This window comes from Melospiza melodia, chromosome 3 (genome assembly GCF_035770615.1).
Source record: "Melospiza melodia melodia isolate bMelMel2 chromosome 3, bMelMel2.pri, whole genome shotgun sequence".
Lineage (NCBI taxonomy): Eukaryota > Metazoa > Chordata > Aves > Passeriformes > Passerellidae > Melospiza > Melospiza melodia.
Window position 1 is genome coordinate 73,276,022 of NC_086196.1, and position 60,948 is coordinate 73,336,969.

The 60,948-nt window shown below is 44.9% G+C and overlaps 1 protein-coding gene and 1 non-coding gene across 2 annotated transcripts; one reads left to right on the forward strand and one right to left on the reverse strand.

Annotated features, from left to right (window-relative positions):
* The first annotated feature begins 29,191 nt into the window (after window positions 1-29,191).
* On the forward strand, window positions 29,192-29,264 carry TRNAT-UGU (transfer RNA threonine (anticodon UGU)). The gene has a single exon. It is a non-coding gene; the product is annotated as a tRNA-Thr (tRNA).
* A 2,402-nt stretch (window positions 29,265-31,666) lies between these two features.
* Window positions 31,667-58,498, reverse strand: HHIPL2 (HHIP like 2). The gene is given in 11 exon segments (XM_063153352.1): window positions 31,667-31,745; window positions 34,052-34,133; window positions 35,583-35,728; window positions 36,082-36,161; window positions 36,163-36,209; window positions 37,453-37,646; window positions 37,648-37,788; window positions 38,105-38,161; window positions 41,046-41,123; window positions 41,125-41,660; window positions 58,118-58,498. Coding segments are annotated over 11 exon segments (1,821 nt in total).
* Between the last annotated feature and the right edge of the window lie 2,450 nt (window positions 58,499-60,948).

Genomic DNA, 60,948 nt, shown 5'->3' on the forward strand with positions numbered 1-60,948 from the left:
GTATAAAGCGTTCTTGACAACCGGACGTGGGGGGTCTCCACCTTCACTGCCGCTTGTTGACATGATAGTATCTTCTTTAGGCTCTGGTGGGCCCTCTCCATCATGGCTTGGCCTGTCGGGGAATAGGGGATGCCGGTCTTATGCACTATTCCCCATTGCTGCAGGAAGCTCCGCAGTTCCTTGGATGTATACACTGGGCCGTTGTCTGTTTTGATGGCCCTAGGGATGCCCAAGACAGCGAATGCCTGAAGCAGATGCTTCTGGACATCTGCAGCCTTTTCCCCTGTGTGGGCAGAAGCATATATAGCACCGGAGAAGGTGTCCACTGAGACATGGACATAACACAATCGACCAAAAGAAGGGATGTGTGTTACGTCCATTTGCCACACCTCACAGCTTGCCAAGCCTCAGGGATTAGCCCCCGAGGCTATGGTGGGCATTTGGTCTTTCTGGCATTGGGGACATATGGCCACGATCACCTTGGCCTGATCTTGGGTCAGGTTGAATTGCCGGACCAGGCCAGGCGCGTTTTGATGGAAGAGTTGGTGGCTGATCTTAGCTTGGCCGAACACATCTGGGAGTGGGCCCTCCATGACAGCAGCCGCGGCCAGGGAATCGGCACGACGATTGCCCTCAGCTATGAACCCAGGCAGGTCAGTGTGCAATCTCACATGCATTACATAGAATGGATGCTCGCAGTGGGAGACTAAGTTGATGAGCCTACTAAGTAGTTAAAATAATTTTTGGTTTGAGACCTCCTGAAGAACTGCAAATTGAGCTCTGGACACTACACCGGCAACATACGTAGAATCTGTTGCCAAATTGAAAGGTCCTGGGAACCTCTGGAATGCCTTGACGACTGCGTCCAACTCAGCAATTTGTGGAGAACCCTCCACAACAGCAACATCTGTCTCCCACTGCTGAGTCTGAGGATCCTTCCAAGTCATCACTGACTTGTGGGATGCTCCAGACGCGTCTGTGAAAACTGTCACTGCATCCAGGGGCTCCTTGCTCTGGACCCTTTTTAGAGATAATTTAAACTCCGAATTAAATAATTTGTGGGCCGGCTGATCTACTGCAATGCGCCCAGTGTAACTGTCCAATGCAAACTGAAGGTTTTCATTTGTTTGCAGCAGTTCATTGAAGGTCTTCAATTTTAGTTGGCCCGATTCTAATTCAGTTGGTATGTGAATGCATGCAAAATCGCATCCTGCCAACTCCCTGATCCTCGATCTTGCTTTGAGGATCAGTTCGGCTACCAGCTCCTGTGGCCTTGTCATTCTTTTGGACCGATGGTGACTCAGAAAGACCCACTCTATAATTAAGAGTTTGTCTCCCAAGCCTTGGTCCTTTAAAGTCTCGTCCCACTGATGGATAATGCCATGGAGGTGTGGCAACTTTCCCAGTATTATGAATTTGAAGGGCAGGCCCGGATGGTAGCGATGGGCCTGCCTGGCCGAAATAGCCTTTTGGATCTTCTCCAAAGCTACCTGAGCCTCTGGGGTGAGAGCCCTAGGGGAACTAAGCCCCTCTCCCCCTTTCAACAAATCGAAAAGGGGGGCCAGGTCCTTGGTAGAAATGCCTAGCCAGGGTCTCACCCAATTTAAAGACCCACACAGTTGGTGAACATCCGCTAGGGTCTGGACTTTCGTCCAAATAGCCAATTTTTGCAGAACAATGGTCCGCTTAGTGATTTCAAGGCCCAGGTACCTCCAAGGTGGCATCCTCTGAATCTTGTCCTGTTGGAGCTCGAACCCTGCAGCAACCAACGCATTGGTTGTCAGGTTAAACGCATGGGCAAGTAGACTGTTGTCGGGTGCACACACAGGGATGTCGTCCATGTAGTGATGGATCACGACGGCATCCCCGAGGGCTGTACGAATGGGGGACAGCAGAGAAGCAACATACCACTGGCAGATCACTGGAGAGTTCTTCATTCCCTGCAGAAGGACCCGCCAGTGGTAGCACTTGTCTGGGGACTCACGGTTGATGGAAGGAACCGTGAATGCGAAACGTGGGGCATCGTCAGGGTGTAGAGGAATTTGGAAAAAGCAATCTTTAATATCCACAACCGCCAAATTCCAATTTCCGGGAAGCATTGCTGGGGAGGGCCTCCCTGGCTGGAGAGACCCCATGTCGACAATTTGATTGTTAATTTGCCGGAGGTCGGTCAGGAGCCGCCACTTATCTTCATTGGGCTTTTTGATGACAAAAACTGGAGAATTCCAGGGAGACATGGTCTCCACTATGTTGCCCTTAAGTAGCTGCTCCTGAACGAGCTTGTTGAGCGCCTTCAATTTTTGTTTGTTAAGTGGCCACTGCAAGACCTGTACTGGTTTATCAGTCAGCCAATCCAGCTTCCAGGTCCGGCGCTCCTCAGTGGCCACTGCCCGAAAAACCTGGGGAACCTTTGGCAGGTCAATTTTGGCTCCCCACTGGGCTAGTAGGTCTCTCCCCCAGAGAGGCTCGGTGTAATCTAATACGAACGGGCGTACTGAAGCCAATTGCCCGTCTGGCCCCGTAATTTGTACAATACTCCTTGATTGTTTGGCCAATTGAAGCCCTCCTACACCTTGAATCGTGCTGGCGGCGTTTTGCAAATCCCAATGTGACGGCCACTCCCAAGAGGGAATGATCGTCACATCTGCCCCTGTGTCGAGGAGACCCCTGACGATTTTACGGTCCCCGCCCAATGAGAGCTGACAAGTTAGGCGGGGCTTCTCCCTCCCCACAACCTGTGCCCAGGCCACCGTTGGAGGCGACGATTTCTTCGATGTCTCCTTCCAGTGGTCTTCATCTGGAAACAGGACAGCCTGGGCGATGACTTGACCCTTGGGGAGGAAGAGTGGGGGTCGGACAAAGTACAGCCCTACTGCGAAACGGTCCCAGTCGGTAGTGACCAAACCCGGGACGATGTAAATGTCTCGCAGCGTGTGCTTTGTGTCTCCGACGACGGTCCATCTGCAACGTCCTAAACTCCTCCAGCGACCCAGATGTTGGAGGTCGACAGACACCAGCTTTAAGTCGCTGTTGGGAAAGTGTAGGTCCCTAGTGAGCTGCAGCCTGTATGGGGAAGCAGAGGACAAGATGGTGAATGCAGGTAAAGACGGAATACCACAGGTGTGATTTGTCAAGTCCGATGTAAGCAAAGACAAGTCCGGTAAGGGGTGCGGCAGCTCTTTCTTCTCTCCTCCCTCCCCGCCAGATGTTTCGGTGCCCGCCACACTTATGTCCTCACGCAGGGAGGGGCTGCGCTCAGGTCTTAGTTTTTTTGTTCTTTTTCTTTTTCCTCCCTCCTCCTCCTATATTCTAAATAGTCTTGTTTCATGGGGCACTGGGGCATCCAGGGACCCACTTTTCCACATAAATGGCAGGGGTGGGTAGCCGCGGATCTTCTGCTGGACCCGAGTGTCAATGGTCCGGTGGTGGGGGCAGCTTCGGCATCGATGAATTCCGGCTCTGGGAACTCAGCAAAGGCCACAGAAGATCTTCTTGGATGCACTGCCAACGGAACTTTACTGGCCACCACTTCTATCATTGCCTCTACAGTGGGCCGGGGACTCCGAGGGAGATCTCTGATGGCACGTCGACACCCCAGGTTAGCATTATAGTATGCCATCTGCCGGAGCATGTCTTCCCTCTCCCTTTCTCCCGGCACCTGTGCTGCCACAAACCTGTAGTGGTGCTCTATGAAGGCCATGTAGGGCTCCTGCGCGCCCTGCGTGACTTCCTCCACCTCCCATTGGGAGGTGGTGGTTGCGAGCTTATAAAAAGCTCACTCCGCAGCCTTCCCGGTCTCCACCAGCTGTTCAGTGAACAGAGCCTTTGCCTGTGCTGCCCCGCTTGCCCATTGCCCTGCGCCCACCAGATGGTCTTCTGATAGCACCAGGCCATTCGCGTCATGAGACGTGGAAGGACTCCCCCAAAGTGTTGGGAGAATCTCCATGATCTCCCTCCTCCACTCAGCCACCCAGACCCTAAATTCCATGGGCCCAGTAAGGCTAGAGAAGAGGGCCCTCAGGTCCGCAGGCACCAGATCTCCCTGCGCAAGGGCCAAACGAAGGAGCCCCCAGAAGTACTCGGACTCCCGGGTAAACTCCCTCTGGGCCTTGCACAGTTCCTTGATCCGTGCCTGTGCCAAAGGTGTCCATAGGCCCTGGGAACTCCCTTCCCCGCTAAGGTGGTACGTAACCGGGGCGGCTTCCAATAAAGGCACCTGCCCCGGCTTCCGGTCATCCACTCTCTCCCCCCCCCTCCCCCCGTCCCCCGGAACACAAAGCGTGAGAACCAAAAGGAGGAGCGTGGGAACCAGAATGGTAGGAGGTTGAGGCGGGGCCTGGCACTGAGGCGGGGCGAGGGCATGGGCGCAGCAAACCACCCCGCTCCGCCTCCTGGGTAGAGCTTGGAGGCGGAGTGAAATACGGAGGAGGAGTTGGGGAGGAGTTCGCTGGGAGCGGAACTGTGGGCAGAGTAGGAGGAGGAGCCAAGGGAGGAACTGAGGGCGGAGAAAGAGGTGGGATGGAGGGAGGAGCTGAGGGTGGAGTAACAGAAAAAGGGGTCGGGTCAGGGGGAAGGAAGGGGTTGGCTTTGGGGAGAAAGGGATTGGGAGAAAAAGAAGGAGCCTTGGCGGGAACGACCGTGTGGTCTCCGCCATTTTGGGCTCCATGGGAGCCATTTTGTGCTTCATCGACAAACCGAACAAACCTTTGAGCAACAACTGGGGACTTGGGGACAGGGACAGAGGGAGAGGGAAGAGAACTCCGAAGAGCTTGGCCAGGGCTCTTCGGAGGCCGAGCAGGTCGAGGGGGAGCAGGGGCAGGATGGAACCCCTGCTTCTTGTCAGCCTTTAGGATCCCCCTTGAGGGCTCGTGCCTAGGGGTAGAGGGTAAGGGCTGAGGGGTATGGACAACCAAACTGGGAAAACCGGGGACTAAACTAGAACTTGACGGACTTTTCCTCAATTCCCCTGACGGACGGAGTGTAGCATACACTCTGCCCGCCCAGTATGCCACGGTTGACAGATTAGTTTCCCCAGAATTAACGGCATGGTCTAATTTTGCCACAATGGCTGCCCAAAACCGTGGCTCCCTAACAAGTTCTGGGGAAACTTCAGGGAATTGGGAAAAGACCCATTTTGTCAACAACTTTAACTCTTTCTTGGGGGCCTGGTAACCACCCCCAAGCAACAAACCTTTAACAATGTAGTAAACTCCTTTTTGGGTTTTTCCCAAGCCAGCACCCATGGCTCTCTTCTAAGCCAGCAAAACACTGTCTTAGAAGGGGAAAAACCACTGGTGTTGCGCCACCCACCTGGAAAATAAGGAGAACTAAAACACCGAATTGCCCACCGCCGGCCCCTGCTCCCCCCACTGTCCCCAAGTCTGGGGGTTCAATAGAAGGAAAAGAAGGAATTTGGGTGGTGGGTCCGGGCCCCAAGTCTGGGGAAACCGGCCCCACAGGAAAGGGAAAACAAAAAACGTGGGGGAGAGGACTGTCCCCAAGTCTGGGGCTTCAGCCCTCAAGGGTAAAGGGTAGGGAGTCGGTCCCCAGCGCAGGGCATAAACTCCACGGGAGGATTAAAAAGACAGGGGGGAAGCTGCTGAGAGTCCCCAGCTCAGGGCCAGGGCTTACCTGTCCAGCGGCGGCAGAAACAAAATCCGGGCGGGGGTTCTTGTTCCCGAGGTCCTCCTCAATGGGTGCGGGGAGTTGCGACCTCGATCCCCAGGGGGCGCTGCCCCTAAAACAGAGCCTGCTACAATCTGGGGTAGCTTGGCGGCCAGGAGGAAATTTGTAATTCCAATCCGCGGGGTCTGGTGGTCAGCTATCCACTTGGGGGCCCCACTTTGGGCGCCAAACTGCGGCGGAGCGTATGCGGCCACTAGGGTGACGTCCGGCTAGCAGAGGGTCTGTGGCCAACATCCAGCTGCATAAACTGCCAGCCCCCCTTGGCGTCTATAGGCCTCGGGCTGGGCTGGCTTGCGGACTGGACTCGCTGCTGAAGTGGACGAGAATAAGGAGTAGCACACTTGCTGGGGGTGAAGGTCAGTTTATTGATGGCACTGGAGCACCAACCAGAGGATGGTACCAACCAGCAAATGGCCCCGAGGGGCGGGAGAAGCAGGGTTTTAAAGAAAGGGGGGTGTACAAGGGAGGGATCCATAGTGAGCCAATGGGGAAAGGTGAAGGGAGGGAGGAACTTAACATAACTGACATACAGAGGAACCCAATAAATATGAAGTAGAGGAGGGGCCCCGGGACCACAGCCAACCACAACCCCCAGAGAGAAGAAAGTTCTCGAAAGCTAGGAGGAGTGGGGTGTGATTGACTGGGCCCAGGGAGGGGGAAAAGTTTACTTATATGGAGATATGAGGGAGGAGAAATTACATAACTTAGATAACTGACAAAACCAAGGGCAGGGGTAACCATAGCAACATAACTGACAGTAGGGCTATGGCGGGAAAACTGGGGAGGGCAGAACCATTTACATGGAACAGGGGGAAACAATACATAAAATGGGGGAGTAATACAAGAAACTTAACAATACACTACAACATCCTCACAAGTCAATAAACAGAGGACATTCGTCCCCACCTGGAGAAGAGTGCTTCTGGTCATTTGCTTTCGTCCGTGTAAGATCGTGTGGGCTGGGGTCCATAGCTAGCTGGATTGGACCTGAACAGCCTGCCCAGACGTGGAGTCTTACAACAAACAACCCCATGGTTAAAGCATTGTCAGCATTGGTCTGTATCAGATTCCTCAGTCTTTTTTCAGACATACGCAGCTCAGAAGGTGCCTCTTCAAAAGCACTGTGCAGCTGGAACATGTAGAGTTGGGGCCCTAGAGCTCTGAAGTGCTGTGACATCATGGTCACAATCCAGGCTGCCCCCAGGACAGGGGTTTCTGCCTGGGGTTGGTTCTGCTGCAAGAGGAAACTGGTTTCCTTTAGCTGGCTTTATTTACCAGCTATACAAAGGATGCCATGGCATTTCTGAAGCTCATAGCACACCTTTTCCTGAAAGGCTTCTACAAAGTAAATAATGTGACTGACTTCAGTTGTGCTTCAGAAACTGGAATAGCCTTCTCTGAACTCCCCTGAAAACTCACATCTGCAGACAGTGAAAGACAAGACTTGGCTGGTTCACTCCTCATCACTGCCTGACTTCACCTTGTGCCCTTGTATCACCACGGGCTTCAGCAGGGCCTGAACTGAACTGCAAAGAATTCAGCAGCTGCTCCAAAACTCACAGCAGCCTTTGCATGGCAGAGGCCAGCTTAGAGTTCTGTGGGATCTCAATGAGAGTTCTGGAAGGAAATTCCCCATTTCAGCTATAAGGGATATTGTCCAGCTATCGTGGTCAAAAGATGGGTATGAAAAACACCAATCACTTGTGCTCAAATTTTAGAAGTTCAATAGTAATAAAATAGTAATAAAAATTAGGACAATAAGAATTTGGACAATCAAAGTTAGGACAATAAAAGACAATAAAAAGCAAATAATTACAGACTTCTAGGCACTTTGCTCTGCCACAAAGCATGTTTTGCTAACAAAGGATTAACCTTAAAAGCCATAGCCTATTGCATATTCATATATCTCATACATGATTCAAACATTCCTTTCAACCTAAGGGTGCTTCTGTTTAATGTCTGCTTTCCCCCCCTCATCTTGTAAATCAATTGTCTCAGTCCCCACAAAGTCTAGGTTTTCCCAATAAGGAGGCAATAATTCTTTTCTTAAGATCTTGGTGTCTTGTTGCTGTAATCTCTATGCAAAGAATTTCTTGATTATTTTATCCATTCCTTGAGTTACAAAAAGTATCTTACACCACATAGTTTCTATTTTAATATTATGCTATAGCCTAAAAACTATATTTACCACACTACTTAAAAGATATTAATACAGCACAATTTTCTAACAAAACACATATTGTATGTATTTTTGCACTTGTACACTTTGCAATACACTTTGCAAATGTATTCATTTTAATATTTGCAAAGAGCCAACCATATACTATGCATTTTTCCCAACTGGGAAAAAATATTGCTAAATTAGCTCCTTCTTAGTCCCTTGCATGCTCATTTCTGGGGGATAAAACAATTAAATCCTTGATATTTAGATCAGTTATCCATTTTCTCTCTTTCAGTTGAGAAAATTCATCATAAATATAAAAAAAAAATTCCTGATGAGGTTAAGGAAAAACTAGAAAATTCAATACTCAGAACAAAAAAATACAAGAAATAAATTTGTTTGTGGGTCTAAGTGGAAAATTAGAAGTTTTCAACTTTCTAGTCCAGCAATAGATCTATCTGCTTTCTGTATTTATACAAAAAAAAAATTAATTGAAAATGGAGAGGCAATCAGAGTAGCACAGCCCCTGCTGGAAAACTGTTCCAAGCAGCCCACAACCTTTGCTAGAGTGTTTACACCTTGGAAAAGCAGCTTCACTGTGAAGAAGGCACGAACAATATGCAGCAGGAGAGACCTTTAGCCTCCTGGGGAAGGTCTGTGCTAATTACCTGGGGCAACAGGAGGCACAGCTTTCTTCCTCTTCATTGGGAAGAGGAAATCATGTTTGGTATGGACAATACACACTTCATTGAAGCAGTGAGGCTACTAAAATAAAAGTGGTCTGGAGCACCAGCTCATCTTCCTGGCTGCTCCTGCAATCCACCAGGGAAAGTAGAAAAACCTTGAGGAGGCTTTTCATGTTTCTTAGGTTGCAAGATGTAGCTGGGAGTGTGTAGATTTGCCATCTGTTAGAGGTGGGGCAGTTATCTTCTGTTAATTGGGCAGTTTTCTTTATCTCTTCCACAGACCAATCCTCCCTCTGGGAAATATCTTCTGTTAGTGGGCCACTGAGTGTCACTGCATGACTGATAAAAATTACATCATCCCATTGTGAGGTGCTCCGCCCAGGAGGAGGAGACAAGCATTCCTACCTGGATATAATCTGATATATGGAACACCTGAGACAGCCTTTTCCACTGGATTCCCAGAGGAAGACCAGGCCCATCTTCACCACCACTGGACCTTCAGAGGAAAACTCCACCCTTCTACAGGATCCCTGCTTCAACAGAACCACACCTGACACTCCAGGAGGACTGCAGCCACCATTTAATCAGACTGCTACCAACACCCTAACCAACAGGGTATCGGTCGTATTCTGACTCTGTCAGTAGGGGATTTTTTTGGTACTATTGCATTTGTATTTTTAATTTTTGCTAGTAAAGAGCTGTTACTCCTATTCCCATATCTTTGCCTGAGAGACCCTTAATTTCAAAATTATAATAATTTGGAGGGAGGGGGTTTACATTTTCCATTTCAAGGGAGGCTCCTGCCTTTTCTTAGCAGACACCTGCCTTTTCAAACATCATGACACCCCTCATCTGTGGGATTGCAAGAGATCAGTTTTCACTCCCTTCTGCCTGTGACACACAGTAGACAACTAGGCCTATGAAATGAGAGGGGTTCAGTGTTCTGATGAAGCAGGGTAGTGCTGATGCTTCATGTTCAGGTAGGATGTTTCAGAGACCCACATCACACCACATGAATATTAAATTCAAAACCACATTACATGCCTCTGTAATGGGAAATTTCTTTTATTGCGCAGAACTGTAGGGGCTTGAGTGAAGGAAAGCCCAGTTAGTTATAAATAATTCACCCAAATAATGAAGCCATTTTAAGACCTGAAAGGAATGGTTCATGTGCCATTCTTTCATGAAAAAATGGTCTCTTTTTGTTTTTCTCTACAATTCAGATATTTTTTAAAGCAGTTACTATTTTCTGTCAAAACACCCCATAAAATTATTGAATGCCAAGTTTTCTTAGCCAACCAAAATGCTGGGTTTTTTTAAGGAATTGGCCCATATAAACACAATCTTTGCTATTTAGATCATCCACTTAAGAAAATGGGTGGGAAGCTGAGCAACGTATGCATGGCTTCTGTGTCCAGCTTCCCACCACTGGCATTGCTACACTGGGACACACAGCAAGGTCTTAGTTACATGCTGGGCTAGACAAACTCACAAGAATTCACGTGTAGCTGGAATGCCTCCACCCCAATTTCTGCCTCTATGGGACGCAAGGTAAACTTGCCCCCAACGTACTAAAATTTGGGTTCTGTAACACCAAAACTCATAGACTCCAACCCTTGCAACTCCCTGAAGAAATAAAATAAACATTTCAGAGAACAGAGGCACATTTTTGGCCTTCAGACACTGTTCCTGCAATACAGCAGCTGTTCTGGAGCATCACAAAGCCTGTATTTGTACAGTGCCACCATCTCTGTCCTTGGCACAGGGGCAAAGTCAGGGATAGGGATGTAACTGAGGCATTCTGTGCTCCAGAAACAGGTACAGCATCTGCAGGAGAACCCACAGGGGCTGCTCTAATTTAAACTGGCCCCTGAGCAGCTCGGAAACTAAGGAACAGAAGCAGAGATGCCTCAAGCCACTGTTGTACTCTCTTCCTGAAGTTGCACCTTTGGAAGCATGTTAGAAAGTAACAGCAGATTGTAAGAGGCCAGGAATAAAGCTGGGCAGAAGTCTCCTCACCTAACAGTATCTTTTACCCAGACACCAACAACCCTAAAATTGCCCCCTGCTGCAGGTCAGCATTGCTTGCTGTGTCACCTAAAAGGAAGAGGGAAATGTCTCAGCTTCTGCTCATGTTTATCCCAGCTCTAGTACTGACTAATGTCATTTCACTTCCACAGCATTGCTTTGGAATTACCCTCCGGATACCAGGAGCAATCAGTGTCTCTTATCATAAAAAACTAATCAAAATTTGAGTTTTGGTCTTGGGATCATACCAGATGGAGCAATCAGGCTTGAGGCTTTTCCTAATCAGAAGAAGAGGGTTAAACAGGTAATGAGCAGAGAACTGCTGTCATACAAATAATAAGTCTTACTCAAGAAAAGTGCTCTGATAGCAGACTGTGTCTGATGGATGACATTGGCTGCCAAAGAAATTGCTCTTCCTAAAAATACATGGGGAGAGCTGGGAAGAGGGAGAGAGAGGGGAGCAAAAGGGAATTTAAAAAGCAATTCAGCATTTATCCGACAGTATGGTGAACACACAGAAGCTGAAGCGGGAAGCTGGGAAGTCCCTCATGATCCGCACAAATTCTAAGATGTTCAGCCCTGCAGGTGAAAGACTTTGGCAAACGTAGAGAGGAGAAAAGTATTCTTATCTGCCGCTGCTCACTGCCTGTGTCTGATGGCAGGGTGCAAATTCTAGCTGAGCAGACTTAATTTCTCATCCGGACTCACTCACTTTATATCTGGAACTGGGAGGAAGGGGATGGCCTCCAGATATGTCTCCAGATACAACTGAGGTTCAAGTTAATTGAATGTTCAGGATTTTATTTCAAACCAAATCAGCTTCTCCTGTAAATTCAAAAGTGGTTCTCTGGAGATACATACAGGTTTGTGGCCATAGCTCTCTTCACAGAGAGCAGCAGGCAAAACTTCCCCAGGATTTTTCCTGGGGAAGGCAGTGAGAAAGCTCAGAGAAGAAGAAAAACAATCCTTATCTCTACTTGCTGCATCTGTTGTTTGGCATATATGGAATGTGTTATGGAGATTGTTTACTGAAGAGGGATTTGTTAATTGGACTCTGGTGATGCAGGTTTGCAGAGCCTTCTGTGATCCATAGCATTTCTGGGAAATACGATGTATTCTTGGGCTTAATTACTGACAGATTCAATCCCACAAACAGATCCCTGGTCTTCAAATAACGTTAAGCAGAAAATCTTTGCTTATTGGCCAAAATTATCTCAAAAACTGAGTCTGCAGTGGTTACAGTATGCAAATGAAAGCATTTCTCTAACCACCTCTCTTGCCCTTCAGTAGTGGCCACCCTGCCTCTCCTTGCCAGCTACAAAAGAGAATGAAAACCTCTTCCTGAGTTTTCAGATATGGAAAGGTAGCATCCTCAACCTCCCTGAGCTGGCCAGCACAGGGCACACTGACCAAATGATGAGAGGGCATTAATAAGTTCCCCGTTGAAACAGGAGTGTTCCTAAGCCCACTACACACCATGTCTGCACGCTTGGCCTGGGACCCCCATCTCACCTCAGGAATTGCTTAGCAAGTTATTTACACTCTCTGCCTCAGGGGAAGAGAGTGTCACCATCATATTTTCTGGGAAAATCCCCTTGCCCAGGATTTCTCTCCTGGGAAGCTGAGAAGCCTCAGAGAAAAAGGAAAACAATATTACCTCATTTGCTTCTCCTCTGTTTTGCTGCTTTGGAATGTGGTTGGAGATTGTTTATCCAACATGTGAATTGTTTTGACTTAGTGACCAATCACGGTCGGGCTGTGTCAGGACTCTGGAAGGAGTCACGAGTTTTCATTATTATCTTTTAGCTTTCTGTCTGCATCCTTACTCTATTCTTTAGTATAGTTTTAGTATGGTATTCTTTAGTACAAAATAATAAATTAGCCTTCTAAGAATATGGAGTCAGATTCATCATTCCTCCCTTTGATGAGGGGACCCCAAAAATACCACAAGTGAGCACACAGGAGCTAATAGGTGTGAAATCAGCACTAAAGCATTTTTCATGCAGCTGATGTAGTCCTCAGGGAAAGGCAGCTTCTCCTACATGACCTTATTTCTGTGGGTCCTCCCATTGCTGCCATGAAGGTAGCCATACACCTTACCTCATATGGGTGTTACAAGTGCAGCAAAGTCTTCCAAGTGCTGTGTAATCAAGTAATCCAATAAAACACAAGAATTTGTTTTGAAAGCAGACTTACTTGTGTATTTATAACAACAAATGAAAAGAAACTAAAATAATGCCAATTTTTATGGTTTGGATTGGAGGGTAACTAGTAATTTTACAAAGACAGGAAGGGCAAGAAAGCTGTATTTTAGCCTAATTAATCAGAACTAATGAGCCCCTAAAACCTTGTTTCTCTCAATCAGCTCTCTATGAGCAGTGACACTGTAGTAGCCTGTTCTACTTCAAAGAGCAGCCCATGGGCCATCTAATGACACTCAAATGTGAGTGTCTGAGTTTTTCATGAAGTAAAGTTTGCCTAAATTTCCAGACCAGATGATGGAACTGTGAGACAAAATGTCAGATCGCTCTTAAGTGTTTAATACAATTAAGGATATGCAATCTGTAAACGCCCTGGGCTCAGACTATTTGTCCACAGATTTCTGTAAAGCTTTCAGAAACAAATCCACACAGTCTCCTTCTGAGCAAGCTTAATGATTTTTTAGCCAACAGCAAAGGAATCAGGGATCACAGGAAGCAAACAGAACCCCTTGCTGATGCCTTCTCACCCCCATAATGGGTGGGGCAGCAAAGGAGCAGAACATCATCTCAGGAAGGAGCTTCACTGAAAGAGTTTTTAAGCATTTGAATGCTTTGCCCAGTGTGGTAATGGAGTTGCCATCCCTGTGTTCAAGAAACAGCTGGATGTGGCACTTTGTGCTGTGATCTAATTGACAAGATGGTGACTGGTCAAAGGTTGGACTTGATGATCTTAGAGGCCTTTTCCAACCTAAATAATTCTGTGATCAACAGTTGACAAACATCATTGAATAGAATCAGTTTCTCAGTAGTAAATATTTTGTGCTCATAATGCCTTTCATCTAAGCAAAGGAAATATTAATTCTCTCTCATGCTCCTCAAAGACTTGCAATTACACCACCTGCACAGACAGGGAAACTGAGGCACATTGCTTCACAGCTCATCTCCATCCAGAAGACCAGTGGGAGAACAGCACATACTGGGCCTGCCTTCTCTTTACTCACCCTGTCCTCCCTTTCTTTGCTTTCCATCTGCACCAGCATCAGCCTAAGGAAGCAGCTCACAAACCCCTAACATTTCCACAAGTACAGCAAGACAGCTTGCCTTTGACACCAAGCAAGACAGAGGACACCCACAGAACGGGAAAAGCCCAGTGCCCACACCTCCCACTTCAGAGCAGCAGAGCTGAGTGGAGAGTGGCTGTGAACAGAATCACACAAATACATGGCCCCAGCAACCCTCTGTCAATTGTTTCACCACACACACATATCCCAGTACCAGGAGCACCCAATAGCAAACATCCCACATGTGACATTTCTCACTGAAATATTTTGTTTACTCTGGAGTAAAGGGAGAGAGCTACTGCCTAAAACACACACTCACAGGTGGAGGAAGAAAGGAAAAGGTTGGAGGAGAGGCTGAGCTGCTGTAGTACAGAAAGCAGAAAATTAGTGCCCATAGCAGAGTTCAAGATCTCCCATTTCCCAGTGTGCTTTGTGATCTGTTAAAGGGCAACAGGGAGATGATCACAACACCGCAGTGGGTGATGTAAATCACAGAATCACAGAATTGTTGGTGTTGAAAAGGACCTCTGGAGATCATCTAGTCCAACCCCCCTGCCAAGACAGGGTTACCTCACATCAAATCCACTCTAAGTAGGAATTTGTCCTCTTTGATGTCCAAACAGAAATACATGAAGGGTTTTTGAGAGAGCTTAAAGCAACTTGAGGTACACTGTACATAAAGCATATTACCTTTGTGTTTCCAAAACAAGAAGAGAAAACTCAAGATATTCAGTTTAATAAAATTTGCGTTAGATCTGGAAAAAATCCTACATATAATTGCATGGCTAGAACTAAAATCTGTGAGCCATAAGCTCTTGCTCCATGGCTACTTTAGGCCAACATAACCACCAACTGCTGCCAAAATTTAACTTTCCTACTTCATGCTCCTGTCATTCCTTCCTGTTCACCCCAGCAACTGGGATCTGCCTCAAGCTGCATTGGTTTATGAATGCCAGTAAGACTGAAGAAGTAGAGGCAGGAGTAAAACTCTGGAAGTAATTGTGGCATTGTCATCCCAAATTAAATTCACCTGCCTTTAAAAGATTCATGTGACCATTTTTCCTACTCCTCACAGTAACCTTGCAGCCCATGTCTGACTCTTCCTGACAAAATGGTGTGTGCCTCCTCCCTAGGCTGAGCTTCATAGCCCATAACAAGGGTCCTTTGGACCCTGCAGCTCATGGAAGAGGCAGCTGTGCAGCCACACAAGTCCCGTATTTCCTACTGCTCAACAGCCAGGTGGGAAAACATGTCACTGCACAGCTGAGAATTGTATTGAGGACTGTATTTGCTGTACATGCTCAGATGAACAAACAAAGGCCTTACAGGTAACTTTCAGCTTCTGCTCCACCAACTCCTGGGTGCTTGTTTTCACACATTTCTTTTCTGGTTCAGATATTTGATTGTGATATATTTAGCCATACAGGGAATATCCTTTTCCACTATGCAAGATTCCTTATGTAGCTATTCCTGCTTAAATGGCCACACACTACACTTGACAGCACACCCAAAAAAGCCAGTGAAAACTTGCTACTACATATTTGAGTATGCATAATAAATGGAAATTGTGCCTGCAAAAGCAGAGCAGGGAATCTGATGCTAGAGTACAACCAAAGAGAAAACAGGCTGCAAAAAGGTATTTCAGGCTGGAAGATCCCATCTATGTAACATGCCAGAAGATGGGAACTCAGCCAGCAAGTGTCTTCTTAATAAAAGGGGAACAAACCCAAAGCCTGCAAATGTTAGTCAGAGCCACCTTACAACCTTTAAAACCAGGTGGTTGTAGCATACCAAAACTAAAAACATCACATGCATTCCTACCTTAAGTATCTTGGTTTATTGTTGTAGTGTGTTTTTATACTTTGTAATACTTTGTAATAGTTTTGGTTTTGTATCCCTGTATTTTTCCCAAATGGTTTACCCCAGATTGTACCCCTCCCTTTAACTGTGTAATCCCTTTCTTTTGCTGAGATCATTCCCAAATCCCCACACTGGCTCTCTGTCAATCACTCAGTATCCCATCCCCTCCATCTAAAAGTTTCAGTCCAGATCATAGAATGATTAGCTATAGTCTAGGGGTCAACCCCCCAAGTGTTTCTCCATATGTTGTCCTAAATGTCTATCCTCCAGTACCCATCCCTTAGGGTCACTTACTGGTTAGTAAAATGTTACCTACTTTAGGTTTCCACCTCCCTTTAAATGTAACCTCACACCTCTCCCGGGGCTCTCTCGGCAAGAGGCCCTTTGAGGTGTAGGGGCTCCTCGGAGCTCCTAGAATAAATCTTGGATTAACCCCTGCTAAGAGTCGATGCCTTCATCTTCCACCGTAGTTGCCGCGTCTCCTCTGCTGCAGGCGGTCAGCCTGGCTGCCTTCCGCAGCCCTGGGGCACGGCAGAGTGCCCCCTCCTCCCGCTGCTCACCGTCTGGGGGCTGGCTGGCTTCCCTCAGCGCCACTCAGAGGGACCAGAACAGTTTATATATATCTCTCAGAAAGCTGGAAGGGTAAAAACACAACTTTGAGTTTTTGGGATGCCAGGCTTGCTGCTAAATGCAAGACAGGAACAATTAATTATCCTCCCTGCTGCACGTGAGCCAAATCAATGAGGAACTAGCTGGGAACCCCTCCTGCTCAAAACAAGTTACAAGCTGCCTCATCCCAAGAGTGGAGAGAGCATGAGCTCCCTGCCACTTCCTACAGCTCAAATTCACCACATCACCTGAGCTGGCAGATGCAGCACCAGACACAAGAACTGCAGGAGCCATACCGATTCGAAGCATTGCTGCTCCCAGAAGACTTTTCCATGCTTCTCCTTGAATCATCAATGCACTCAGCTGACAGGCTTAAGGGGGTGAGAAGTGACTTGCTATGACCTCATACATGAGCAAGTGATTCCATTCTTTAGAGCTGTCATGCAGCATAAATTCACAGCTTTCATGCACGTTGTTCGTAAATGAGTTCAATAGATGCTGGAGCTTTCTTTAGTGTTACATGGGCAGTTGCACAAAGCTTGGCAGTGCTTGAGACACATTCTGTAATTTCTCCAATACATATTTGTCATCTTCTCACATGACTTGTCCACACATTCTTCATGAGTTCCCTCTGCTCCGCCTGTCAATATCTCACCCTGCATGTGATATCTGTCAAAAACCCTCTGCACAGCTACAGGTTCACTCTCAATCTGATATACTTCCTCTCTCTCCAACCTCATGAAAAACACTCTCCCCTAGGCACTTTCTTCAAAGTTCTTGTCTAGATGCATTGATAAACAGCCTGTATTATCAGGACATTATCTATTAGGTAGTGTAACTGGTAATTCTGAGATCAAGTCTTCTGGTACACTTCCATAATGTTTTCCTACTGTTATAGGAAAACTGTATATCCTACTGATAATAGTTATCCAGCAGAACTACTACAGAAAATCAGATAACAACGATAAATAGTAAAAGGCAAATAAAGTCTTCATGCATTGTGCCATGGTCTTTGTTCCAGAGACAGATGGCAGCCTGCTAATGCTGGGCTTCAATCTACATGTGACCCAGTGGATCAGTGATGCTGTACATCATCAGCTGCCTGGCCCTGACACAGAAAGGCAGGTAGGATTGCACACAGGAAAGACTGACTTGGCCTCTGGATGGATGGGGTACTGTGGGGCTTGGCAAATCACTTCATCCTGCTCTAAATCTGCAAGGTAGGACATTCTGGCTGACAAAGAAATCTTCTTTGTTTGTTTTTGGACAAATAATCAAATGTGCAGTTTTATATATGCCAGATATGACAGATGATGGTCTTGTCCTGCAGAAGGGCAATTTCACCCTCAGCGTGAGGTTCAAATCTCATAATTTCATTGGACAGATTCCAGATTAGAGCTCTGAAAAGGTCTCACTTTCTTCTCCCTGCTTCTGAGGTGAAAATGAAAACCAGAAGGGAGCACTTGATGAAAATTTTGTTGATAGGATCACCTACAGCTTTTTTATAGGCACTGATCACAGCTTATAAATTCAGACATAGGGAATTATTTTCATTAAATAGCATCCCACAAACCAAATGATTTTTCCATCCAGCAGCAGCTATGACTGACAAAAAGGATGTTAAGCATAAGCACTTTGAAATGTAAGCACCTCAAAAGAATGTCCAGTTCTGAATTATATGGCTCAAATTGTCACTTAAAATCATTGATTTAGATTGTTATAGGCTCAAGCTGTCATCCAGCATAGATCAGCATGATATAAGGCAGAATCTGGGCTTTACAGCATGTACCATGGGTACACAGCTTGCCCCTAGAAGTAAGAAACTCCATGTCCTTCACTTCTCCTCTGACCTGCTATGCAACTCATGTAAATTGCTCATCCTCCACAAAGTACATCAACTGGATGTCCCACTAACTCTGTCTCTAACCACAGGGACCAGCTCAATTCACAATGAACCAGAAGAGTTTTGTGAAGCTCAACCTGTCATGGTGCCAAGAGGACAAAGTACCTCCACCTGTGCCTGTCACGGGCACCCAGAATGTAGGGTACACCCACAGGGACTTGCAAGGCAGCCACTGTCACACCAAGTGGTCATCCAAAGTCTGATAGCTACATCCAAGCATAGGGAGCATTTAAGGAAGAAGCTTCCTCAAGGACAATGTGTTGTTGCCTTCCACTGGTGAGGAGTGATACCAGGAACACAGGACTCCTTGCACCTTGCAGTGCCCATCAGCAAAATAAAACTGAAGAGGTGGATGTGGAACATGCACTCCTGAAAACACTGCCCCCACCTCTGAGGCTGTATTTGTGTACCACACACTAGCAACAGCATCTACACATCATTCCAGCCTGGCCGGGCCACAACGTTCTGATCCTCAGGATGAGTATTGATCTCACTTCTGCTCCTTTAGCAAGTGAGAGAGGCTTTAAGCTTCCTTCAGTTGCACCGCTAGAGGGATGCTAAAATGGGAACTGGGAAAATTAGCTCGGAGAAGGCATTTGAAGGAATAACCCTAGGTTAGAAGTACGAAACAAAGGTTTTCAGACTCTGCCAATTCAGCAAAACAATGCTGTGGTCAGGGCCCAAGGGGTTTGACATTTTCATCTACATAATCTTCCATTTTATTAGGCTTTCAGTTGTTTTTTTCTCTTGGCAAAGGTGCATTTGTAAAAGAAGCAGCATTACAACTAAGCTGGAAAAAGCAGTCCCTCCCTGTTTCACCCAAACAGGCACGAAGGACATTGAACACACATGGCAGCAGCAAATAGCTGCTGATGTTATCAGTATTTTCTAATCTGTCTCCCAGCAGGTCAGGTGGAAAGAAAGAGTCTCTCTGGGGATTCTTCAGTTGAAGTTTGATTGATCAGCTCTAGCTGAACCAAACTGTTCCTGTAAATGCTTCTGTAAACAAACTAATTGCAAACCCCTACTAGATTGTATTTAGTTTATGCATTTAGCAGTGACATCTGCACTATCTAAATCAGGCTGGAACAAGCACACCTACTTCTGATACAGGATCTAGTGGAGAAAGCATATTAGACTTCTTTTTGTTCACAGATTTTTGTCTCTTTCCCCCAGCACAGTGACCCTTTGTGACAAAGATTTATATAATTAACAGTCTAAAGGAGGTTATTGCAGGGCAAGCAAAAGTAAAATGAAAATGGAAGAGGCAACTAGAGACTAGCTTAAAGTGAGATTCGTGTTGTACAAGTATCACAGTAAATTCAGGAGTTCGGAGGAGACAACACTGTGCTTTACTTCTCACTAGGCATGTCAGAGTGATTTAGAAGTGACCATTTGTCCTGCTACAACAACTTAGTCTTGAAAGTGCCTTGATTTGCTACTTCCTGCCTTAAACATGAGCAGCAACGATGCACCTTCCTCTCTGCACCTCTCAATTCTCATGAGGAATCACAGCTAGGTCTGAGTATTTCAGCAAGATATTTGTAAAAACATCCTTTTGCTGGGACTGCTGAGAAACATTCACTGGGGAAAGAAAAAGGGGAAATGAACACCAAAGAACAGAAAGTCTCTTTGCATTGATTTAACCTTCAGTTCACGTTCTTAGGCACTGAATTATCCATCTTCCAAATAAAATGATGTGTTTATTACTCTCTATTTTCTAGACATCCCACAATATATAGCAAGAATTGGTTTTTACAAAGAATTCTCAGCACAAGGATGTGTCTAAGGAGCTGGGTACCAGCAAACCCACACTTCTTTGCCTTTCCCTTTCAACTTTGAGTGCTAAATGTTATGTAGGTCTCTCAGGTCTTGTTTCATAGACATGTCCAAGGACTCCAAATGTTAACTATAATTATGTGAGCTATAAGAATGGTTTAAGACTGACCACATGCACGCCACACTAGTGCAGAAGTAGCTGGTGGACTAGAGATTAAACCAGTGCTTCTGCATTACTGCTACTTCTTTTTCTTCTGAGGACTCTAAAAATGTGTGCATTTATTCTGAGAAGAATCCAAACAAGTTTCATTCACTTGTTCTATAAAACTACAATAGCTGAGTCAGTCTTTAAAAGCATGTCTTTTTTTAGTGTTTATCCTTCATATGTACTTAATCATTTACCATAAATAGGGATGGATGACTTTTTGTTTACTTGAAGGTAAGAACATTTATATTTTCCAGAACTGTCTGAAAGAGAAATTTCCTAGGCATAATCTCCTGGAGCATATTAATGGGCACTAGTGGCTTCAACCTTGAAGCAACTCTGCTTTAACTGTAAAACTAAATGCAAAATTAATTAGTTGGTTTTGGTTGGTTTGTTTGTTTTTTTACAGAAAAGCAGCAATCCACCACTGGCCTGATTTTTCCTACTGCTGGAATTGCTTCCACCAAAAGAAAAGCCACAATTAAGCAAAAGGTAAGTGCAATTTTCAGTAAGTTTTTGCCTAAGGTTGCACCAGTAGAAAGGTGACCAGAGCTGGGTCCTCTGTAGGTAGGACACTCACATAATGGCAAAGTAGATCAGGACAAGCCCAACTCTAGGAGCATTAATGAATCAGTCGCCTAGTCAACTAAGTGAATTAAGATGCTTAAGCTCCCTTCTTTACTCTCTGGCAGGTTGAGGCATCCTGCAATTATAGCTTAGTTAGGAGAAGGACTATCAGGCATGTATAAGCTTTGAAACAGACCTGTCATGTATGAAGAGTAGCTGCTGATATTGATGCCCTACGGAGAGGCTCCCTGATTACAGCAGTCCATAATTCCAATTTATGAATTACACTCAAGAACAGTTTATCCCCCCATGCAGATGTGATTTAATCATATCAGTCCCCTCTGAGATTCCCAGTGGAGCTTTTAATGCTTTTGGACACATTAGATCATGGAGTCAGCTTGACAATTTTGCTTGAGGGGATTTGTCAAAGCCATTAGAGTGCAGACTGGATGCCTGCACTGAAGGATGTGGGATCACCTGCCTGAGCCTCCACTGGGACCTCAGTGATAGACAGAAGTGCCCTACTATATAGTGAGCTAATTTAGCAGAGACAAACCTCAAACCAACTGCTTTACACAAAGCTTAATCCAAATCCTCAAGATTCAAAACATTTTTAGTCATTCCCTTCTCATTCATTTTCAGCACTGTGTCATTTGGGAAAGCCAAAGAAAACAGACACTACCCTCAGAAAGGCTGTACCCTTAGGATTTCCAAACCAATCAAAACCAGGAAAAATTACAAAAGAGACGCAAACCCAATCAGAAAGTTGAACTGTGGGTCCAAGGTTACTCAGAAGAAAGGACATTCAAGGGTCTGCAGACAGTTTGGTCCTTCAGAAGCAAAGAAGGGACTTGGAAACACTCAAGTTACCACTTTGAAAACCTGACAATACTTTGTCAGCCAAAGCATGCTTTGAAAGAGTAATCCTGCCTAAAACTCAAGGAGGAGAAATTTTCCATGCTCGATGGGAGGCTACTGGAAATAATATCAAAGAGGAGCTGATCACTCAAAAGCTGGCCTCCAAAACCTTTCTAAACTGTGCTCAGAAAGCCTTCACAATAGCAACCTTGGGAGGAGGGGCTTCTACCAATTACTAGAATAAGACTGGGAGCAGAATCACATTTTTTCTATTCAGTTTGTTCTGTGGCACATGTTGGTCCAGCAGCAGGAAGATGAATGTGTTCTCCTGGGAGAGAAGGGCAGAGCTACTGCGCATCAAATCTTGTCCACAGAACCACTGACAGGCCTGTATGGAGACAGGGCCTGCAAGTACATCCAGCTTAACCCTAAAAACAGAGAAGGGAAGCTATTCCCATTCCCATTTGGTATCCAACCATACCAGGGGGATTAAACACTTGGTCTCCAGTTATTTCTCCAGCTGCCCATCTCGGTGGTGAGGGCAGCTCTCTGAACACCTGGAGCTCAGGGTATGGCTCTTCCCAGGCACTTGAAAATGGGGCGGGCTATTCTGAACTGACTGCACAGGAGAATAACACACACACACTTGTGCAACTCTAACCCACAAACTGCTGTCTCTAGCAGCAAACATATGGCAAAATCAGGAACAGAGCTGGGAACAAAACCACATTTTCAGCTCATTTGCTTTTTCCAAGAGTCACAAATCACCCAGCTCCAAGCACTTAAGCAACAGTTGGCTTTTCACAGTTTATGTAATAGTTATTATACGAGCATCTTTCCTCCATCTACCTTAAGAGAGCATCAGAAAAAAACCCAATTTCTTTCTTGATTAGCATAGGGACTGTCTGCCTTTGGGACTCAGATGTGTTTCACAGGAAAGGGAATGTGAGCACTTGAGGAAGGTGCCGAATGTGTGACAGTTGTGACAGGTCTTTTCTTTTGCCTTTCCCAGTAACTGAAGCCCAGAGCAGACACATTTGTGTCTCGCCTGGGTGACTGCATTCTCAGTGGAGCCAAATATCCAAACCCTTGCAAACAGGCCATGGCTGAGACAATGGCTTCCCATCCACAGCAATGCTGACTGTGCTGGGACACATTCCCAGTTCCCTACTGCCCACTGAACTGCAAAAGGAACTCAGTACCTATAGCTTTACAGCTCCTTGGGAGAAAAGATCCCAAAAGGTTTTATTTTGACACATCCTGTTGCTACATTTTTATTCCATTACAGCCCACTTGAAATATCGCAAGTCTGTTCTTACACTAATGATAACAGGACTTTGCATTTGTGCTACCAACAAACATCCTACCATCCCTCTGGGAGGCTGTGAGAGTAGGCACAGAGTTAAGTAGCAGAATCCATACTGGAGTAAGGATGGGGATACTGGATCTCCTGGTTCCTCTGCCTTATGCATTCCTGAATCATCTGCTTTCCAAAAGAATTTAAAATCTTCCTTGGGAAATGTGATCAGTACATTTTGAGCCCGGTTTTCTCTGGAAAGAGGGTTCATTGAACCAACCTGGTGTCATGGTTTGACACTGGCACAATGCCAGTGCCCCCATGAGAATACCCTCTCCCTGGTGTCTGCTGTGAGATGTGACCAGGAATAAGCAAAGCAGGCTCCTACTTAGGAATAAAGAAATCTTTATTAACTAAACTACAAGAAAATAACTAAACTACAAGGAAAGGAAAAAAAAAAAAACACAAGGAAAATGAAAACCTTACAAAAGCATTTTCCTCCTCCCCCCACCAAATTTCCCAATACAATACATTCCCCCAAATCACCAACTCTCAGTCCGGCACCACCCTTTAGAATACTCAATCTTCAGTTCATGAAGAGGAGAGGAGTCCTTTTTGCACCATAGGCTTTCCCTGGAAACACCGTTGAAACTTCTTGTGTTTCCATGTCACTCAGCACCACCCAGAAAGTCCTTCTGCCATCGCAACATCTTCCTTCCATGCCCAGTGCTCTCACCACTGTGCATGGGCCAGAGCTGCTTCTAGGGTTGTCTTTCAAGGATGCCTTGTCTCACTCCAAAAAAAAGGCACAGTCTCTCCTTTGGGACATCTGTCCCTCCCAAATTTTTGCACCCCCTGGGGCCGAGGGGTACCCACACTGAACCCCCCCTGGTTCTGAGGCACTGCCTCCCCTAAATGCAGCCTCTGTGTCACAAGAAAAAAAAAATGGTTCCGTCCATGGCCACACAAGAAAAGTCCAGCCAAAGGCCACTCCATCATCTCTCCCCCCACTCAAGTGTCTTCTCCACTTCCCTCGAGGCCCATCCCCTCTTATCTCATCTCTTATCTCTCTTCTCATTCAGCTCCAGGAGGATCAGCATTTGCAAGGTTTCTATCATGCAGGAAAAGGGTTAAAAATTTCAGTCTCTGCCTGTCCCAGAGATCCAGCACTCCCACGCTGCCCTGCCGGGCACATTCTCGCCGCATTCCACCCTTCTCCTCCTCGGCGGCCGCTATCAAATTCAGACACCGGCTCTCCCTCTCTCTCTCCTGGCGGGGAGGGGTGGTTGCCTGATGTCTCTTGGTGCTCTTCCACCCTTCCGTCCTCAAGGGCCTCCTCACCCCCCACCTCTGTCCAGGCCCAGGCCTACCGCAGGGCTGCCCCTCCCCTGCCCAGCAGCAGCAGCTGAACGGGGAAGGGAGATCCGACCTCTTTGCCTCAAAGTCCCAAGAGAGCTTGCCAGGGCCGCAGCTCTGGTTTTTAACCCCTGTGTGTTCTCAGAGGCGTGTCCAAATGTCCCAATGGCCACATCAGGTGCCAATATTAAAATCTGAACACCCATTAGTTTGATTACAGCATCCCAGAAATTCCATCTGGTAAAACCACCACACCTGGTTGCCAACCCCTCCCCCAAGCAACCTTCAAATCTGCCAGGTGACTTTAGACAAATCTGAGAGGATTTACAGCCTCAGGGATGGTCCTTACATTCCTGCACTTTTTGGAAACCAACAATTGAGCAGAGACCTTCAGGCTGTGATGTCCAGAGGGGGAGAACTGTTTACACTCTGCCCAACAGCACAAACATGTTTACATGTGTATATACGTGTAATATTCAGACATAAATACACGTGTAGTGACAGACTGACTAGCACATGCACAGCTCTGGGTCAGCTATTTCCTGCTTTTTTCTCCCCCTTTAAATAAAAAAAACTACACATCTTTCTATTTCAAATACAAGACTTTTCTTTTTCTAAAACTAGAATAAAATATAATTTGCGCTTTCAGTACTTTGCTGAGTTATTTATATTTTTATTTTATCTTATTTGATGAAAAGCTGCTTCCTACCAAACGTTCCAGACCCTTCTGCCTGTAATAGATGGCTTTGCCACCTCCACCACTGGGTGCAGTGTGGCAGCTAAGTACCACTGGATAGGGTATGTGTAGTTCTTATAATGAATAGCTTCAAATCTGGTCTGGATCAGAGAAATAATAACCCTGAAGCAAAGAAAATTCAATTACTCCTTTCTAGTTCCAGGAAGATCAAATCATAAAGCATTTGAAGACAACATCTCTTCTGTTTGGATCCCTTGCATTAAGAAAAAACACAGTTGGAGAGGACAATGAGGCAGAGACAGAACTGCTACCCTGGAATAAGACCTGGGAATTGTGATGCTACTCCACAGAAAACTACTGATGCTCAAATACCAGCAATGGACACCACAACATGAACCCCATGAATGGACACCCATTACAAGCAAATAGAGATGAGGGGATTCTTACTGTCTTTACATTCCCTTGTCTGCTCTGTCACCTTTTTGAGGAACAAAACAAACTAAATTTCCACAGAAACAGCAATCCCTTTCACTCTTCAAAGCCACAAAAAAATACTTTTAAAAAGGCAAGATTTTTTTAGTATGTGGTAATGGATGTTTGTCCAAAAAGAGCACTGAGCCTGTCAAGCTGCTTTTGGAAGGGCACTGTATCTGTTGCATGTTTGAACTTCCTTCCCATGGAAAGCAGAGTTTCAGGGAAGAGGAAGGGTGCACACCAGAATCTCTCATGCTACTCTGGAGTAGGAGCGCAAGCCATGCACAAAATAAAACCTGGAAAGAGCCTTCACAGCAACTTCCTCAGCCTCTGTCATACATGATAATTGTTAGTGGAAATACCACAGCAAGTTATTTCTTCTGTTTTAAAAATCTCCTTCTAACTCATGGTTTGTATGCCATGTTTCAAAGACAAGTGGATCATTCCTGTATAATGTGAAAAGCAATGATTTTTCTATAAGGCTTGATTGGGTCAAAACTGCAAAACCACATGATACTTCCTGAGGCACATTTCAAACAAGACTTGGAAAGGTTCATATTCAGAAAACAAGGCAGGCTTGAACAAAATGTTGAGATTATTGCATGCCTAAAATACCCCATGGATTGCCTCCAAAAGCTACCCAAAATCAGCAGGAAGTGTTTCCCTGATTTTGATAATATTTTATTCAAAAAACCCTTGTATTTGCACAAGACAAAGTAATCCACCAGCACTTGTCAACTAAAATGAATTGCACTAAACTCAGACATCTTTAGGTTACTACAGTTTCTTTAAGAAAGAAAACCAACAGTGCTGAACCTGTCAAACAATTAAAACCCACAGAATGTCCCATTTTACATGAAGACTGAAGCTGTGCTGCAATTCCTTTCTCCCAGAGGTTAAAAAGGAAACGCAAGCATGCCAGTTTTGCTGATCTGTACCTCTGCTGAGATAATCCCAGCTGCACCAATCTTCCCCCAGACACAGAGTCAGATGCGTGGAGGACAAAGGTGGGCAAGCCTGACAACCTGTTAGGAGGTACGCCAGGTCTGCAGAGGAAACATTGGCTGCTCTTTATTTTACACTATTGCAGGCCAAAGCTGCTTTGTGCAGCAAAGAACCGAACCCTGTGAAACACCAGTGAAACTGAACACAGCAGGGAACTGGGTGGCAGTCGAGGCAAAGGAGTTTGTAAAAGGGATTACAGCAGTGCACGAGAATTTCCAAGGATTTCCATGGATTTCCTAGGATTTCCATTAATTTCCTTGGACTAGCTGTCTGAAGAGTCATTGCTTTAGTTTCCCCTGAATGAAAGATATGGCAGTAAAATCATGGAATGTGCTTGGGATTAGCTTACTGAGCTCAACAAGACGGGCAAAAACTCACAGCAGCACAGGTGACATCTGTGGGTTAACACAGGGTTAATTAAACACTGACTTGTCCAGTGACCACACCTATTCTTACACTAACCACCCTATTTTCTAGCTTGGTGCTCGGTCTGGGCCTAGAGAAGAAATTTTAGAGAGTATAGATAAATGTGCATCTTAAGATGTCTGGCACACCTTTAAAGGTCAGTCATCCTACAGATCTTTCATTAAAACTTGCACGGTAAAAATTCACTGTTTTCAGCATTTAAAGTGTGTTAAAATGATTTTCCTAATCTTTTGATGCAGTCCTTAGGTTCCACCTAGTGGCTTTCAACAGTCATGAACTGCAGACTAGACAGGCATTTTATTGCTTCAATGCTTAATTCTCACATGTGTGTGGGTCTAGCTGCAGAAAGAATCATAGAGTCTTCTTTAGATGTAATTCTACAGTTTTGACCCAATCAATCCTTAGAAAAATAACTGCTTTTCATATTCCACAGGAATTATCCACTTTGAAACACTAGATACAAAACATGAGCTAAAACAAGATTTTAAAAATTGGAAGAAATAACCTGCTGTAGTATTTCCACTAAATTACCATTTATACCTGAGGCTGGGGAAGTTCCTGTGAAGGCTGCATCGACTCCCTTCTGAGGAACAGCCACCTCTAGACCAGGACTCGGATGACTTTCTGTAGAGGTTTACCTTCAGGTGGGATGAATTACATCCCAGAAGTGTCTCATTTCCTCATTTTCATTACAAAGAAAAGCCAAGGGGCTTGCTGATAGCGTAGTAGTACCACCACCACACCTCCTGAATCCCACCCAGGCTGTCTGACTAAGAAGCACTCTGACACAGCCCTTCAAGTGCAGCCCACCTTGTAGGGAGCTCTCACCCGGCAGCAAAAGGCATCTGGAAGCACGGCAATCACAACAGTTAGATCACAACACCTAAGTTTAAAAGCCCAATAGTGGCAGGTAGCCATGTTATCAAAGAAAACTTATTTCAACACTGCTCTTCTCTCAGAATACATCTTACCCTGCTGCTCAGCTGTGTTAGGCTGACGAAGGTAGGCTTGTCTTATAGCATGAAAAGTGTAAGACAGTTCTGCTCCTGCCTACTTGAAGATTATAAAACAATCTATGCTTATACTCCAGTTCCCTAAGGCATTAGCAGAACACTCACTACAGAGACATTTTAGCCCTCTTTGGAAGAGCTATAATCCCTCTAAAGAGTCACTGTCTTCAAAGGGGGAAAACAGCATCTAAAGAAATGTGAAACTTCATGAATTTATCAGCTGCCACATTAGAGGTCAAAAGCAGATATTTCAAAGTAATTTTAGTGCCTTACATAAAAAACAAGACAGAGTTCACCAGAACTGATCTAGTTTGTCCACAGAGATCATATCCATTTCTAAAGAGAAGGTGAAGTAAAACTCAAGAGAGAAAAAAAAAAAGAAGGAAATTGACCTAGTTCATGATTTGTGGAGTGTGGGACGGATGAAAGGTCTTTATTTCTGTCTATTCTCATTTCAAAGAGCTTTACTTTTGGTCACACACAGCTTGAGGCTGGCACCCAGCAAATCATGTCTGCTTTTCTAGAATATGACTGGTGTACAGCAGAGCTGCTGGATTTGTAACTCCACAGTCTCTCCGCTTCCTTTGCACAGCCCACCTTCTCACCTTCGCCTAAGCTTTCATGGAACATGTGGCAGATTGGTTCTTTCGTGCAAAGAAAAAGAGAAAAATCCTCAAATGACTTCAAACTTCCATAGTAAAAATCAAAAAATGAAGGCTCCACACTTCCTGTCTTGCTGTCGGGTTCATACCCCAGTCAAACGAGACGTGCGATTTATCTGCGAGAGTTAAACCAGGTTTTGTGCAACAGTGATTTCACAAAAGCTGAGGAGAATTACAACACGGAGCTATCTGCTTAAAGTGACTATCTCCCCATTCCGCACAAAACCAGGTGTTGAGCAGTCTTACCTCCCAAAACCTAGACTCAGGCAGCGGCTGCTCCCTCGCTCTCAGCGTGGGGGACGCCCGGGAGAAGCGGAAGCATTCTCCCCTGTGTCACCGATCCCCTCTCCGAGGCACGCCCGCCCTCAATCGGCGGTAGGCACGCCCGCCGCTCATTCCCGCCGACGGGAAAGGCCTCCTGTCACCCTCGGGTAACGCCGAGGGCGAGGGGGGCGCGGGAGCTGGATTCCCTCCCCCGCCAAGGGCAGCTTTTCCCCAGAGGACCTCCAGAGGCCCAGCTCAGGCCCGGGGGTGTCGCAGCCCCAACAGACGGGCTGTCCCGGGCCCAGCCCTGGCGGAGGCAGGGACCCCGCAGCACCGTGGGGGGAGCCTGCATCGCACAGGCACATGAGTAGTCGGCAAAAACATTGAAGCACTGTGTGGCTCCATAGCTCAGTGGTTAGAGCACTGGTCTTGTAAACCAGGGGTCGCGAGTTCGATCCTCGCTGGGGCCTCCCGTGGTTTTCGTATTTGTATTTTATTTAATTATCGTTTCTTCCCTAACCGAGTTGGGGGATCCCGGGAAGAGCGGGCGGCGGGGATCGCCTTTTGCATCCCGGCACGGCGCCTGCAGAGGGCGGCGGTGGGAGACAAGCGAAACATCGGAGTTCCAAACTGACGTGGGCTCGGCTGCCTCCGGGAACAGAAGCGAAAGGCGGTCCCAGCTCCGCTTCCCAAATCAATAATTTCCTGGATCTGAACGCCGAGGTTGTTACGGCGCCGGGTTGTTCTACGCGGGGTTGTCCACCGCGTAGAATCTGGAGTCGCAGGATGGTTCCAGCCCGTGGCTTGCCTCTAACGCGAGGTTTTGGGGGGGTTTGCTTGGTTTCTAGCGCTGTGATTGTGTTGGTGTTTCAGAGTTGCTGGACATTTCCAGCCCTTACTGGACCCTATGAAAGCTGCAGGTGAGCCTTACCTTGAAAAAATATTCATAGTATAACTTAGGCTGGAAGGGACTTTAAAGATCATCACATTCCAAGCCCATGCCATGGCAAGGGACACCTTCCACCACGTTGCTCAGAGCCCCATCCAACCTGGCTTTGAACACTTCCATGGATGGGACATCCACAACTTCTCTGGGCAACCTTTGCCAGAGCCTCACTGCCCTCACAGTGAAGATTTTCTTCCTAATATTCTGGGCAACCTTTGCCAGAGCCTCACTGCCCTCACAGTGAAGATTTTCTTCCTAATATTTAATCTAAACCTCCCCTCTGTCAGTTTGAAGCCATTTGCCCTTGTCCTGTCACTACCTGCCCTTGTAAAAAGTCCATCTCCAGCTTTCTTGTGGGCCTCCTTCAGGGTCTACAAGGCTGCTATAAGATTTCCCTGGAGCCTTCTCTTTTCCAGGCTGAACAGCCCCGATTCTCATAGTAGAAGTGCTCCAGCCATCTGAGTATCTTAGTTGTCCTCCTTCAAAAAATAAAATCTAACTTCATTGCCTGAAAGACAACTACTCTTGAAACACACTTTTCAGCTAAATGACAAAAAAAATTAAATAAAGGTGGGGTAATCAACATGTCTATTCCATATTCTTCAACAGAAGATTAAAGTCCTGAAATTTAGAGTCAGATTGATTAGACAGTCATACACATAGAAATCTTACCAGAATGTCTACCACAGGCTCTCGTAACTGCTTATGTCAGAAAAGGACATCACAGCAGGACTTGGAAGGTGGTGCTTTTAAAGTTTAATGTTTAATAGAACATATGTAGAGACTGCTAACACTGCCATTAATAGGGACACAGCTGGGAGCACACCATAACAAGTCAGCCAAAATCTCTTTCATTTGGTCACTATTCAACACTTTTGTTTCACCATTTTATAAGCTATTTGCTTTTTCTGGGACATCACTGAGCTTCAAAAGGTATTTTGCTTGTCTTCTCCACTTTTCCCTTAGGTAGTGCTGCTTTCTTTGGAAGAACCTCCTTGTCTCTGGCTAGGTGGGAGCTCTTCATTTTTGGCAAAAGTGGTGGTGGTGCAGTTCTGGAGTTGTGTCCAGTCTTCTTTCCCTTGTGAGGTTTAGCCTCAGCTTTGATTCTCTGTCTCTACCAGATGGAGCTGGTTTTCCTGTTGATGCTTTTACTTTGGTGGATGTGGTCTTTTTTGCTTTCTTAGAAGAAACTCTTGGGGTGGCTGCAGTGAGGGTAGAAGGTTTTTTGAAGGCATGGTTCTTGAAGGTTCATTTTGCAGCTCAAGGACAGTCTCTGAGTAAAGTAATTAACATGGTTCAGCCTTCCTGCTTTAAGGCAAAAGGCTTATTCAGAGATATGACTGAGAGAAACACTTATTAGACCTATAGTCAAGAAAAAGAGCTGAAATTATGCAAGAAGAAATGCATACTATAAACCTCTCTTCTTCCATCAAAAGACCCTTGTTTTTCTTGGAAATAAAATTATTGACTTTAGAAATTAGGAATGTATATTTAAGGAAAATTACTTCCAGACAGAATATAATAAAACTTTGCACACTTCTCTAGTAGACTTAACAACATTAATTGTTCATAATACACTAATATCTGGAAATCCCAGACAAAATAATATCAACTTGCTAAACATTGGTTTCTACTCAAGATATAACTCCTGCCCCAGCTGCATGGGGGCAGAATGCAGCTTGGAAAAAGGAAGATTGAAAACTTAGGGAGAAAAAATAATCAGGGGCTGGGGTTAAGCAAAGGCACAGCATCAAGTAGACAGCAGAAGCTGTGTTTGATTATCACATAAATGTGATGACCAACCTTCAGGATTGCTCCTGCTCAGTGCTGTAGTTGTTAAGACTCCTGAAGGTTTCAATCACATGCCTGTAAGATAATGTATATGTTTTGCTTCTCTTTAAAATCAAAGCTTGACAACTTACTTGCTCATGGAAGAAATGGTATCCGTTTGCTCTCTGTTTTCATTGGAACAGCCTTGTATTTACACTTCCCTGGTGCAGCTCTCCTTGGAAAACAGAAAGGCAGATGCAGGCATCTGAGAGATTGTTAGGGAAGTTTATTTATTCCATAGGCACACACCAATTCCCTGTTCTCATTTGCCCTTGGTGGAAGAGGCATGAAATCACTTTAAGCACCTGGAATGCAGCACAGGAATTCAAGAGGCTGACACAGGGCTGGCAAGCCATAAAATCCCTGTCCCAACAGCAGCTGGTGAACGTGACTTTCACTGGGATTTTCTTTGGATGCTGCAGCAAGAGGGGTGATAGAGGAACAGGCACAGAGGAAGGGAACCACAACTACAAAGAAATGTGTCTATGTTCCTCTCCTCTGTCCCCTGACAACTCCCCACAGTACAAAAGCACCAAAACAAAAACCAACTGAACACATTTTCCCTGAGGTAAAGATGTTGTACGTTAAGTGACAGGAAGAGAGGTACAAAGAACCACAACATACCGGTATTCTCTGTTACCCACCAAGAGAACTGCTGTAGGACAAATAAGAGCAGGTTCTTCCAATTTGCTTGACAGCACCCACCAAAGCAAAGCATGACCTAAGGCATCATATTTTCTTGTGATTAGCATTCTCCTTCAGAGAGTGGCAAGAGCCAAGTGCTTCCTCTACACCATTTCAATTTTTTTAAAAGGTTACACATGCAGGTATTGCTTGTGGGGTTTTTTCCCTTCACCTCTCTCCTCTCTGATTTTAAAATTACATTCTAACTCGTTTTCTCTCTGCTCAGGACAGAAGGAATTTGGTGCCACCCTGCTGTCTCCAAGAGTACTGCTGCAGAGGCAAGCCGAAATGGGGACAAAGGGCACTGCTGCCATCAGCTTTCCTGGCAGGTTCCTCGGGAAGTCTGAGTTGCCATCAGGCACATGACAGTGGCCCTGGCAATGTTTTGGAAGCAAGAGTTTGTGTGGCTTGCTGTCTGTGCCAGTGCACTTCCTGCTATGCGGGTGAGAGGCAGGGAATGCTGGATTCACTGCCTGGGACTGTGCCCAGCAGAGAAGCTATCCCCAGGAAAAATCCTATAAACAGCAGTAGAATCAAAGGAGAAAGGTTCATGAGGAGACCAGAGTCACTCCGGGAGCTGGAGGTGTCAGGACTGTGCTCCAGAACCTGCTCAGGCTCCAAGGAGCTCTGCACAGCCCAGGCACGCCTGCAAAGTGCAAACAGGCCAGGGCAGAGCTGGCACGGCCCCATCCGGGCTAAGGCAAACAAGGGGAACCAGAAAATGCCCGGAAAGATTTTAGGAGCCAAGGGAGTAAGTGCCTGGTCCTGTTCTAGAAGTGATGGACACAAAGCTTCAAAAGCACAGGGTCTTCCTGACACATTAAGGAGTGGCATACAGGCAAAAAAGATATATTTGTTTTGATAAATAGATCCTGCTCAAGCTCTTGATGTTTATGCATGGTCACATATATATATATATAATTTATTTTTTTTTGTCCCTCACAGTAAATGCACTTCCTGGCAGATGATAAGCTGTTAAAGGCAGAAATCCCCTTGAGCAGTAAAAGATTCAAGTTCTGTTCCCATCACCTTGGTACACAGTTTGAGTTAACAACCTAGCTTTGGATCTAACTTCTCAAGAAAACATAGCTTGTTTTCTTCATTTTGTGAATGTCCAAGGTCTCTGCAAAAGCACAAACACACTTGTACTGTATCTGTTCTACAGAGTGATTTGAAACCATTTAATGTTTTTTAGCAAAATGGGAAAGCTAGGGAGGCAAAAAAAAATACATAACTGTGCTTAATTTTCTAAAAACAGACTTTAGCAGGTATAACTGTTTGATGGGGAAAAACATTTTGCTTGGAAAAACATTTTGCTTGGAAAAACTCAGGTTCAGGGTCCAGTATTATTTGAGCACTGCATGAACCACCAGGTTTCTCTCATCTTTGTAAAGAAAACTGTGGAGTGCTATTTATTTTTTATTTATACTAATGTGCATCATAGATATTTGATATAATGAACCTAAAGGATATGGACTGTCTGTTTTAAGTCATTGCTTTGCTTTAATTCAGATATACAACCAAGGAAACTTTCTTTTAATCCTTAACTCTCCCAGATCTTCAAGGAATTTGAACTCTATTTCTTATTTCTCTGTGCACAGACATGATGAGTGAGGAACAAATTCACTCAAACTGATTAAAGCTGCACCAGAGGTGTAGTGTGTAAACAAAACCCAAGGACTGGATGCAGATGTCAGTGATTTTGTATCAGTAGTACTTGGTATTCTTTTACTGTGATAGCTGGAGAGTGGTAACTATAGAAGAATTTGGCATGGAAATACATCTTTAATTACAAACCTTGCAGGATAGATGAGCTTGTAGAGCGATCCATGTGGTGTATAGGCACTGGGATAAGAAGTAGACATAAAATACAGTTCACCTAAATGGAAGTGAAAAAAGAAAACTGGTCTTAGATTCAAGTGCCCAAGCTAGATCCCAGTTCTCCATTTTCCTCTTTCAGTAATTCATGTAGTCAGAAAAGGAAACTCCTTCAGTTACCCACTCAGCCATGCCTTATGTCCAAGAAATGGCTTTGTTCTCACCCTGCCCTGCCAGTGGGCTCCCAGAAACACCAAATGACCTCCTGGCTGCAGCAGGGTTCCACACAGAGCCAGCAGCTCTCTTTCAGGCAGCACCTTCATTACCACACCTCTGTGGCTCTGTAAAGGTTGCTTTCCTCTGTATAAATACATAAAACTTTCTTAAAACTTGTTTGTACCAAAGAAGCAGCCAGAAACTACAAATAGAGGGGAAGACCACACAAAAAATGTATTTTCCATTTCATGATCATACCAAAAAGGAAAAAATTCAGCAAGAGCTACATTGGTTAATCTGTGGGAGACAGAAGCTTCTCATTTCTGTCTGGTAACTGTGAAAGAAAAATGCTCCTTGTGCCTTCCCTTCAGCACTCACTAGAACAATATCCAGGGGAAAGGGAAATTAGAGTATCTTGCAAGAGGCAAAGCTGTTGTTGTCTTTCAAACTACATAACACCATGTTGGTTTCTAAAAGGCCATCAGAAGAAGAAACATTTCACATTCACTCACTCCATATGTTAGAACAGTTAAAAACTGTATGCATTTCCCAGCAAAGCCTGCATCTCCATGCAGCTCTGACAGAATATGCTAGGCAGAAAATCTAGGATCTTTTCCTGGCAAGCAAATCTCTTTTCTGCTGAATGATCAGGTGCTAAAATGCACCTGTGCTTTCAAAAAACTTGCAGCTTCTTTTTGTATTACACAGCTCTGTCAGGAAGCTGTAGAAAAGCAAACATTCATGTTCATTGGTACTTCCACCTTGGTGGGAGATCTGGTCCTTGTGACCTTAGCAGTGTCCCATGTGCTGAGGCCTTTACACTAAACTTTTAAATGAGTGGCTTTGCTGATCCCCAAATAAAGTCCTGGTCCATGATCCACAGTGTGAATTGTGGATTGTTGTGAATAAGACTGAGGAATTTATACTAAGGAAGCAGGAGAAGTTCAGAGAAGCTCTAAGAACTCAAGTGAGGATGGGATGGTATAATGAAAAAGTGAACTGCATTGATATGGTCTTTTGATTAGTAAAAGAGTACAAAAGACCAACAATAAAAGGAAAGTTTCACATGAGATTCGGTTTCCTGAGCTTTTCATCAACCTGATCTGCAACAGCTTCACAGGGCAGGAGACCTCCCTGAGCCACAGACCAGTCCCCATGCTGCGCCAGCCACAAGCCTCTCTGCACTGCCTGCTCTCCAGGCACCCCTCAGGAACCACAGAATTTTCCACATTTTCCATACATAGAGAACAGACTGTACAGTTTCCATTGAAGGTGTGGCCAGCACGATACCCACCTGCTTCATCCTCAGCAAAGGAGATGATGAATTTGCTGTAGGAACTGATCATTCCAGGGAAAGCTCAAGATGATGTACTGCCAACAGAGATATCCTCTTTCTTCCACTTATTTGTCTTCTTATCTTCCTGTAAAGCCATAAATCGACTAGATGAAAAATAAACCCCTGTGTTTTATGTCTCCATCATCCAAATTAGTTCCTGTCAAAATCATGCATTACTGAAACAAAAAAAGCAGTCAGTGAAGACTGTGACTGTTGGCTGGATTTTGGAGAAACAGACCTGAACAAGAGCAAACTTATCCTAAGGATTCTGAAATGGAGGAAGTTTAGATTCCAGCAAAAATGTTGCTGTAATAGTCAAACACAGAACTTACTCTATATCCAAGTTTCTCATCTACTCCAGCCCAAAAGGTTTTGGGATGGTCCAATATACTTATTTGCCCAGACAAGGAAAATGTGGGTATAGAATGGGAGCTGCAGAGGAAACAATCAGACTCACCTGCTCAGGAAATCACCAGAAATATAAAGGCCATTCAAGTTAGGTGATTCACATCCCCTGTAGACAAAGCCTCCAGTACCATGACTTGCCCACACTGCAGCCATATGCAAATATTGGCAGAGTGTCATCTGTCAAACACACAGAAATACAAAGTAAGTTTACTTTCAGAGAGCATCAAAAAGCAGTTGCTCAATGACACCGACAGGTACAAAAATTACTAGAAGGACCAATACAGTTTAACATTAGCGAAATTTCAGTGGTAATTAAGCAGTTTACTCTGGGACAGAACGGACCGAGGGGCTTTAAGGACCTCTCTGTGTAGTTGCTTATCAAGGCTTAGTCATGATGAGATTCCATAAGACAAAAACCAAGATTCTCTACATCAAGACGCAATGCAGGAAGGCATCAGCCTGCAGCAAGTGTTATCTAATTTATATGTGACTGTACCAGTCACTTTAGCAGGGATCATCTTTACCAATTCCAGTATTTTTAGAGAAGGGAGAAAGATCAAAACTGCAAGTGAGCTCAACATCTTCATGTGTTCACTGACACAACACAGAGCATGAGTGTGAAATGAGTATGCTCTCACCATTTTATGTCATGAGACTTGTAAAATAATGACTCTGCCTCTGGCGATGTTAAAATTGAATTCAGTCCTTTCTCATATTGAATTGTCAGATTCCACAGGATTTTATTCTTGTCCTCACTTTTTTCCCTGCATTAATGTCAATAATACATACTCTACACTTGTCTGCTCATCCAAATGTTCCAGAAACATCTGCAGGACCTTGAGACCAGGTGTCTTCACCAAACAGCTGAAGGAACATTATTATAATACTCAGTTTTTCTACCATGCTTTTGCCAAGAGCTTTGCAAAGACCACCAATTTCTATTTTTTGAAGGCAGCAAGTGTGTTTTGTCCATCACACCCACAGTCAGACCCAGAGCACAGCTTTTGGGCATTCTGCTGCAGCACTTTGCTGGCTGGGACACACTACATCTGTCACAGGTTTGTTTCAGGATCTCAGCATCAGCCTGGCCCTCTGTCCTTTGCCACAGTCATGGCTCAGAGCTTCTGGAGAAAACACAGTATCACTTTCTACTTAAATAAAATCCATTGTCCTCCTTGCTTTACTGGGAAAACTGTCCACAAAAGACACAGGCTTTGAATTTAAACACCTTGTCCAGTGCAGTCATGAGAGCATCATTCCATAGCAACACAGCAGGGCTGGGGAAAAGGGATTTCTGGTCTTAAAAAGCAGACAAATTCCATTTAATATACAACACTGGATTATTTAGCTTTGCTGGAAAAACAGTGCTAAAGTCCACTAAATATACACATATAGTAATCTTCTACAAGTTTTTCCTTACCCATGGAGGAGTTGTGGCAAAGCTTTGTGTCGTAGCATTCAAACCCCTCCTTTGCTCTCCAACCATAGTTCCCTCCTTTAACAATGAGGTTGAGGTTGATTTCCTCAAACCTGTTCTACCCAACATCCCCACAGAATATCCTCCCTCTTCCTTTTTTTCTGATAGGGTCCCCTCTGTCCATTGCACAGCACCATATTCCTGACCCCATAGGCATAAACCCCTGGGCAAGCTTTGGGATCAGACATGAATGGATTATCAGGAGGGATGTGGTAAGGCTTTCCATCAGGGTTTCTTCCATCCACATCAATCCTCAACACTTTCCCCAACAAAGTGCTCCTAAAGGCAGAAAAAAGAAACCACAGCATGAGAGCCATCTGAAAACACAAAAATTCCCTTCTTCTCCTTGCCCATTTTCAAAGGAAAAGTTATCTGCCTAAAAGAAATAAACAGAGGCTGGTATCTGGCTTGCAATCCACTTAAGCCAGAAAATTCTCTTTTCTCTAAACAACTTGACAAGTGTTCATTTGGACAGACTTGCAGATGCACAAGCATTTTCAGGAAGCACTCTTACTCTATTCTTTCACATTTTCTCCTTTCCAAACCTTGCATCTTGGTGAACATGCTCAGAGCTTTCACCTGCCCTCCTACTTACTTGTTCTGAGCATTCTCAAATTTTCCAAAAGGGTCTCTTTCCAGCTGGTTCCTCAAGCTACAGGAGAATCCTTTAAAAAATGAAAAAAAAGGAAAAAAAAGTAAGAACTAGCTTTTATCTTAGCATGGGACAGGGCAGGTGCCCACATGAGTGATAAATAAGAGTATAGTACTGTCATTAAACACCCTCTTCTACAGTACAAACCTCATAGGGCAGATGTTAATTCCATAATAGATTAAAGGCTGTTACTACTCTTTAGAAGACAAGAATACAAGATGGAGAGAGAAGACAACCTTATTCCTGAGTCTTTTCAATCCATTTTAGTTTTCTGTGTGACCTTGAGCCAACCTGATTCTGGTAGTTCCATAGCAGGCCAGTCACACACCTGAACCAGAATGACTGGGAATGCGCAGGTTCTGCCAGTGGAAAGCATCATACCATCACAGACTGACTTGAGTTGGAGAAGACTTAAAAATCATCAACTTCCAACCCCCTGCCATGGGCAGGGACAAATTCCATGAGACCAGGTTGCTCAGAGCTCTATCTGTCCTGGCCTTGAACACTTCCAGGGCGGGAGCATCCACAACTCCTATGGGCAACCTGTGCCAGTGCCTCACCATGCTCTTCATGATACCTAACCTAAACCTTTCCCCTTTGTCCTGTCACCACATGCTCTTGTAGATGGACTCTGTCCATCTTTCTTGTAGGCTCCCTTCAGGTAGTGGAAGGCTGCAACGAGGTCACCCCAGAGCATTTTCTTTCCTAGGCTGAACACTTCCAATTCTCTCAGCCTGTCCTCATAGGAGAGGTGCTTCATTCCTTTGATCATCTTAGTGGCCTCCTCTAAGGCCTCTCCAACAGATCTGTGTCTAGCCTAGCTAGGCTAGGCTAGGCTAGATGCTAGGCTAGGCTAAGCTAGGCTAGATGCTAGGCTAGGCTAGATGCTAGGCTAAACTAGGCTAGATGCTAGGATGCTAGGCTAGGCTAGGCTAGATGCTAGGCTTGGCTAGACTAGGCTTGATGCTACGCTAGGGTAAGCTAGATGCTAGGCTAGGCTAGGCTAGATGCTAGGCTAGGCTTGGATAGGCTAGGCTAGATCCTAGGCTTGGATAGGCTAGGCTAGGTAAGGCTAGATGCTAGGGTAGGCTAGGCTAGATGCTAGACTAGGCTACGCTAGATGCTAGGATAAGCTAGGCTAGGCTAGGCTAGATGCTAGGCTAGATGCTAGGCTAGATGCTAGGCTAGATGCTAGGCTAGATGCTAGGCTAGGCTAGATGCTAGGCTAGGCTGGGCTAGGCTAGGGTAGATGCTACCTACCTAAGGCTAGCCTAGGCAAGGCTAGGCTAGGCTCGATGCCAGGCTAGGCTACGCTAGGCTAGGCTAGACTAGGGTAGATTCTAGGCTAGGCTATATGCTAGTCTAGGATAGGCTACTCTAGGCTAGAGATGCAAAGCTAGGCTAGGCTAGGCTAGGCTAGGAAAGGCTAGGCTAGAGGCTAGGCTAGGCAAGGCTATATACCACGCTAGGCTAGGATAGGCTAGGCTAGGGTAAATGCTAGGCTAGATGCCAGGCTAGGCTAGGCTAGGCTAGGCTAGATGCTAGGCTAGGCTAGATGTTAGGCTAGACTAGGCTAGGCTAGATGCTAGGCCAGGCTAGGCTAGGCTAGGCTGGGCTAGGCTCGGGTAGTCTAGGCCAGGCTAGGCTAGATGCTATGGTAGGCTAGGCTAGATGCTAGGCTAGGCTAGGCTAGGCTGGGCTACGCTAGATGCCAGGCTAGACTAGGCTAGGCCAGGCTAGGTTAGGCTAGGCTAGGGTAGGCTAGATGCTAGGCTAGGCTACGCTAGATGCTAGGCTAGGTGCTAGGCTAGATGCTAGGCTAGGTTAGGTTAGGTTAGGTTGGGATAGATGCTAGGCTAGGCTAGATGCCAAGCTCGGCAAGGCTAGGTTAGGCTAGGCTAGATGCTAGGCTAGATGCCAGGCTAGGCTAGGCTAGGCCAGGCTAGGCTAGGCTAGATGCTAGGCTAGGTTAGGCTAGGCTAGATGCTAGGCTCGGCTAGCACTAGTGCTGCAGCTGGGACCTCCTGATCGTAGAGCAGAGGAGCAGAATCCCTTCCCTTGGCCTGCTGCCACAAATCTTTGGATGCAGCCCAGGACATGTTTGGCTTCCTCAGCTGCAAACTCACACTGCTGGATTATATCCAGCCTCTCACCTACTAGCACCCTCAAGTCTCTCTTGGCAGGGCTGCTCTCAGTGCCCAGCCTTATTGGATTAAGGTTCCCAATATTACCAGGTAGATTGTGCCTGGGCCAGTCTGACCCTCGCTGCTGGGCCAAAGGCAGCAACTGCGGTGTATCACCCCAGAGATACCTTAGCTTGCTGGAGATTGCAGCTGGGCACTGAACAAGTCCAGGCTTGTTAGGAACCCCGTTTACCTCAGGAGGAATGGCTTCAGGCGATGGTGAAGAGAAAAAGGAGAGGATTCTGCTGGAGGGTTTAATGTCCAGAGGTTTATTCCATGGTTACAGAGGTCTGAACGTGAGCAACTGCTCCAACAGAATGCTGGCCGCATGGTCTTTTAAGCTCAGGGACAGGGGGAGGGGAGGTACAGGTGAGCCACCAACCAGGTGAGAGGGGCAGGGTCTCAGGGGAAGATGACACCCAGTCAGGCCAATGACCCCCAGGCCTGAGGGGCATCCTTTGAACTTGACCAACCACACTATGCCTTGCTGGAATCTTCAGCCTGATTGACAGGACTCACTCAGCATGGGGGCAAGGGGGAAGGGAGAGAGGTATAGCACACCTGGGGAAGTGACCTGGAAGTCCAAAATGGGACATTACAGCACACCACAACACAGCCTGTGTTGATATTGGGGGTTGAACAGGGACAGAGTAAAACGATTTCTCATCATGGCATACAGTAGCATTCAACACGAACTTTACCTTTCAGAGCTTGGGTCAATTTTGTTGGCATCAGATGCCAAACCCTTCAATTCATTGATCCTGATCTTTCCCACTCGGTTTTCTTAGCCATGTGTAACAGATATAAAGCTCCCCCTTGTCCTTCTGCTTGGGGTGGAAGCCCCTCTTATCTGCTAGCCATGGGGCAGCCAGCAGCAGGCTCTGAATATCCAGGAATGGCTCCTCCAGCCAGCTGCCATTGGGTAGGCAGGCCCGGATGAGGCCCAGCTGCTCGGCTGTGAAGGCGCGGTGGGTCCTGTAAGCAGCGCGGGCAATCAGCACCGGGTTCCTCAGGCCACTGGCAACCTCAGCCAGGCACAGCTGGACACAGCCCCCACACAGCTCCAGCAGCAAGCCCAGGCAGCGGCTCAGGGACAAGTTCTGCAGCACCTGGGGGAAACAGTAGTCCTCATCCTGGAGCTGCAGGAGGTGGCAGAAGTGGGTCCTGTTCGTCTTGCAGCACTCCTGGATGTGCTTGTCACCAGTCAGCAGGCGGATGGCAGAGTAGCAGTAGTCAATACAAAGTCCTGGTAGGCTTCTCAGCGGGGTCCGTAGGTTTTCTGCATCATAGAGATGTGCAGCATATGGAGAACAGTCCTAGCAAGTAAAGGAAACTAAAGATGTGGCTGTGGACACTCATCCAGGAGAAGCTGAGACACCTCAAGGGGAGCAAAGTGGTTAATAAAATGAAAAATTATCAATGCAGATAACATAAAGAGTCACCTATGAAGTGCAGCTGTTAAAAGTCAATCAGAACATGGCCAAAATGGACTTCAACATCAGTAGTAGTTTCCTTTATCAAAGCATAGTCAGCTGCATGTAAATCCTTCCCAATAGAAGTACAAGTGTGGAGGCTGTGGATTTTCCATTCAGTAAAGTGAGCAGTCCAAGGGGGAGGTGATCAGAGCAGGGAAACAACCTGACAGAGCTCTGGAAATATCACAAGTGACATTGAGAAGAGGGATAAGGCTCACTTTCCCACAGAAGAAAAATGAGGGAGTATCAAATAAAGGCAATAGAAGCCAGGTTAAAAAAAGCAAGTGAAACGCTGCCAGAAGAAGCTGTAGCTGCTAAAGATGTACATTGATTAAATATACAGGCAAAATTAATCTGATACATGCACAGTATTACTGAAGCAGACTGTAGGTGAGATTTAAAACAGATTCAAGTAAGTAAATACCATCTCGTGCAATTCCTGTAGATATCATTGACTCTACCTCTGATCGTCAGGAAAAAAACACTGCAGGCAACATTTTCATGTGTTACAGATCTAAAATTATGTTCCTTCAAATACCTTTAAGTGTTTAGCTGTGTAAAATGTAGGATAAATTCTGAAAATCAAGCATTGTGTTTGTATTTGTACCTAAATTTAAACTCAACTTGCGAACATTGTAGGCCAGAACTTCTGTAAAATGTTTCCATTAAGATCCCACCTCTATTTTAATCAGCACAAAGTTGCAGAACTTAAAGCAGAAGAGGCTACATTCTACAGAAATATTATTTTTCTGGTTTTCATGCCAGCAGCCCAAAATCAATCTATCCAGAACTTTTATTTGACAGAGATGGAAGAGGGCAATTACATGCACAGTCCGGGAATGTAACTACTATGTTAGTAACTTTTCTGCCTCGTTAAACAAGTTAGCTTCTGTTATAAAAGATCAACAAAAAGCCAAATTAATAAATGCGAAAGATTTTATTTTCGCAACCAAGTTACTGTCCCCAAAACCCACAGCCAAAGAGACAGCGTCGAGCCCAGGATCAGCTCTGGGTGAACCTCAATCCCACCTCTATCTCATCAGATCTCCCCCATTCACGAATGCCGTCTCCAGCAAGGCTGTTTTATACAGTTTTTTATGCCTGAGGCAGAGGTGCCCCGATTTCTTTTGTAACCCTGCATATGTATGAACGTTTCTTTCGCTGTGCAGGGCTGGACAATTGCTGTCTCCTGGATTATGGCAGGTGCTGATCATGTCAGGGGGTGTCGTGTATTCAGATGTATGTTTCTCGAGGACTTCGGGTATCTTGATCTCCATGGCCGCCATGTTCTTTTATTAGTTAATGAGGCATTCTTCTCCTGCAGCCACCAGGAGTTTCATAATTCCAGTGTGGTAATCTGTCTCCAGGTTGTCCATGGTCAGAGGCTTGTTGGATGTTAAATTAATTTTACAATTTTTATTTTATACATCTTCCCCTTAAGCATGAATTACTTTACATTACATATTACAGTTCTTTAAACAGAATTTTAAAATCTGGGCAGTTATACAAGCATTGAATTTTTTTTTTTTTTTTTTTGTGTAAGTAGCAGCCATTCCAGGATATCTAATACGAAGACTACAGACCCTGATTCCAAACTTCACAAGCAAGTTGTTTTCTTTGCTCACAGCAACACCCAGGGGCTTTTGCCCAGAACAGGTCTCACTTGTAAGGAGTAAAGCCCTTGAATATTTTGGATGGTGTAGGAGGTTTCTCACTTTTCATTGCTGCCATTTGGTTACCAGAAAGCAGCACAGAACGACCTGGTTTCTGTTGCTTCCACATCACATCTGCAAGGAACTTCTCCCTCTTCCTAAATCTAAACTCTTCAGCCTTGCGAAGTCCCCCAGGCCTGTCCTTGCAGTCTGACCCCAGTCCCAGCTGGCAGAACCACACCATTCCCTGTTGCAGCATGTCAGGGTGGTAGAAACACTGCAGCCTTCTTTGAAACATCTCCTTCAGAAGCCTCTCAGAGTAGGGCCACAAGAGCATCCATTTCAAGTCCATGCACACACACATGCCACAGATCGCTCAGCAGAGGAAAGACAGGAAGGATCTTTGCATGATACATTCCAGCAAGGGTTTATTGCATTCACCCCACCAAAGGGACCAGAGACAAAAGACTAAACCATGTGGTCTGCATGACTTAAGAATGGGGTCAGTGACCAGTAACCGGAGGGCACCAGGGCTGACAAAGGGCAGAGCAAAGGGCAGCAATCTGTAGGGGGAGGAGGGAAAAATAATTGGGGTGGGCAGTGTCAACTGGCCAATGGGACAGGCAATCTAGTGTAGATTGGCAGTAGTGCTGCAGAGCACCATGGGCTGAGTCACCTCTAGCAGCATAGATGGGCAAAACTCTATGATATATTCTTCCAAGGCAAGGCCCTGGGGATTACCCTGAGGGGGAGAAGCCCCTGTTTTTTCTTACTATGAAAACTTCCCCATTGGACCTCTGCAAACACTTAACTATACAGGAAAACATAAGTAAAAACAATGATTACAACCCACAAATTCCTTTAACAAACGATGAAACCCATCCTGCCAACTCCCATTGTCCAAAAAGTTAATTGGTGTAAACGGAGTTCTTCTTAACTTTTAACTGAATAAACTGATGTAAACAGAGTTCTTCTTAACTTAACTAGCTCCTTCAGCTTCTGGACGTTTGCATGGATAGATGCCGAGTATGTGAAAAATGCCAATCGTTTTTAAAATTTTAAAAGTTTAATAATAATAAAATGGTTATAAAAATAGCAATATAATTACAGTAATAATAATTTGGATAATTTGGATTAGGACAGTATGAGACAATAAAAACAAAGAGTTACGGACTTCTGGGTACCTTTTTCTGGGCAAAATAAGCCCAAAAAAGGACACCCGTTAACAGAGGATTAACCCTTAAAAACAGTAGCCTGTTGCATATTCATACACCTCATACATGATGCATAAATTCCATTCAAATACAGGATTCTGTCTGGTCCGTGTCAGCTTCTTCCTCTTAATCCTAACAGCATCTTCAAGCCTCAGCGAGATGGGAAGAAGTTAGTTTCTTCTGATAAGGGAGCAATAAATTCTTTTTATCTGAAAGATTTAGGTGTCCAGTGGCTGCTATTTCCATGCAAGTCCTTTCTTTAAAAAAGTATCATTCATAGCATAGTTTCTATTTTAACATTATATTATAACCTAAAACTATATTTAACATACTACTTGGGAAAATTAATACAGCATAACTTTCTAACATAATAGATATAATACTCATTTCAATATTTGCAAAAAGCCAATCATAAAATATGCATTTTTCACAAGTATGAAGAAAGGTTAAAGCAGTACGTCTTTTCAAAGTTTTGGCAGCTATGTCCAAGGGCGAGCAGTGAAAAGTCTATGGCTGCTTGGTTTTATAATGATACATGCATGGTGTTATTAGCATTTGTTAGCAGCTTACTCAATGCTTAGGGTGTAGCATTGTTTTGCGTACGTAGCTAGCACCTTTAATTCTCTTAGCATTTATTGAGTTTTTGTAGGAGCAACCCCAGAGGCCAATAGTGAGGGTGCTATTTTCTTTTTTCTACCTCAAAAGTCAATTTCGGTTTTGCAGTCAGATTTAAACTGATGGACAAATCTTCTGTGCTTAATTTTTTGGTCACAAATTATGGTAAAGTCAGGTGCTAGCATAGCAGGCTTCCCCAAAGCCAGAGGGTGCTTCGGCCATGGAACTGTTTATTTGCTGGTGGGGAGTAAGATTTCAAAGAGGCTGTATAATTTAGTAAAGACTGAGTATTTGCAAATTTCAATTTCATGGATTCGTTATGTCCAAAGTACATAGAGAGACAAAATTGTATTTAGTTAAATGAGTGCTGCACATCTATTAGTAAGGCTGTTAGAGGCTTCTGCATCTTTGCTTTTCAACAGCTTTAAAGACTCGTTATTCTTAAGACAAAATTACTTGGATTTTATAACTATCCTTATAAAAAGAGTCACTATTGAGCTGTTAGAATATAACAGAATTTTGAAAACTGAAAGCATTCTTAAAATCTCACAAGAAATAGCTGTTAAAAACCTATGGCTGCTTTTTTTGCCTTTTTTAAAATTTCTGTGGTTTTGAGCAATTGGATGTTGGTATATATCCTTACATGAAATTCACACATATAGAACTACGAGTCTTATATACTTATGAAGTAGTGGAGTGCCATTTTCTTTGATGACCATTTGTGATTACAGTCTTTTTCTTTCTTTTCTTCCATGTCACATGGTTTGGGTTTTCTTGCTGTCTCGGAGGCTCAAGAGAAGGGTCTTTGGGTGCTGTATATGGCTGTTTGATGCACCTCTTGATGCTTATGCCTGTGGATATTGAAGCATACACTGTCTCCAAGGTTATTGATGGAGAGGGGTTATTGATATCTGAAATGGGTGTGTTTTGGTCAGGGTCAGTCTCACTTCCAGCATGGGAACCGGGAGTGACCAGATTGGAGAGGAGTGGGGCAGGGTGCCGGCGGGGAAAAGAGCCCAGCCTGGCAGCGGCGGCCACAGGACCCACAGCATCCGAGACGGACAGCACGGGAGCCGGGCCAGGCACAGGCAGAGCGGAGCTCGGCTCCAGAGGGACAGGAAGACCAGGTACGGGCCCAGGGCCAGAAGGACACAGAGCAAAGGCAGGCAGGGGTGGAGCGGGACAGAGAACGGGCCCTGTGCGCCCCCGAACCCTGCGGGAACGGGGTAGGCAGCAGGGTAGCTGGGCACAGCGAGGAGGAGGATGGGCACGGGGCCAGCACCTACTGAGGGGGGGCTGGTCTGAGGTAGAGGAGGGGAAGGGAGGGTCCCAGACGCTGGGTTGTGTGTTGAGGCGGGAAAACTGTGCGCCACAGCATTCAAACTGGGAGATCCGGCCGTGTATCAGGTGCCATCTTGTCTAATAGGTGTGCATGGAGGTTCAGAGTAAAGGAATATAGGAAAAAGGGTTGGGTTAGAGCCCAAGCTAGTATGGCCCACTACTAGCCTGGAAAGGGCGCAGGTGAGGACTGAAGGTGGCAGGAGGCAGGTAGCTCTCCCGCACCTTTTGTAGGCGGTTTCCATTTCCATACCTGTCCCAAGGGGACAGGAGCAATGAGGGAGGAATGCCAGAACTGTGGTATTAACTCACACTACACCTCTTTAGGAATATTACAGTTGTCAGAATTTCATACTCAGTTTTTAAGCTAAATTCTAGAATTAAAATTTAGAATTTAGAATTTAGAACAATTCAGCTGAAGGTCAGACTCTAAACCTCTAAGTGCTTAGAACAAGTGTAGGTAGCTAAAACAGACTGAGACCTTGCCAGATGCAGACTGAGCTCTACCAGCAGAGCCAAATTGCTTTACATGCCTCTTCTAACTGATTCGAGACTCATATCTGAATATTCGGATCTGAGTAAGCTATGATTGCTCTGAAAAGACATAATGGGAACAAGGCAGAGTAACAAAGTTCCTAAAGCCCACCCATTAGCATGCATCTTAGCACATTGGAGAGAAATAGCAGGCAAAGGGGCACAGAAAATAAAAAACAGCCAAAATAAATATTGCTCCCATTGGTAGCCATTATATCACCTAGAGGATGGGGCAAGGTGGGCCTCCTACAGGTACACTGGAATATAATACCCTGTTACAGCTAATGCTGTTTCTACGCAGAGAAGGGAAATGGGAGGAGGTTTCTTATTGTGATCTGTTTTTCTCCCTTCGAAAGAAACCCTGATTGGCAAAGGGACTGTGGCATCAGGGCCCCTTCTGACTCCCTTGTTCTGCCTCTTGAAAGAGAAAACAGAAGCAAAATGGGAGAAGATAAACAGTACTGCTCAGCTTGTAGCCTAAGACAGAGATGCACCAGGACAGATAAAGTTTATCATGCAGCATTAGAGAAAGAACAAGATCTAGCCAACCAATGTAGCCCTCACTTGGGAGGGCAGGGGGGAAGGGCAGGGACTTGGGAGGGGCACCAGCACCACCTCCCGCACCTATTCCTACTAGTCCTACTCCTTCTCCTCCCTTGGAGAAGACACCAGCTCCATCCCCTCCAGGCTTCCCAATAGCAACCCGAACTAGAGAACAAATACTGCAAGCCCCTTTGCGGGAGGCAGTAATACCAGGTGGAGAAAAGATATTGGTTAAGGTGCTCTTCTCCACCCTTGATTGGGAAGCATGGGAAAGGGTTGCGGGAAATTACCGGAATTACCCAGTAAACACTGCTAAACATCTATGATACATTATGAAGCAGCACAATCCAGACTGGGGTGATATTCAATTGTTATTAGATGCATTCACTGAAACAGAAAACCACCTGGTTCTAAAAACAGCAGGGGACCTGGTAGCAGACCACTTTAGACAACAACAAGCGGATCTAAAGGAACATTTTCCACTTCAGGACCCAGCCTGGAACCCGAACCAACCAGCAGAAAGACAGAGGCTAAAGAATTATCAGGATTGGATTATACTGAGAGTGGAAAGAGCAATGCCTAAAACTATAAATTGGTCAGCTTTATATGCTATTAAACAGGGACCCTCAGAATCCCCCACAGAGTTCCTAAACTGCCTGAGAAACACAATGCAACGCTATACACCACTGGACTCTGCATCTGACGTGGGGATACAACAACTAATTAATCTATTTTTGGGACAGTCCACAGGGGATATTAGGTGCAAACTCCAAAAAGTCCAAGAAGAAGATACACAGAATTTAGAAACTTTATTGGGGGAGGCTTGGAGAGTCTTTAGCAACAGAGAAGAGGGGTAAACAAGGGATGAAAAACTTAATAGCAATAGTGCAGGAGGAATGGAGAGAAAAACATGAAAGCAGGCAGGAACCACCCAAGCAAGGCCCTCCTTGATTAGGCAGAAATAAATGTGCAAACTGTAAGAAACAGGGCCACAAGGAATTGCTCTGGGGATATTAGCACAGGACCTTGGACTGTATCGGGCAGCAGTTGCTTATTTCTCTAAGCAATTGGATGCAGCAGCTAAAGGGTGGCCTGGATGCCTCAGAGCTGTTGCAGCAGTTGTACTGAATATCCAAGAGGCACATAAATTCACCCTGGGCCAGAAAATGACTGTGCTCGTGTCTCACACGGTGTCTGCAGTGCTAGAGGTGAAAGGCAGGCATTGGCATTCCCTAAGAAACAAAGATTTCTGAGATACTGAGCTGTTATGGTGGAGCAAGATGATGTGGACATAGTAGTGACTAACATTGTCAATCCAGCTTCTTTCCTCAGTGGAAACCAAGGGGAGTCAGTGGAGCATGACTGCCTGGAGACTATCGAGGCAACCTATTCCAGCCACCCTGACTACAAGGACACCCCTTTCAAGAAAGCAGAAATCTGGTTTACTGATGGAAGCAGTTACGTCATCAGTGAAAAACGACACGCCAGGTATGCAATTACTACCTGCAGAGAGGTAACAGAATCTGGACCCCTGCCAACAAACACCTCTGCACAAAAGGCCGAGATAATTGCTCTAACTTGGGCCTTGGGATTGGCAAAAGGGAAAGAAATAAATGTGTATACAGACTCAAAGTATGCATTTGGAGTAGTGCATGCTCATGGAGCCATTTGGAAAGAAAGAGGGCTGCTGAACTCTCAAGGGAAAAACATTAAACATGCATTAGAAATACTGCGGCTCCTAGAAGCAGTGCAGTCACCAGAGAATGTGGTGATCATGCACATTAAGGCATATCAGAAGATAAACTCAGAATTGAAAGAAGGGAACGAGCTGGCGGATAGGAAAGCAAAAGAAGCAGCAAAAAATGAGGTAATAACTGAGGCAACCCTGATTCCAGATGTGCAAATTTCCCTTGAAAGTAAGCCAAAATACAACAAATTAGACAGAAAATTGATCTATGAGCAGAAAGGAGCCTATAACCAAGAGGGATGGGCCACCACAGAAGGAAAATTAGTTATACTCTCCTATTAATAACGTTCCCTAATAAGGGAGGAACATCAGAAAACACACTGGGAAATTGATACCCTACATAAATATCTAAATGAAAGGATCATTGCTAGAAATATACGAGCTGCTACCACCCAAGTGACTTGACAATGTGACCTTTGCCCCCAGACCAAACCCAAGAATATTCCCAAACCAAAACTTGGCCAGATTGGGAAGGGCCATGGACCTGGGCAGCAATGGCAAAACGATTTCACGGAATTGCCAAGAAAAGGGAGGTGTAAGTTTTTACTGGTGCTAACAGATACCCTTTCAGGATGGCCAGAAGCATTCTGCACCAGAACTTCTAAAACTCGGGAGGTAACTAAAGTATTGGTACAGGAAATCATACCACGCTTTGGAGGCCCGGCCACAATCTCCTCAGATAGAGGACCACATTTTATCGCAAAATTAGTGCAACAGGTTAGCCAATACTTACTTGGGCATAGACTGGGAACTTCACATCCCATATAACCCACAATCAAGTGGTCAGGTAGAGAAAATGAATCATTTGACCAAACAACAAATTATATGACTGGGACAAGAGGGTAATTTGCCACGGCCTCACTGCCTCCCATTAGGGCTGCTGTGGATTCAAACCAAACGCAGGAATAAGGAAAAACTAAGTCCCTTTTAAACACCTTATGGGAGACCATAGGGGGTGCAGAAGGGAATGTCTGCCCAGGACATATCGCTAACCTCCTATATGATCGCTCTGACCAAACAACTTTGAGCGACTGAAAAATATGTGGCTGGAACTCGGGGTACAGGGCGCAATGCACCCGTACATGACCTACAACCTGGAGACCATGTATATGTTAAGTCTCTTACAGAGAAAGCCCTGCAATCACAATGAGAGGGACTGTACCAAGTGCTCCTTATTACCTTCACTGCAATCAAGATTAAGGAACAAAGTGCTTGGATCCACCACAGCCATGTTAAGAAAGCTCCAGAAGCCCCTTTGAGCATAACACTGGGTGATGGTGAACTGAAACTGAAACTTACCTGGACAAAATGAATGCATCATGATGGGATTTTTGCGGAAGTGTTGTTTACAATCATAGTTGTATGTCCACGAATTAGAAAGTACTCCTAGCCAGAGCCATGCTGAATGACCTTGGTCCCAAGCCTTTACTCAATACACTGGATCCATGGAAAAACCTTCTGATATAAAAGGTTTAAACCTAGCAACTGTGGTCATGCACAAAACCCAAATATATAAAAGGCAGGAATGGCAGAAACAGAGGTTGTGGTCACTTCAAGGGACCATAGGGGAGGTAATTAAGATAGGGTGTCAAAGTATTAATGAGACTACCCATAGTAAAGCAGCCCAAATCAGTGTAAATAAGTGCCGGAAGATTTGCAATCGTCCAAATGAATTAGACTGTTGGTACAACTTCACATTAAGATAAAATTGTCAATGTGGTTTGCCTCTGGGCCCGCAACAGTATTGGGCTGTCTTTCAAATTTAAAATAAATTCTATAGCTAAGCCTGTTACAAGCCACCCCAGCACTCAAGCACAAACCCAAAATACGCCATTTAAGCATGAACCTAGGGTTTATGAAATCGGCCCATGTGTAATAAGGAATATGGGTCAACAACAGCAACAACTGGTATTTAATCCAGAATGGTCCCTTAAACGTGTCAAACTGTCAATGCAAATTAGTATCTTGACAGTTTATCCAGCTTGTTCCCCCTTCCTAAGGTCATCCTTCAAGGGATGGACAAGATGGCTACAAAAATAAGTACACTTCAGAGACAGAATACAAAGGGATTTAACTGGTATGGTAGCGACTGTATTACAGCATCCTGAGTGGGGTCGCTGCTGGTGAGAGAGAGACGGTGAATCTTGTTTCTTGATCAGAAGGCTGGATTTATTGATATATGATATATAATACATTATGACTATGCTAAATAGAATAAAGAGAGAAGTTTGCAGAGGCTTCCTAAGCTAAGAATAGAAAGAAAGAATCCATAACAAAGTTGTGTCCAAGGACTCAGTCCCTAGCTTGCACCCGTGATTGGCCTCCAATTATAAACATGGGAACATGAGCCAATCAAGGCGCCCCTGTTGCATTCCACAGCAGCTGATAATAATTGTTTATATTCTCTTCTGAGGCCTCTGCCTTCCAGAAGACACAGAAATCTGAAAGAAAGGATTTCTGTGAAAAAATGTCTGCGACACGACTGGGTTAGGGGTTTTGAATGGGATTGACTCAGAAATATTAATGAATAAATTAGCTGTAGCAACTAGCAATCTGATATAATTAAAACAGCCTTTACTGTCATCTCTACTGGCATTGGGAAATAGTCATTGGCAAGTCTCGAGGGTGCTGCCAAAATGGAAAGTGAAGATCAAGACCATAGCTTACTAGCAGATGCATTAAAGGGGGCGCAGGATAACATATCTTTAGCCCTTAGCTGTATACAAACATAATTATGGGTACAGTCAACAGCTGCTTTAATCATAAGAGAAGGAGGTAAAGGGGTGTTTCCAACTGAAGTGCAAAAGGCTGTCTGGGACAGTGCTACAGACTTTGAGAGAGATTTCCAATCTTGGTGGACCATGGTAAATTTTATGTATAATCCCACCACTAACATAGCTCCTGCCTTTGTGCTCACTATCCGTAATGCCATAGTTCACACTATTCACCCCATTGTTGCTTTAGGTTTAAGTCACAAGGAGCCAATATTATACCCCTCGGAACATAGGGTATGGGCCTGGAAAACCCAGGGGAAATGGCAAACCATAAACTTGGAGCTTTGCATTGCTCAAGAACAACAGGGATTCATCTGTGAGAGTAGTTACATTAGTGCTCAGGACATATGCCTTGACACTGACCAAGGCATCTGCCACTTCAAGATCCACTCGGATACCAACCAATGGACTGTACTAGTGTATATAGGTAGTGGCTGTGTGTGTTTAAGGACTGTGTGTAATTTCATAGAAATTGATAAGAGCAAGGTACCCTTATCTGTTAAGAATCATTCCAATTTTGGGTTTGCAACTGTATTAAGGTTACTGGGTGTGACTTTGTATATTCAGCACCAGTCATATCCCACCAGTTAATAAAATCAAACTACACAACATAGGAGTTACCATCCACACCCATTGGAATGAATTTAACCCTAGTAAAACAAATAATGAAATATCAGGATCTAATCAAAATTGTAAAAGAGATTCAAAAGAATGGGCACAGAACTCTAGTAACTGTCCATCACGATGTAACAGAAATAAACAGAGTCCTGCAAAGATTAAAACAAGATACAAGTCATAACTGGTGGGATGCACTATTTTGATGGTCACCAACGGCAACTGGGATCATGAATACTTTATGTCACCCCATTATACATTTATTAATTTTAGTTACTATAAGCTTAATGATGTCTATTTTAACACTCCTGTGGAATTGGAGAATGTTGAGACATGTGGCCATTTTGACTTCACTCTCTAGAACTCATGGAATCTTGCTGAAGGAGAATTGTCATGATAGCAGGTCAGAATTTAGATCAGGGCCCCTGTAGTAAAAGAGTTTACTGTACTTTAAGAAAAGAGGGGGACTGAAATGGAGGTTTTGGGGGTTCACTTAAGTTAGCAATATGAATTAAGCATTTAAATTTTAGCTTGTAGAATGATGTGTTAAATTTTAACCTTTTACTTAAGAAACCTCTGCCATGATACAAAGAGCATAGGAAAATTTCTGAAGCTTCTTGTGATGAAGAACAATACTGGGAGAAGACCAAGGAATGCAAGAAACCTAGATAAAGGAGCTCCTCTGTCTCCAAGCTGTTCAAAATCAACAGACATACTCAGATAAGCACCAAGGGACCACAGTGCATGACCAAAGAAGTTCAAAAGTTCAACCATGAGGAAGACCACGGCCTTCAGCCTCAGAAACCACTGAAAGACCCCTGTGCAACCACCACTGTGAAGAAGGGCATGGATCCAATTACCATACGAGGCAAGGACAGGCGGGGCCAGGAGGTGAATATGCATGAAAAGTTTGTGCAATGTAATGTATATGGAACACCTTTGTGAATAAAGATGTGGCCCAGATCGGAGCCCAGGGCACAAGTTTTCACAAGAGCTATCTCACTTGTGCTGGGCACTGACAATACATACCCACTTCATAACTACATCAGGTTGTGGAGCCGATTTATTCCACTTATCGCTTCATAACCTGTTTGTTTTTTAGAGAAATGTATCCGGTTTAGAGTGCTAGCAGAAAATCCATGATCCAGAACACATCCCTGAATAATCTCCTGACCATTAAGGAACACAGAGCTGCTCTGCCAGGGTAAGGTGAACTCCATGGCCTCCTTCTTGGTTTCTGCAGGGCCAGTGAACCCAGCTTCCTCTGGGTAACACTCAGCAGCCCCCTTATTACCAGCAAGATTGTCTGACTTTTGCTGGGTTTTGGCACAGAAGGAACACCTGACTGAATGAGCTGCTTTGTTACCACACATGGCTACTGCTCTGATCTCCCCAAAAAATGCTGTCTTTGCTAAATCAGAGCAGCTGCTATTCAGGTTTATTAATAAGCACCTCCACCACTTTCTTACAATTTATTTTGTTCCAAACTATGAGGATGCTGTGGAGGTGGCAGAATGGAATTCCATCCCTTCCATGTAAGTTCAGCAGCAATGGGATCCAGCAAAGTGACTTCACTGAAGCAAAACCATTTGGTAGTTATTTGCTCTTTTCACTAATTCAACAGGCAAACAGTATGTGCCAGAGAACCCAATCTTATTTCTGTGGTTATTACCAACTTGACCAGGGAGAGCAACACATATCACAGTCACAACTCCTCAAAGATTCAACAGCAATCTTACTTTAAAAAACAGGAAAGGAGTAATAGCTTAAGACTTTGAAAAGCTGTAAAAAAAATATGGGTGGTTTGGGAGTTTCTTTCCTACAAAATGCACTTAAAACAAATGCAAAATTACATTATACCCTGCAGAATGAGGAATCAAAGAAAGAACAGTAATTTTATAGTCTTTTTTCTACCTGAATCATGTAGAAAAAATGATTACAACATCAACACCAGTTTTTCTGTTAGAATCTATAACACATCTTTGCTGGTTTACCAGCTGTAAAATAACAGAGAACTCTGCTGCTACTTTTTTTCAGCCCCAGTGCTGAAAAGGTGTATCCTCCATCCCAAGGAGATGCCAGAATCTTGACAGTATCCAAAAAGAGTGGAAGCATTTTGGTACATAGATAACATTTTAGAGCTCAGGTAATATTGACTACAAGAGTTTTGTATGATTTTAGAAAGACTAAGTGTGTCTTTTGGCTGCTTTGTGTTTTGGCATGCACTGAGTGGAGCTTGGTGTGACTCACAGTTGCTAAAAAGGCAGGTGAGTCCTGCCCTCTGATTCCAGGGATGCAGGGAAGCTCAGGCAGAAAAGGGCCTTTAGTCTTTCCTCCCTGTACACTTTCCACAAGCCAGGTGGGCAGTGGGGAGATAGGATTGGTGAAAACACTGTTACTGCAGCAGGTGGGCAGTGGGGAGATAGGATTGGTGAAAACACTGTTACTGCAGCCTCAGGACCTTGCAGCAGCTGTGTGAAACCACTGCCTGGGAAATTTTGTGTTACTCTGACAAGCACAGCATTTGGAGCAGCCTCAGCAGGAACACAACGAAAAAACATCCTCCCTGCAGTCCAGAGATCCAAACACTTTCCCTGTAATTCCCCTATCATTTGATTCTGTAGAATTTGTAATCCAGCATGTTATGGTTTGACGTTGGTGCAATGCTAGTGCTCCTATGAAAATATAATTGTTTTAGTGGCTGCTCTGAGATGTGACTAGAAATAGAGCAAAGCAGGTTTTAGCTTAGGAATAAAGGAAAAAACTTTATTAACTTACAATATGTAAAAGGAACACACACAGAATTCAGAATGAAAACTTTTTAAAGCATTCTTTTATTTTTCTAATTTCTACACAGCACAATGAGATAAAACTTCAGATTCTCAATCTAGTTACCAATTTTCAGATAATCAACTCTCAGTTCATTATGGAGAGAGGAGTTTTTTTGTACTAAAGGTTTCTCCAGGAAACACAGCTGAAACTTCTTGTGTTTTCATGTCATACATGGCACTACTCAGAGAACATTTGCCTTTGTGATTTCTTTTTTCTATGTTTAGTGCTCTCACTACTGTGCATGGACTAGAGCTGCTTCTAGGGTTTTTCTTTTAAGGGTGTTTTGTCTAGCTGTAAAAAAGCAACAGTTTCTCACTTTTGGGACACCAGTCCCCTTCACATTTACTCCTGGGGGCTGAGGGATCTCGAGAACAGAGATCTTCTTCACTGAAGACAGAGGGCTACTACACCCTCCTCATCGGCTTCTGTTCATGCTACTCTTTCACATAACATTACTGCACTCTCTTGGCTCCAAGCCACTGCTTCCTCTTAAATGCAGTTTCTGCATTACAGGAAAAATGGTTTTGTCTATGGCTATATAAGAAAAGAGTCTAGCTAAAGGTTACTCTATTATCTCCTCCCACCTAGGATTCTTCTCAACTTCTTCTGACATCTTTCACTTGCTCAGACCTTCACCACACCATTTTTTTCTATTTTATGTCTGTCTCTCTTCTAGGAGGGTTTAATGTACTGCAAAGTTTTTATTGTCCAAGAAAAGGGTTAAAATCCTGGGCTCTGCCTACCCAGAACTCCCATAGCAGCCGGGCACCTTCTCACTGCACCCTCCCCTCCCTTTCTCTTTTTCGGCCGGCTGTGCTGCCAGCACATGGTATTGAATTTTAAGGTGGCAGGCTCTCTCTCTCTCTCTCTGAAGGGGGAGCGCTCTCTCTCTAGAGCTGCCCAGAACATCTCGGTAGTTCCCCACCCCTCCGTTCTGCAAGGGCCTTCAGTCCCCTTCTCTGTCCAAAGCTCCAACCTACTTCAACCAAAGCCACAAGGCCTCCTCTCCCCCACCCAGCCTCTGGCTGGGCAAGGCAGATCCGGCCTCTTCAACTGACCGAAGCAAAAAAACGTTCTCCTGAAAGTTCTCTGCTTTTTAACCCCCTGTGTTCTCAAAAGCATATCCATGAATTCAATAACCACACCAAGTACTAATATTCAAATTTGATCACTGATTGGTTTAGCTACAACTTCCCAAAAAACCTCACTTCCTTATCAACCCAAGACACAGCACCTTGCACCTCCAAGCAGGGGGTAAATTCTGATCTGTATTCTCCTTCATAATGGGAAAATCATCATTGTTTAGATGGATAATGAGATGATTTGCTCTCATAATTAAGAGATTAATATTGTGTGAATATTAAGAGAAGCTTTATTTATGTAGTTTAGATAACCTCTGTTCTCCCCATAGTTCCATTCTCCGCTCTCCCCCGCCTTGTAATGTTACCATCAGACAGCCTCGGTTGTCTTAGACAAGTAGAAAGAAGGCCTGTACATGTACAGTTTGGAGTGGAAAAGCTTGAGGCAGCTGGGAGTGGAAAAGTTTCTTGCAAAGGGGATGTGGCATGATAACACCTGACCCGCCAATCAAGTTACAAGAAAGCAGTCTCCACCAATAAACGGCAAAGAAGAGCTGACTGACAGACTTTGGGAGGGGCCAGGGTTGGCTGAGGCAACTGTAGTAGATAGGGTTAGGCGCTCGGAAAATCTCGCGATGTCACGGAAAGCAGTAGAATTCCTCTCCCCCTAACTCCTAGTGATAAAGGATCACCCAAGAATGTAGTCCCCCCTAACATTAGTAACTTCCTACTCCTTACTAACCAATTACAGTAAAGTAAGACCCCCTGACGTAGGGAAAAAACTTTCCCAGTATAAAACCCGACGAGACGGGACAATAAAGGTCTTGAACCGTCCACCATACTGGTGTTTGCGTGTGTTCTTGGCCCGAGTGACCCTGGAGAGTTTGGGTCGCCGTGCCGTCTCCTCAGAACCAGGTCGCCTCACCTTGCATCTGAAGGCTACAGGCAACCCCCAGGATGAGCATCCATCTTGAAGACGAACCAGCCACGTGGTAGGCAGCCGCAAAGGCAGTTCCCAGCGCTGAAAATTTTTCTTTATTTAGTCCTTTTGTTGTATTTTTGTTAAGGTTTATTATACCTTTTAAAATTTTTAAAGTGAGCAGTTGTCTCGCACAATCATCCTCACTGGGCAATGTTTCCATAAACCCTTATTGCTAGCAAATGTCACTGTATATTCCCAGATTACAGTGATGGACCTTACACAAAGCACTTTGCAAAATGCCTGCTGAGGATTAAGTGCCATTCCCCTGCCAGCCCACCCTTCCCCTGCTCCCACACCTCCCTTCACAGTAGCACAGCTGTCAGAACCAAAAAACCAGCTCAAAGTGTAGGATACAAATATTTTTCATCCTTACCTGACACAGGATATCTTTGATGTATGTTCCACACAGTTTATGCCCCTGGGGATCCATGTAATCTATGATGACCCAGTATTTTGCTGCAATGCTGTTGTCTCTCTCCTGGTCACAGAAGCCAAAGTTTTCATAGATAGAGCAGAACTCCAAGGGCAAAGGGGGCTGGAAAGGCGGCCCATAATACAGACACTGAGGATGTCCCAGCAGAGTGCCCATCAGGCAAAACAAGAGGCAAACACACACATGTGGGCAAGGAAAAGAAACGCCAGAGCTGCTGCTTCACTTTCCAGCCCATGGCCAAGCATTCACTTCCTTCAGCAAAGGTTTCTTGAGGTCAGATGTATAAAAATCCTGGACTTCTTCATAGCATGGTTCATTCATCTTCTCTGTTTTACTAATTACCAGCCCCAGGGCTCAGCATTCCCTGAGGTTGGCTTCCATTCCCTCTTGCTTTGTCTCTGAAGTGTACTACTCAGCAGCAGAGACACCCTCCAGGCTGCCTTTTACGTGTCACACCTCACAGGGCTTAACCCTCCCCTCTGGACATTTCTCCTGCCCCTAGAAGCACTCACAAATCAAATCCCTACATTTCAGGTTAAGTTGGCTGAGAAATCCTTCACTGAGAAATATGAATAATAAAAACACGAGATGTGATACCTATGCACAGAACTTGATAATCTTTACAAAACACAAGTGAACAATTTTCAGTTCCTAACTACCATTTTTCTCAGCTTTTGCAATGCATCAAACTGAGACCTGGTTTCATAAAGACTGAACAGGGATCATAAAATGCAATCAAGTTAAGACAGCAATTAACCATAGGAACAAGTGACTTCAAAGATATTGCTGTTACCCTCAAATCCAGGTATACATTCAGGGTTAAAATGGGAAGAAATTCAGGAGTGAAGGAGGAAAAATTCATTTAAGGCACCAGCACAACCTCAAGTTGGCTGTGATATTCTGTGGTAATCCTCTACTTCAGCAAATTAATTTTTGTGGGTTTGATCCCACTTCACATTAAACTGATATAAAATGCACAGAACCTCTGCACACGTTCCCCTCCGGTGAATAGTGCTTGAGCAAGCCCTTCCCATCATCTAGGGACGCAGGTGTTTGTACACATTGTACTTAGTCTGTGCTGGAGGATGACACTTCCCTAGATTTGCTCTTCTATAAGCAGGACAAGATAATTTTGATCACAGCCACGTGGAAAGGGAGTTACTTCTTTCATGCATGATAAGAAAAAAATCCTCTCAGAAGCTCTGCCCACAGGAAGGGGAGGAAAATTGATAGGAAAACCAAATCTAGAGCACAGAATTCAAAGCCAAAGACAACCATTCCAATCCACTAAGAGTTATCACATTCAAAGTACAACACACAGGCTTGAAAACACAGTACACACAGAGATTTCTCTCTGGATTTGTGATCTGCTGGTTTGTCTCAGGTCCAAGTGCTGTGGTGTCAGGAAACAGCAAGTTTCTTGCAGGACATGGAAGAGCAATGCTGGGCACAGTTATACAAAAGCTGTGACCCAGCTCTTGCACTTGCTGACTGCAGCATTATAGCTCTAGCACCTGGAGATGACATTATCCCCCAGAGCAATCCTGCTTCCAGAGGTCACAGGAGAAAGCTGGGAGCACCAAAACGGATTAGCAGATTTTTCAGACATCAAGCTCCTCTTTGTCCTCCCAGTCTCCTTATCCCCACCCCAATCTCTGATGCTTTGTTTCACATTTCTTCTTCAGTAGAGTCTCAGCTGCTGCAAGACACACACATCTTTCACAGGAAGCTGAGGGAACAAAAGGAAATTACATGGGAGCTCTCACCAAGTACCAGGACTTCCAGCATTCAGCTTTTATACTTGGGTTAATGCTAAAATCTCCTGTACATACTCACAAAGGAACACAGGCAGATAATGGAAGGGGGAAGCCCAAGTAACACCCTGCTGGGATGCTCTCAGTGGCATCACAGGAGAGTCATCAACCCATCAAAGTCCATCTGTGCAAGTTCAGGGGAGCAGAGGGGCACAATAGCAGGCAAGAAGCCAAATTAAAGACTTCAGTGAAGGGACACCATATGTCTGGAAGGGAAGAGACACCTGGTTGCCTGCCAGGGCTGTCCCAAGACAGCTTTAGGCCCATGTCCAGGCATGAACTCTAATGAGATGGCCACTGGGAGCAAGTCTGGATCAACTCTCTCACCTAAGGAGAAGTTGCTTCCCAGGGCTGAGTGACACCTTATGGGATGCTGTGGAAGAACATTTTGAAACTTTACAATCTAAATTAAAATAGTCCAAACTGAAATAAACAGGGCAGGAGACTTTTTTCTCCTCTTAATGCCTTTATTAAAAGTGATCAGCTTGAAATTGAAAAGCCTGACGGGTGTGTAGCCTCCATCACCACTCCCCGCGTGACTCAGAGAAAGAGGATACATACAGCTTGTCCCTTAGGAGCAGAGCTGAAGGCCCAGTGCTCGTGGGAGTCTCTTGGGTGTGGCAACGCACAATGTTTTACTTTCAGCTCCCGCCCGCTCTGGGAGGCGGTTCGAGAGGACTGTCTCTGTCAGGGTGAGGGGTAACAAAGGTTTTTTTTCAGCATCTCTGCAGGCCCAACACTCTGCTCCTCACGTCTAGATATACTCTAATTTCTCATCTCTATACTGGCTCGTTGTTTTGGGGTTCTTTCCAGTGTGTTTGGAATAGTAGCTTCTCATGGCATGCTGGTCCCGAAGTTAGTTTGCATGCACCCCCTCCCACGTCTCAGTCCCTTCTCTTCACCGACTGGGGAGGTCCCCGCCCTTCTCGGGAGAAGAGCCATTAACTCAGCCCCAGC